We start from the raw sequence: 72,089 nt of genomic DNA on the forward strand, positions 1-72,089 counted from the left end.
TACCTTAGAAGAAAAAGAATTAAATACTTAAACGATAGATCTTTGTGTGTCTGTGACTCATCATCTGCACTAATTTTCTATCAATGTTCTCTTTCAGAGGGTAAAAATCTTTGTGCATGGCATATGCTATGTAGAAATCTACATAATTTATATTAAAGTAGTAAATTGGTTAACATTATGGTTACATTTACAGTTATGGCTATGGTTACAGTTAAAGTAATTGTAGACTAACAGACACTCAAAGTCAAGGGCCTAGTTGACTGTGAAGCATACAGAAGGTACCCAATACATTCTCACTTAATTTTCCTTAACAATCATTCAATAATAAAGCTATCGGAACTGAATTTTCCATTAAGACATGTATATAAAGGAATGTCAAACAACAGATTTAAAACACTTTTTTTGTCTTTATTTTTCCTGGATAGAGCTGCAACAGAAATAAAAGACAAACTCTTTGCCATGATGTTTGGATGGGGCACTATGCCCTTCTATTGAAAAAGATTTAATGAGCTAATGAGCTTTACCTAAGTCATTCAACCATAATCCGGAAATAAGCAATCAGATCATATTTATTCTGAGGGGGTCCAATCAAAATAATCAAAATGAGACAGGTCAGAATTCAACAGGATGGTTCCTAATAGGAGCAACCTTTCATATAATAGTTAAAAGTCATATATACTGGAAATTGGAATTGCCTGTAAATTTCTTTAATGCTTATAAGGACCACATTTCTGATAACCAAAGATCACATTATCAGCACCAATAACATTCAAAGCACAATTTCTATTTGGAGCTGTGCTATTAGGGATTAAAGATCATTTGCATTTTTACTGCCACTTAGGGAAAGAACAAAAGCAGAAAAGAATTAACTTTTATAGAGCACCCAATATGTGCTAGGCCTTATGCTAAAGGCATTACATATATAATCATATTTATTCCTTATGAGAGTAATGACATAAATCAACCGCATTTGACAATGAGGAACAGGGTAAATGTGGTAAAAATTATACTTTACAGCTACAGAACTGGCATGTAGTAAATAGTAAAATTGGAAATAGTAAAGCTGAAATGTAAATGCAGGCCATTTTGGCATTCAAGCAGGTATATTACATAACAGACATACATTAATTAATATCCACTAGTTTTAACTAGAGTTGAAAGCACATTCGTCGGAATCAGTGGGTGATTGAAATTTCCTAAACATTAAAAATTAGCTTGGATGAAATCTGTCAACAACTGCAATAGCTCGTATAGCCCTAAAATTGCACAAGTCTCCTTCTAAGCTTCATTCTGGGCTTGCCCTCCATTAGTGTGCAGAGCTGGCAATCCAGATTATGTTCTGTTGGATGGAACATCCACCACAGCACTTTTACTGACGTGCTACGTACATTTGCTTAAAGATCCCATTCTGATCTCTCACATTCTGTATTTTTCTCAAAGCAAAATGGAGCAAGTTGGATCACTGAATCAACCACTCTCATAAAGAAAATACATACTCCTATAAACATTTTTTTCTGGATCCTAAGAGGAATACACCCATACAAATGTATAATATGCATACATACATATATATATATATATATATATATATGCAGGTATGTATGTGTGTATGTAGGTACATATATGTGTACCTATAAGATTATCTTTTACTTTGTATTGTGTAGGCCTTTTTGTTAACTGATATTAGAGAAGACTTCTTACATGAATTTAAAAGACATCTAGAGAAACATGAAAGTCCACCTCACCTTACGATTTATCCTCAAATGATTTTTCTTTTGTCTTTATCACATATTCTTAAAAAGAGAAAGTTGGAAAAGAGGAAGCTATCTTAACTTCTCACTGACCTACCTCTTAGCTGAAGGGCTAATGAACAAATAAATAAAAGACTGCAAAACACACTATTTAAGTAATATACCTCCAAATTGCAGCTCTTTTATTCTTCAAGTGGTAAAATCATTTCTAGAGACCTAGACATATTGTGAGCACTGTTTCTCAGGATCTGTATTAGGGATTTGATTTCAATTCAACAAGCATTCCTGAATCCTTGTTTTTTTTGTTTTTTTTGTTTTTAAACTAGGAACACACTGCACAATACCAGAAAATAACATTTGAATGTGAATTCTAACTAGATTAAAATGATTACAAAGATTTGGATAAAGGAAAGATAAGGCTGTGCAACCCTGATTCATTGTACGTAAAGAAAGAGAATATATTAAGGACAGAGCTAGATCCATGGGCCACTGATTTCAGCACCAGTAGCTCACTCTTTTTAGTCAATAATCACCAGAGAATTATTGCTGATTCAGAAGAAGTGGATTGCCATGAGAGATGTGATGTGTGTAGAGGGAGGAGATGCTGGGCACCTATCACCACATCTGCCTTCACCATACATCTGCCTTTCATAATCCTATTATTTCTCTTTTTCAGCAAGAGCAAATGAACACATAAGTAAAAATGACTGAATATATAGCAAAGCCCAAGTAATTAAAATGGTGCATTTATATCCATATACATAAAATGTATCTGCTATTTTTTTAACTTTTATAAAAATTGCAGGAATTAATTACTTTCATAGTGATTAAAGATTATATTTTGGTAGATTTAAAAATTGATCAACCATGTCTTCAAGAAAAAGAGATTTTCCTTCAAATATCTCTTGGGCATATCATAAACCAACAAATTAAGTAATCAAATCTTTCAATTTGGAACTCAATTTCATGACACGTCACAGGAATAACACATATCTTAATTTTGACAGATAAACCATTTTTTCTATAGCTTCTGTTTCCTCATTAAAATTGTTGGAAAATATATTGGTCATTGTCTTAATTTCCTCAATAAATTAAGTCTATTACACAAATCTTCCTCAAGTTATGATGGTGTTACAGCCTGATAAACCCATCATAAATTGAAAATATCATAAGAGAAAATGAATTTAATACCACTAAACTAGGGAACACCATAGCTTAGCCTACTCTATCTTAAATGTGCTAAAAACACAATAGCCTACAGTTGGACAAATCATCTAAGACAAAGCCTATTTAATAATAAAGTGTTAAATACCTCACGTAATTTACTGACTACTGCACAAAAGTGAAAAACTGAACGGCTGTGTAGGTACAGAATGATTGTAAGCGTATCAGTTGTTTATTCTCATGATTAGGTGCAGGTGGTTGAATGGAAACTGCAGCTCACTGCCACTGCGCCACATCACAAAGAGAATATAGTATCATATATCACTAGCCCGGGGAAAAATCAAAATTCAAAGTCGAAGTATAGTTTCTAGTGAATGCATATGACTTTCGCATCGTTGTAGAATCAAAAAATCACTAAGTCGACCCATCATGAATCTGGGATCAACTGTATTGTACTCCATCCCACTCTCGCATCTCCCTGGAGGGAGTCCTTTGTGTGTGTCCTAGTCACTCCTCTGATCTCCTGATCTCATTCTTTCCCCTTTTAGCCTTTAATCTCAATAATAACCCCTCAGATTCTTAGATTTAGTTGTCTATTAGTCTTTTATGTAGTAATTATGAGATTTTCTTCTCAACGTTGAATGTTACAATGGCCTTATCAATGCTTTTTAAAAAAATAAATTTATGTATTTATTTTTGGTTGCATTGGGTTTTCCTTGCTGCGAGTGGGGGCTACTCTTCGTTGCGGTGCACAGGCTGCTCATCACCGTGGCTTCTCTTGTTGCGGAGCACGGGCTCTAGGTGCGTGGGGTACAGTAGTTGTGCCTCGCGGGCTCTAGAGCACAGGCTCGGTACTTGTGGTGCACAGGCTTAGTTGCTCCGCGGCATATGAGATATTCCCGAACCAGGGCTTGAACCCATGTCCCCTGCATTGACAGGCAGATTCTTTTTTTTTTTTAACATCTTCATTAGGGTATAATTGCTTTACAATGTTGTGTCAGTTTCTGCTGTATAACAAAGTGAATCAGATATACGTATACATATATGCCCGTATCCCCTCCCTCTTGCATCTCCCTCCTACCCTCCCTATCGCACCCCTACAGGTGGTCACAAAGCACCTAGCTGATCTCCCTGTGTTATGGGGCTGCTTCCCACTAGCTATTTTACATTTGGTAGTGTATATATGTCCATGCCACTCTCTCACTTCGTCCCAGCTTACCCTTCCCCCTCCCCATATCCTCAAGTCCATCCTTGATGTTTGTCCTGCCCCTAAGTTCATCAGAAACTTTTTTTTTTTTTTTTTAACATTCCATATATATGTGTTAGCACACGGTATTTGTTTTTCTCCTTCGGACTTACTTCACTCTGTATGACAGACTCCAGGCCCATCCACCTCACTATAAATAACTCAAGTTCGTTTCTTTTTATGGCTGAGTATTATTCCATTGCATATACGTGCAACATCTTCTTTATCCATTCATCTGTCGATGAAAACTTAGGCTGCTTCCATGTCCTGGCTATTGTAAATAGTGCTGCAATGAACACTGAGGTACATGTCTCTTTTGGAATTATGGTTTTCTCAGGGTATATGCCAAGTAGTGGGATTGCTGGGTCATATGGTAGTTCTATTTTTAGTTTTTTAAGGAACCTCCATACTGTTCTCCATAGTGGCTGTATCAATTTACATTCCCACCAACAGTGCAAGAGGGTTCCCTTTTCTCGACACCCTCTCAAGCATTTACTGTTTGTAGGTATTTTGATGATGGCCATTCTAACTGGTGTGAGGTGATACCTTATTGTAGCTTTGATTTGCATTCCTCTAATGATTAGTGATGTTGAGCATCCTTTCATGTGTTTGTTGGCAATCTGTATATCTCCTTTGGAGAAACGTCTATTTAGGTCTTCTGCCCATTTTGGATTGGGTTGTTTGTTTTTTTGATATTGAGCTGCATGAGCTGCTTGTATATTTTGGAGATTAACCTTTTGTCAGTTGCTTCGTTTGCAAAAATATTTTTTTAACATCTTTATTGGAGTATAATTGCTTTACAATGGTGTGTTAGTTTCTGCTTTATAACAAAGCGAATCAGCTATACATATACATATATCCCCATATCTCCTCCCTATCCCACCCCTCTAGGTGATCACAAAGCACCAAGCTGATCTCCCTGTGCTGTGTGGCTGCTTCCCACTAGTTATCTATTTTACATTTGGTAGTATATATAAGTCCATGCCACAATCTCACTTCGTCCCAGCTTACCCTACCCCTCCCTTTGTCCTCAAGTCCATTCTCTACATTTGCATCTTTATTCCTGTCCTGTCCCTAGGTTCTTCATAACCTTTTTTTTTTTTTTTAGATTCCATATATATGTGTTAGCATACGGTATTTGTTTTTCTCTTTCTGACTTACTTCACTGTGTATGACAGACTCTAAGTCCATCCACCTCACTACAAGTAACTCAATATTGTTTCTGTTTATGGCTATGGTTTGTTTTTTTGATATTGGGCTGCATGAGCTGCTTGTATATTTTGGAGATTAATCCTTTCTCAGTTGCTTCATTTGCAAATATTGTCTCCCATTATGATGGTTGTCTTTTGTCTTGTTTATGCTTTCCTTTGCTGTGAAAAAGCTTTTAAGTTTCATTAGGTCCCATTTGTTTATATTTGTTTTTATTTCCATTTCTCTAGGAGGTGGGTCAAAAAGGATCTTGCTGTGACTTCTGTCATAGAGTGTTCTATGTTTTCCTCTAAGAGTTTTATAGTGTCTGGCCTTACATTTAGGTCTTTAATCCATTTTGAGTTTATTTTTGTGTATGGTGTTAGGGAGTGTTCTAATTTCTTTCTTTTACATGTAGCTGTCCAGTTTCCCCAGCACCATTTATTGAAGAGGCTGTCTTTTCCCCATGGTACACTCTTGCCTCCTTTATCAAAGATAAGGTGACCACATATGCATGGGTTTATCTCTGCGCTTTCTATCCTGTTTCATTGATCTATATTTCTGGTTTTGTGCCAGTACCATCCTGTCTTGATTACTGTAGCTTTGTAGTATAGTCTGAAGTCAGGAAGCCTGAATCCTACACCTCTGTTATTCTTTCTCATGGTTGCTTTGACTATTCAGGGTCTTTTGTGTTTCCATACAAATTGTGCAATTTTTTGTTCTAGTTCTGTGAAAAATGCTATTGGTAGTTTGATAGGGATTGCATTGACTCTGTAGATTGCTTTGGGTAGTAGAGTCACTTTCACAATGTTGATTCTTCCAATCCAAGAACATGGCATATCTCTCCATCTGTTTGTATCACCTTTAATTTCTTTCATCAGTGTCTTATAATTTTCAGCAACAGGTCTTTTGTCTCCTTACGTAGGTTTATTCCTAGGTATTTTATTGTTTTTGTTGCAGTGGTAAATGGGAGTGTTTCCTTAATTTCTTTTTCAGATTTTGCATCCTTAGTGTATAGGAATGCAAGAGATGTCTATGAAATAATTTTGTATCCTGTTACTTTACCAGATTCGTTGATTAGCTCTGGCAGTTTTCTGGTAGCATCTTTAGGATTCTCTAGGTGTAATATCATGTCATTTGCAAACAGTGACAGCTTTACTTCTTCTTTTCTGATTTGGATTCTGTTTATTTCTTTTTCTTCTCTGATTGCTGTGGCAAAAACTTCCAAAACTATGTTGAATAACAGTGGTGACAGTGAACAACCTTGTGTTGTTCCTGATCTTAGAGGAAATGATTTCAGTTTTTCACCATTGACAACGATGTTGGCTGTGGATTTCTCATATATGGCCTTTATTATGTTCAGGTAAGTTCCCTCTATGCCTGCTTTCTGAAGGGTTTTGATCATAAACGGATGTTGAATTTTGTTGAAAGTTTTTTCTCCATATATTGAGATGATCATATGTTTTTTCTCCTTCAATTTGTTAATATGGTTTATCACATTGATTGATATGTGTATGTTGAAGAATCCTTGCATTCCTGGGATAAACCCCACTTGATCATGGTGTAAGATCCTTTTAATGTGCTGTTGGATTCTGTTTCCTAGTATTTTGTTGAGGATTTTGCATCATGTTCATCAGTGATACTGGCCTGCAGTTTTCTGTTTTTGTGACATCTTTGTCTGGTTTTGGTATCAGGGTGATGGTAGCCTCGTAGAATGAGTTTAGGAGTGTTCCTCTGCTATATTTTTGAAGATTTTGAGAAGGATAAGTGTTAGCTCTGCTCTAAATGTTTGATAGAATTCGCCTGTGAAGCCAACTAGTCCTGGGCTTTTGTTCATTGGAAGATTTTTAATTTCAGTTTCAACTTCAGTGTTTGTGATTGGTCTGTTTATATTTTCTATTTCTTCCTGGTTCAGTCTCGGAAGGTTGTGCTTTTCTAAGAATTTGTCCATTTCTTCCAGGTTGTCCATTTTATTGGCATATGATTGCTTGTAGTCATCTCTCATGATCCTTTGTATTTCTGCAGGGTCAGTTTTTACTTCTCTTTTCTCATTTCTAATTCTGTTGATTTGTCTTCTCCCTTTTTTTCTTGATGAGTCTGGCTAATTATTTATCAATTTTGTTTATCTTCTCAAAGAACCAGCTTTTAGTTTTATTGACCTTTGCTACTGTTTCCTTCATTTCTTTTTCATTTATTTCTGATCTGATCTTTATGATTTCTTTTGTTCTGCTAACTTTCAGATTCTTTTGTTCTTCTTTCTTTAGGTGTAAGGTTAGGTTGCTTTAGGTGTAAGCTTAGGTTGTTTGAGTTTTTTCTTGATTCTTGAGGTTGGATTGTATTCCTATAAACTTCCCTCTTAGAACTGCTTCTGCTGCATCGCATAGGTTTTGGGTCGTCGGGTTTTCACCGTCATTTGTTTCTAGGTAGTTTTTGATTTCCTCTTTGATTCTTCAGTGATTTCTTGGTTATTTAGTAGCATATTGTTTAGCCTCCATGTGTTTGTATTTTCTACAGTTATTTTCCTGTAATTGATATCTAGTCTCATAGCGTTGCGGTTCAGAAAAGACACCTGATGCAATTTCAATTTTGTTAAATTCACCAAGGCTTGATTTGTATCCCAAGATATAATCTATCCTTGAGAATCTTCCATGAACACCTGAAAAGAAAGTGTATCCTGTTGTTTTTGGATGGAATGTCCTATGCATATCAATTAAGTCCATCTTGTTTTACTTGTCATTTAAAGCTTGTGTTTCCTTATTTTCCTTTTGGGTGATCTGTCCATTGGTGAAAGTGGGGTGCTAAAGTCCCCTATTATGATTGTGTTACTGTCGATTTCCTCTTTTATGGCTGTTAGCATTTGCCTCATGTGTTGAGGTGCTCCTATGTTGGGTATGTAAATATTTACAATTGTTATATCTTCTTCTTGGATTGATCCCTTGATCATTATGTAGTGTCCTTCTTTGTCTCTTGTAATAGTCTTCATTTTAAAGTCTATTTTGTCTGATATGAGAATTGCTACTCCAGCTTTCTTTTGATTTCCATTTGCATTGAATAACTTTTTCCGTTCCCTCACTTACAGTCTGTGTGTGTCCCTAGGTCTGAAGTGGGTGTCTTGTAGACAGCATATATACAGGTCTTGTTTTTGTATCCGTTCAGCCAGTCTATGTCTTTTGGTTGGAGCATTTAATCCATTTACATTTAAGGTAGTTATCGATATGTATGTTCCTATTACCATTTTCTTAATTGTTTTGGGTTTGTTATTGTAGGTCTCTTCCTTCTCTTGTGTTTCCTGCGTAGAGAAATTCCTTTAGCGTTTGTTGTAAAGCTGGTTTAGTGGTGTTGAATTCTCTTAGCCTTTGCGTCTCTGTAAAGGTTTTAATTTCTCCATCAAATCTGAATGAGATCCTTGCTGGGTAGAGTAGTCTTGGTTGTAGGTTCTTCCCTTTCATCACTTTAAATATGGCCTGCCACTCCTTTGTGGCTTGCCGAGTTTCTGCTGAAAGATCAGCTGTTAACCTTATGGGGATTCCCTTCTATGTTATTTGTTGATTTTCCCTTGCTGCTTTTAATATTTTTCTTTGTACTTAATTTTTGATAGTTTGATTAATATGTGTCTTGGCAGGTTTCTCCTTGGATTTATCCTGTGTGGGACTCTCTGCGCTTTCTGGACATGATTATTTCCTTTCCCATTCTAAGGAAATTTTCAACTATAATCTCTTCAAATATTTTCTCAGACCCTCTGTTTTTCTCTTCTTCTTCTTGAAGGGACCCCTATAATTCGAATGTTGGTACATTTAATGTTGTCCCAGATGTCTCTGAGACTGTCCGCAATTCTTTTCATTCTTTTTTCTTTATTCTGCTCTGTGGTAGTTATTTCCACTATTTTATCTTCCAGGTCACTTATCTGTTCTTCTGCCCCAGTTATTCTGATATTGATTCGTTCTAGAGAATTTTTAATTTCATTTATTGTGTTGTTTATCATTCTTTGTTTACTCTTTAGTTCTTCTAGGTCCTTGTTAAACGTTTCTTGTATTTTCTTCATTCTATTTCCAAGACTGGATCATTTTTACTATCATTACTCTGAATTCTTTTTCAGGTACGCTGCCTATTTCCTCTTCATGTGTTTGGTCTGGTGGTTTTTTTTACCTTGCTCCTTCATCTGCTGCATATTTGTCTTCTCATTTTGTTTAACTTACTGTGTTTGGGGTCTCCTTTCCACAGGCTACAGGTTCATAGTTCCCTTTGTTTTTGGTGTCTGCCCCCAGCAGGTAAGGTTGGTTCAGTGGGTTGTGTAGGCTTTCTGGTAGAGGGCACTGGTGCCTGTGTTCTGGTGGGTGGGGCTGGATCTTGCCTCTCTGGTAGGCAGGGCCACATCCAGTGGTGTGTTTGGGGTATCTGTGAACTTAGTATGATTTTTGGTAGCCTCTCTGCTAATGGGCTGGATTGCATTCCTCTCTTGCTAGTTGTTTGGCATGGGGTGTCCAGCACTGGAGGTTGCTGGCTGTTGAGTGGAGCTGGGTCTTAGCATTGAGTCGGAGATCTATGGGAGAGCTCTTGCCGAATGATATTACATGGGGCCGGGAGGTCTCTGGTGGTCCAATGTCCTGAACTCAGCTCTCCCACCTCAGAGGCTCCGGCATGACACCAGGCTGGAGCATCATGACCCTGTCAGACACACGGCCAGATACATGGGTAGTTTCTTGCCTTTTGGGAAGTCGGAGGTGTTCTGCCAGTGTTCAGTAGGTGTTCTGTAGGAGCTGTTCCACTTGTAGATGTATATTTGATGTATTTGTGGGGAGGAAGGTGATCTCCACGTCTTACTCATCCTCCATCTTGAAGCACCCTTCAGCAGGCAGATTCTTAACCACTGCCTCACCAGGAAAGTCCTTCAATGATACTTTTCTACTTCCCCCACCCCAAAAGACCCATTATTCCTCCTCTTCTTGACTCCAATTGTTAGTCACCTTCCCCACCATAGCACAAACACATATGTGCACCCACACACTCACAATTATTTTCATCTTCATTAATCTAACACTCCAGATTTCAAATTTGGTCCTTATTTTTGTATGTTCTGTAGATTCTTTCTCTGAAGAATTTAGTCTATTCTTAAGGCTTCCACATGTATCCTAATACCTAACAACTTCATTCACAAATATCTGTCTAAGTCTACATGTCTTATATTTACTAAAACTGGACCCCTTCTCTGTACCCCTCCCAAACAAATTCTGTCAGGAGCATTCCTTATCTCAGTTAATGTTGACATCATCTACTAGTCTCGTAAGGTGGGCAGGAGCAACTGCCCCAGAGACACTGTGAAATAAAAAGTTTCCCTGAGGCTATTTCTCTTTTGGAATGTAGGTATGTGGAGTGCAGAAGTGAATCATTGATAATGTAGGGACAGAGAAATTCAGAAACTTTTCCTACTTGGTAACTTTACCCTTGCTTTGACTTTGTATTTAAAGGTAATAATAAACAACTATTAGCCTCTATTACATGTCAGGCATCCTACTGACTGTGTTACATTGATATATTTCTATTTAATCTTGATGGTGAATTTGCAAGTTGGATACTCTCATTTCCTGGGTAAGGAAACTGAACCAAGTAAAGCTAAGTATCTTGTCTGGATGTCATACAGGCACTTTCCAAGTGCAAGTCCATTTGTCTCTAAAGACTGCTTTTTTATCTCTATAATCTGTCACCTGTAGCCTCCAAGAGCAATTATTTGGGGACCCAAAGACTTCAAATGCTTGAAACTGGCACCTTGGTCTTATTTAGTTTAAGGAAATTGAGCTGTAGGAGGCACCAGTTAAAAGTAGTCTTTTTCTTACCTTGATACCAAGATTTAGCTGCTGAATCATGAACACTATTCTACAGAAAATCATATCATAATGAGATTCCATTTATAAACCTTTATGCTTAAAGCATCATTTTAATGGCTGTTATTCATAAAGAAAAAGTGTACCTGCATTGTTGGAATCTGAAATCCAACCACTGGTCCTTGAAAAGGTACTGTAATAGGTAGGAATTGCTTCCAAGTAGATTTGGGTTATTGTTTTATACAGGTGAAGCTTTGGTCTGTTCAGTGGGTAAGAGCATTTTTTAAGAAGTCTACAGCTTTGGTCACCAAGAAAAGCAGCTTTGCACAAATAAATTCTTGTCTTATAAATACATGTGTGTGTTTTTCTATGCCAAAATAATTTCTTAATACTTTGCACCAGTCCTTGTACACTGAGCAGTGCAAAATATTTGTGAGACTGCTACGTCATAAACAACTAAAATATTAAATATGGAAATATGTTCTTTCTCTCTTTGGAGCCTCAACACAATGCAAGGTTATTCTTCCCATTTTAGAGATAAGAAAAGTCAAGTTCAGGTAGTTAAAATAATATTCTCAAGGTAAAAAATAGAAGCTCTTAAATAGAAAAGTCAGGATGTGAATATGACCAAAAATACACATTGTAATATTGGTGACTCAGTAATGTCAGCTTTTATGCAAAGGACAGTATGATATCACTGTCACTCTATAGTGTCATATCACGGGTTACAGCAATAAAATTACTTTATAGCAGTATTTTATTATTGCTCATATATCAGAATTTAGGGCTTAAACTATATGGAAACACCAGAGGACGTTAACGGATAAAAAGCTTCTGAATATAATGCAAGATATCTCTAGGTACGCAGCAATTAAAATTGGTCTTTGACTTGTTCCTGCTCAGTGACCACTCAAAATGAAGAACTCATAATAATATTCCAGATAGTTGTTCACATCAGAAAAAAAAGTTCAAACCCACTAAACTTTAGCCCTATTAATATTCTAAAAATAACACAAATAGAATCTTTTAGTCAAGAAGCCATTGCAAACTAAATTTAAAGTTAATACAGTTCTTACTCAATAGAGTTGAATTAAATATTATAGTCCCTTTCCCTTCATGTTTAATCATTTATGTTTTTAGTTAAAAATACATAGAAGATTATGTTATTTGACGTATGTGGGCATTTTTTAATTTTGAGAATTTAGGGAGAGAGACTAAATACCTTTGCATACTGAGATGTATTTATATTTTTCTGCCCTTCAAACATGTTTTCAATTTTAATACTTAAATGTGACCAGCAGTTAGTCCACAATTTAATCACGGATGATCAAGAGAATCAAGTTTAAAAATCAGATACTGTGTATGTGGTAGCTTCTTCTACCTTCAGTTTGCGATGCTTCTACAATAAACACACAATAGTTTGACGTGATTGTTGCAGGCCTCCAACTAAGAGTCGCTAACTTAACCAGAAGCTAGCAAATTCTTTAAAAAAGAAGGATTGTGTTTGGATATACCATGCTGTGTTAAATAATTTAACTGCAGTAATTAGCAGTAGGTTTTTCAATCTTCCCATGAGAGGTAGAAGAAAGGAGCCTCTAGGGAAGAGAATAGAAAGAAAGCAAAAACTAGAGGGGAGCTGTAACAATTGAGCAGATGACATGCTGCATGATCAATGGACACAACTGTCATAAATATGTTTCATAGGAAGATATCAGAACTTTATACAGTGCGACACTTGAAATTAAATCCATAAGGTATTCATGAATTAGAAATTAATGTCTCAGCTGTGGGAGTTTTAACTTTAAAAAAAGATAAGTACAGTAGGCACACATTGATTTAATGCTAAACATTAGAATATACTTGTTTATTAGATGATTTCAATATAGTCACTGACTCTTTTCCAAATCATGGGTTTCAGCTATTGGAAATTTAAAATATAACATCCAGAGCATTTTCTTTTTTAAAGATATACATCACAAATCTGTACTTTAAGACACTAAAAAGAATTTAAACAGCAATTTTAAGAAACAATTTTTATATTAAATTGTACATATTTTGGTCTTACATGTAAATGATTGTAAATGAGTAAAAGGGTAATAAAGTTAAATTATTAAATATGTTTTTTGAAATATACCTAAAGTAGATTCGTTTTTTAAAGATAAATATGTATTTTTTAACACCTTTATTGGAGTATAATTGCTTTAAAATGGTGCATTAGTTTCTGCTGTATAATAAAGTGAATCAGCTATATGTATGCATACATCCCCATATCCCTTCCCTCTTGCGTCTCCCTCCCACCCTCCCTATCCCACCCTTCTAGGTGGTCACAAAACACCGAGCTGATCTCCCTGTGCTACGTGGCTGCTTCCCACTAGCTATGTATTTCACATTTGGTAGCGTATATATGTCCATGACACTCTCTCACTTCGTTCCAGATTACCATTCCGCCTCCCCGTGTCCTCAAGTCGATACGCTACATCTGCGTCTTTATTCCTGTCCTGCCCCTAGGTTCTTCAAAACCATTTTTTTTTTTTTTTTGAGATTCCATATATATGTGTTAGCATACAGTATTTGTTTTTCTCTTTCTGACATACTTCACTCTGTATGACAGACTCTAGGTCCATCCACCTCACTACAAATAACTCAGTTTTGTTTCTTTTTATGGCTGAGTAATATTCCATTGCACATATGAGCCACATCTTCTTTATCCATTCATCTGCCGATGGACACCTAGGTTGCTTCCATGTCCTAGCTCTTGTAAATAGAGCTGCAATGAACATTGTGGTACATGACTCTTTTTGAATTATCATTTTCTCAGGGTATACACCAGGTAGTGGGACTGCTGGTTGTATGGTAGTTCTATTTTTAGTTTCCTAATGAACCTCCATACTGTTCTCCACAGTGGCTGTATCAATTTATATTCCCACCAACAGTGCAAGAGTGTTCCCTTTTCTCAACACCCTCTACAGTATTTATTGCTTGTAGATATTTTGATGATGGCCATTCTGACTGGTGTGATGTGATACCTCATTGTAGTTTTGATTTGCATTTCTCTAATGATTAGTGATGTTGAGCATCCTTTCATGTGTTTGTTGGCAATCTGTATATCTTCTTTGGTGAAATGTCTATTTAGGTCTTCTGCCCATTTTTGGATTGGGGTGTTTGTTTTTTTGAAATTGAGCTGCTTGTAAATTTGGGGGATTAATCCTTTGTCAGTTGTTTCATTTGCAAATATTTTCTCCCATTCTGAGGGTTGTCTTTTCGTCTTGTTTATGGTTTCCTTTGCTGTGCAAAAGCTTTTAAGTTTCATTAGGTCCCATTTGTTTATTTGTGTTTTTATTTCCATTTCTCTAGGAGGTGGGTCAAAAAGGATCTTGCTGTGATTTATGTCATAGAGGGTTCTGCCTATGTTTTCCTCTAAGAGTTTTATAGTGTCTGGCCTTACATTTAGGTCTTTAATTCATTTTGAGTTTTTGTGTATGGTGTTAGGGCGTGTTCTAATTTCATTCTTTTACATGTAGCTGTCCAGTTTTCCCAGCACCACTTATTGAAGAGGCTGTCTTTCTTCCATTTTATATTCTTGCCTCCTTTATCAAAAATAAGGTGACCATATGTGCATGGGTTTATCACTGGGCTTTCTATCCTGTTTCATTGATCTATATTTCTGTTTTTGTGCCAGTACCATACTGTCTTGATTACTGTAGCTCTGTAGTATCGTCAGAAGTCTGGGAGCCCTACCTTCTTCTTGGATTGATCCCTTGATCATTATGTAGTGTCCTTGTCTCTTGTAGCAGTCTTTATTTTAAAGTCTATTTTGTCTGATATGAGAATTGCTACTCCAGCTTTCTTTTGATTTCCATTTGCATTGAATAACTTTTTCCATTCCCTCACTTACAGTCTGTGTGTGTCCCTAGGTCTGAAGTGGGTGTCTTGTAGACAGCATATATACAGGTCTTGTTTTTGTATCCATTCAGCCAGTCTATGTCTTTTGGTTGGAGCATTTAATCCATTTACATTTAAGGTAGTTATTGATATGTATGTTCCTATTACCGTTTCCTTAATTCTTTTGGGTTTGTTGTTGTAGGTCTTTTCCTTCTCTTGTGTTTCCCGCCTAGAGAAATTCCTTTAGCATTTGCTGTAAAGCTGGTTTAGTGGTGCTGAATTCTCTTAGCCTTTGCTTGTCTGTAAAAGGTTTTAATTTCTCCATCAAATCTGAATAAGATCCTCGCTGGGTAATCTTGGTTGTAGGTTTTTCCCTTTCATCACTTTAAATATGGCCTGCCACTCCTTTGTGGCTTGCCGAGTTTCTGCTGAAAGATCTGCTGTTAACCATATGGGGATTCCCTTCTATGTTATTTGTTGTTTTTCCCTTGCTGCTTTTAATATTTTTTCTTTGTATTTAAATTTTGATAGTTTGATTAATATGTGTCTTGGCAGGTTTCTCCTTGGATTTATCCTGTATGGGACTCTCTGTGCTTCCTGGAGTGATTGACTCTCTCCTTTCCCATATTAGGGACGTTTTCAACTATAATCTATTTAAATATTTTCTCAGCCCCTTTCTTTTTCTCTTCTTCTTCTGGGACCCCTATAATTCGAATTTTGGTGCATTTAATGTTGTCCCAGAGTTCTCTAAGACTGTCCTCAATTATTTTCATTCTTTTTTCTTTATTCTGCTCTGTGGTAGTTATTTGCACTATTTTATCTTCCAGGTCACTTATCTGTTCTTCTGCCTCATTTATTCTGCTACTGATTCCTTCTGGAGAATTTTAAATTTCATTTGCTGTGTTGTTCATCATTGTTTTTTTGCTCTTTAGTTCTTCTAGGTCTTTGTTAAATATTTCTTGTATTTTCTCCATTCTATTTCCAAGATTTTGGATCATCTTTACTATCATTACTCTGAATTCTTTTTCAGGTAGACTGCCTATTTCCTCTTCACTTGTTTGGTCTGGTGGGTTTTTGCCTTGCTCCTAATCTGTTGTGTGTTTCTGTGTCTCTCATTTTGCTTAACTTACTGTGTTTGGGGTCTCCTTTTCGCAGGCTGCACGTTCGTAGTTCCTATTGTTTTTGGTGTCTGCCCTCAGTGGCTAAGGTTGGTTCAGTGGGTGTGTAGGCTTCCTGGTGGAAGGGACTGGTGCCTGTGTTTTGGTGGATGAGGCTGGATCTTGTCTTTCTGGTGGGCAGGACCGCCTCCAGTCGTGTGTTTTGGGGTGTCTGTGACCTTATTATGATTTTAGGCAGCCTCTCTGCTAATGGGTGGGGTTGTGTTCCTGTCTTCCTAGTTGTTTGTCATAGGGCGTCCAGCACTGTAGCTTGCTGGTTGTTGAGTGGAGCTGGGTCTTCGCATTGAGAAGGTGATCTATGAGAGAGCTTTCGCCATTTCATATTATGTGGAGCCAGGAGGTCTCTTGTGGACCAATGTCCTGAATTTGGCCCTCCCACCTCAGAGACACAGGCCTGACACCCAGCCAGAGCACCAAGACCCTGTCAGCCACACAGCTCAGAAGAAAAGGGAGAAAGAAAAGAAAAGAAAAGAAAAAGAAAAGGAAAGGAAAGGAAAGGAAAATGAAAAAAATAAAGATATTAAAATAAAAAATTTAAAAAAATACAAATTTTTAAAAAATTAAAAATTAAGAAAAAAAAAAGAGAGAAAGACGAGAGCAACCAAACCAAAAAAGAAATCCACCAATGATAAGTAGCGCTAGAAACTATACTAAAACAACAAAACAAACAACCAAAAAAAAAAAAAAAAACAAGAAGCAAAATGGACAGAGAGACCCCTAGGACAAATTGTAAAAGCAAAGCTATACAGACAAAATCACAGAAAGAAGCATAAACATACACACTCACAAAAAAAGGGAAAAAAATTATATCTATATGTTAAAAAAAAAAGGAAGAGAGCAACCAAATCAATAAACAAATCTACCAATAATAAACTCTAAATACTAAACTAAGAAAAACATAAAACCAGTAACAAATTAGATGCAGAAAGCAAACCCCAAATCTATAGTTACTCCCAAAGTCCACCACCTCAATTTTGGGTTGATTCGTTGTCTATTCAGGTATTCCAGAGATGCAGGGTACATTAGGTTGATTGTGGAGATTTAATCCGCTGCCCTGAGGCTGCTGGGAGAAATTTCCCTTTCTGTTCTTTGTTTCCACAGCTCCTGGGGTTCAGCTTTGGATTGGCCCAGCCTCTGCGTGTAGATCTCCTGAGGGCACCTGTCCTTCACTCAGACAGGACGGGGTTAAAGGAGCGGCTGATTAGGGGGCTCTGGCTCACTCAGGCCAGAAAGAGGGGTATGGAATGCAGGGCAAGCCCGTGGCGGCAGAGGCTGGCGTGGCGTTGCAACAGCCTGAAGTACACAGTGTGTTCTCCCGGGGAAGTTGTCCCTGGATCACGGGACCCTGGCAGCGGCAGGCTGCCCAGGCTCCTGGGAGGGGAGGTGTGGATACAGGCTTCTTGTACACAGGCTTCTTGGTGGCTTCAGCAGCAGCCTTAGCATTTCATGCCCATCTCTGGTGTCCGCGCTGATAACCACAGTTCACGCCCATCTCTGAAGCTTGTTTAGGCAGTGCTCTGAATCCCCTCTCCTTGCACACCCGAAAACAATGGTCTCTCGCCTCTTCGGCAGTTCCAGACTTTTGCCTGGACTCCCTCCCAGCTAGCTGTGGCGCACTAGCCCCATTCAGACTGTGTTCACGCAGCCAACCCCAGTCCTCTCCCTGGGATCTGACCTTCTAAGCCGGAGCCTCAGCTCCCAGCCCTCACCCACCCCGGCGGGTGAGCACGCGAGCCTCTCAGGCTGGTAAGTGCTGGTCGGCACCAATCCTCCGTGCGGGAATCTCTCCACTTTGCCCTCTGCACCCCTGTTGCTGCGCTCTCCTCCGTGGCTCCGAAGCTTCCTCCACGCCCACCTCCAGTCTCCGCCAGTGAAGGGGTTTCCTAGTGTGTGGAAACTTTCCCTCCTTCACAGCTCCCTCCCAGAGGGGCAGGTCCCATCCCTATTCTTTTGTCTCTGTTTTTTCTTTTTTCTTTTGCCCTACCCAGGTACGTGGGGAGTTTCTTGCCTTTTGGGACGTCTGAGGTCTTTTGCCAGCGTTCAGTAGGTGTTCTGTAGGAACTGTTCCACATGTAGATGTATTTGTGATGTATTTGTGGGGAGGAAGGTGATCTCCACGTCTTACTCCTCCGCCATCTTGAAGGTCTCCCCACCTTAAGTACATTCTTAAAATGAATGAGATATTTAAGAAATTCCTCCAAATTGTTAAGACTCTGTACCTGGTTTTTTGCAAGACTAACTGTTAACCTAAATAATCTTTAGTCTGACAGGTAACTGAAATCAGAAAATAAAAGATTATCTATAGTCTATCATTTATCTAGCCATTCATCCACTTCTGTCTATAAAATCTATTTAAAAAGAGAGTTTAATCTTTGAATTATTATCAGTATAATTACTAGTCCTCAGATTGTTATACCTGGAGCAAACGTATGTGATAAAAGATAATGAAATTTGTTTTAATTTAAAGAACTTATCCATATATACAAGTAGGTTGAGCTTCATCTCTCAGCAGCACCTATTTCTAGAACATGAGTGAAGTAATAGCCATCACCCATTTAATCCCAAATGGTGAGTTTGTTTCTCAACAAAAGGGAAGGTTTTTATAATTTTTTTTTAAGAAGCGAAGTAACTTCTGGAAACCTTCTTGTCAGCACTAGAACTGTTAATGCATAAATCCTTCTCAATTTTTGAGCAGGATATTTCATTCTTCTCTAATTCTGCTTAGGATCCACTTTGGTAATACTTTCTGCCTTAGATTAATTACCCTGATCTAATTCATTTTGTGGAGGACAGCTGTGGTATGTGGGTTGCCCACTGATGTACTGTGTTAAATGACGCCCATCTGTCATTGCCGCATATCAGCATGGATTCAGTGTCATCCACTTCATTGGTTCTGCTGAGATATGAAGTACAGCTACAATGATTACTACTGTTGTTAATTTAATATCTACACCTTTAATAACCTGACTGCTGTCACTCGCTGAACAATGATACACGATGGCCAGCAAAGAACCAGATAGAAAGCATTAACTAGACAGCACAACAGATCCTCTGGCACAGTTAATTAGAACACTACTGGGCAAAGTTGTTATTGGGGGCCCTGTACAACATTCCTTTGGGAAAGCTTTATTGAGAAATAAAGTTAAAAGAATCCGTGATAATAGCAATTTTGACAAATCTAATCAATACGTTTTCTTAAAAAACAATTATTGTTTAATTATCATTTTATCTTTCAAAGAGTTAATCATGGACCCCTTTATTTCTTCACATTGTTTTGTTCTTATTTTACCTCCACTCCCCAAGCTTTCAATAAATATGTTTCCTTGGGTTTGACTGATGTAAATGTAATACATCAAATCTAATGGGTTGGGGTTGAGGTTTTCCTTCTTGGCCAAACTAACCTGAATCCAAAATTTGGGGGAAAGATCCAAGGATTCCAGAGTGTATATATATATATAATGTATAATATTTTATTCTGTTTTCAAAAAAAGTAATTAAATATTAATATATGTACATGATTGCTTATATAACACGGTAAAATGAAAACTAAAAATATGCAATATGCATGTTTAAGTCCTAAATATACTAAAAGATGACCCTATAAAATATTTTAAATTATAAAAATTGATAGAATGAAAGAATAAACATATCAAATTTTTATTTTAATACTTCTAAAATACTTAAAAAATAAAATATTAGCCAAAGAACATGTAATTTGACTTTTCTATTTCCTTTTAGCTCTAGTTTTTCATATTTTTCTAAGTTAATCTGACTTACTGATTTACATTAATATTCATACTTGAACCATTCAAAAAATCTCTATCTCGTCTCCAAATTTTTTCTCTACTTTTTTTTTTTTTAAGTTAAAGTGCTCAGCACCACTAGTCACCAGGGAAATGCAAACAAAAACACGAGATACCATCTCACACCTGTTAGGATGTTTAAGTGGTGACCTAAATAGGAAGGAAATCCAAAAAAGAGGGGATATATGTATTTGTGTAGCTGATTCATTTTGTTGTACAGTAGAAACTAAAAGAACATTGTAAAGCAACTATACTCAATAAAAATTAATTAAAAATAAAAAGAAAAGAGATAACAAATGCTGGTGAGGATGTGGACAAATAGAAACTTTGCATACCATTGGCTGGAATGTAAATTCGTGAGGCTATTACAGAAAACGTAGGAGGTTCCTCAAAAAATTAAAAATACAACTACCATATAATCCCACATACTCACTTCTGAGTATAGATCCAAAGGAAATGAAATCAGTATCTCAAGGAGATATCTGCATTCCTACGTTCATTGCAGCATTATTCACAATAGCCAAGATATAAAAAGAACCCTCAAGGTCCTTCAGTAGATGAATGGATTAAAAAATGTGAGAGATATATACATATATAATGGAATTTTATTCAGCCTTAAAAAAGAAGGAAATCCTGCTATTTGTGACACCATGTATGAATCTGGAGGACATTGTTACACTAAGTGAAATAAGACAGACAAAGAAAGAAAAATCTTGCGTGATCTCACTTATTTGTGGAATCTAAAAAAAGTTAAACTCATAGAAACATTGTAGAATGGTGGTTACCAGGGACTAGAGGGTGGAGGAAACAGGGAGATATTGGTCAAAGTGTAAATTTTCAGAGAGAAGATGAATAAATTCTGGAGATCTAAAGTACAGGATGATAACTCTAGTTAATAATGTTTTGTATACTTGGAATTAGCTAAGGAGAGTAGATCTAAGTGTTCTTAAAACGCTAACACACACAAAAAAGAGTAACTGTGTAGTGATGAATATGTTAATTAGTTGAATTGTGGTAATCATTTTACAATGTGTACGTACATCATCACCACCTTTGACACCTTAAATATATACAATATTTATCTGTCAATCATACCTCAAGAAAGTTGGGAAATTAAATTAAGTTAAATCAAATTTAATGTAATTTGATAAGAACTTTAAAAAAAACCCAAAACTAAATACAGATGACCCTTGAACAATGCGAGAATTAGGGGCTCCAACCCACCACGCAGTTGAAAACTCACATGTAACTCACAGTCTGCCCTTTACACCTGTAGTTCTTCTGTGTACCCAGCTCCACATGCACAGACTGAACTAACCACTTATCAGGTAGTACTATAGTATTTACTATTGAAAAAAATCAAGATATACGTGGACTCATGCAGTTCAAACCCATGTTGTCCAAGGGTCAACTGTAAATAAATAAATAGGGTTTGTAAATTTCTGACTTCTTCAAGAAGTATAGAAGATTTTGGTCATTACTATATATACACATAATAGTCAGCCCTTCAAAACATGCTGAAAATAAAAAACATTAAAATTTTAAAACTTTTTATATTATATGGTCGAAGCATTATTTAGATAATTGAGTCTTTAGAGTTCTTTATGAATAAAATAATGTTGTATTGCAAAATAATTTTAATTTTGAGAAATTCTAATTTATCAACTTTTTATTCTATGAATGGTACTTTTGGTGTCATATCTAAAAATCTTTAACTCAGTGTCACAAGTATTTTTTTCCTATGTTATGTTACAGAAATTTTGTAGTTACAGATTTTAAATTTGTGCCTGAATGATTTTGAGTTAATTTTTGTATATAATTTGAGGAAGTGATCAATATTTACTTTTTTTGCATCAGATACACAAATGTTCCAGCACAATGTGTTGACAGGACTACCTTTTTCCTTTGAATTACTTTTCCACACCCAAGTCTTTCTGTCATCCAGGTCATGCTGGTTTTTCCTCTTTTTAAACCATACCTGCCCATAATCCATCAAGGATTTTCAGGACCCAGTTCAGACAAGGTCTGCTTCTATCAAATAGGCGATTACATATTATAAATATCAACACTTGTATCTCATTAAGTGTCCTTAGATAGTTTCAGCTTTTGAGTTTGCTTACCATTTGGGTTTAGATTATTTTTTCTGCAAGGGAGAGAGTGTGCTACTGGGCATACATTTTACATTCTTTTAGGTTAAGCTAAGTATTTATAAGAATGGCGATTGGTTTATCTGTCATCTTGTATTTTATAGTGAAGAATTTTTCAAACTATCTAGTTGACCACCTTGGTAGAAATAGAAGATTCTCCCTGCTCTTTCAATTGACTCAAATCTTACTCTTATCTTCACTGAAGTTGACCTAGGGAATTAATAATGTTATATATCATTCTTTCTATGGAAAGTTGTCAATTCCTTATATCTGACTTACAAACACAGTTTGGAATTCAGCTCACATATCAATTTGGCCCAGCCATAGCTTCAATAGATCCCTTGAAAAACTATTTTCACAGATACAGTTAAAAAGTATGTTAACATGGATGATATCTTCTTGGGCTCCATAGCAAACCTTAATCACCATTTGTGGAAAACGCTTTAGACAAACTCTCAGAAATATTTAAGCATTGCTAAAAAAGAAAATTACACCACCTCAGATAAGTTCATGCCAGTTATAGAAAGAGTTAGTTGTTTCAAATTGAGTTTTTTTTTTCCTGTTGATGAATGAAATGTCTTATTTGCAACAATTCTAGAATAGTGGTAATATATTCACAGAAGGATAAATTCTAAAGAAAAATGAAGTAATCTGTAGTCTGAATTAATAATAGTGATGCTTCAATCTCCAATTTTCTCTGACCTATAAAAACAAACATAAGCTTGTTCTAAATACTTACAGAAGAGCCACTTGATTAAGAGACTTCTAGGGAGAAGAAAAGCTCAGTTATAAGTATATAGAAGTTAATGAGCAATAAATTATTTTAACTATAAACTGCTGATAATTTTTTCCTGAGTTTAAAAACATTACATTTGTTTGTACTCTGTACTTCTTGGTGTCTCATGACCCAAACGAAAGCAAGTAAAAAGAGAGACTTTTTGTCCTTCGCATTTCTGTATCTGATAGAATGCCTTCCTTCAAACATCAAGGAACTCTACTGATGTGTTGCTGTGCACTAGAGACAAATGAATGGATTTGCTTCACTGACCTCTAGGCCTTTAACACTTCATTTTGAACCAAAAAAGTAAGAAATGATAATAAAGCAAAATGAAGTATGTCAGAGGAGCCTATGGGAAACCGGCTTCTAAATGGCTTTAGGAGTTAAAAACCTGTGCATACCCAAGTGGAGCATCTGCTATTTGAACATGAGGAATATTATTTACTGAATTTTCTCAGGAGAATTCAATTGAAGTTATGCTTTAGAAATCATACAAGTTGACTGTAATCCAAAATACACTGTCCCACTTAAAACATGCACACACACGTGTGTGTGTGTGTGTGTGTGTAATGTTTATAAACAGTTTGATCCCAGAGACATTAGGACTGGGATTTTATTCAAGCTCTGAAACTGACTAAGATGTTGCATGTTTTACTTAGCTGTTTGGTATAGGAGATATGCACCCACGCCAATATGTTCCATCTTAGCACTCATCTCTTATGTATTTATAAAATACCTAGATAATACTGTTCTTTCTTTCAAAACATTCAAGCCGTGTACTTATCAATTTAATAAGACATAAGAAGATACAGAAGAGGTGATAAAGGGTAAATTTCATGGTATCAATTATGCCAAATATTTGGTTTACAGTCTCTACTCAGGATCCTCCCACAGGAAAGAAAGCAAAGTCTGCGTATAGGGAGCTGGGAGCACTCTTTATTGGTAGGGGTTGTCAGTGTCATATTCATATGCAGGGCTGAACATTGAAACCTGCAAGCCCTGGGCAGCATTTAGTAAAAGAAATGTAAACAGCCATGGCACTACATTAACTATTCAAGCACCTGAGACATGCAGTTAGGATGTACCTGACTTTTTTCTTTCCTCCCTACCTCAGGACTCTTTAAAGCAGCAGTGACAATAGCACAAGCACCCTAAACTGTTTCTAATATTCCGAATCAAATTTTCCTCACTTAATAGTAATAACAGCAACAGCTAACATTTATCAAGTGCTTACTATATGCCAAAAACTGTGTAAGGATTTTTATAAACATCTTTTAAAAAAAATTTCTCAGAACAGCTTATAGATTAGGTGCTATTGACAACATCTGAAGACTGAAACATGGAGAGGTTGAATGACTTTTCTAATGTTACAGGCTGAGAAGCAGCAGTCATACTCCAAAGCCTGAGAGCTTAACTACTATCTTATACTGCCACTGTAATGCTTCACTTTTAAAATAAATGATGTTTCTACTACCAACTACCACCAACACAATTAAGTTACCAGCAATTAAACTGAGAAAGGAATGACTAAAAGAGAAAAAAAGGAAGTGGGAAAGGAAAAGAAAATAGAAAGAGGCTCACCCGATCTATTATTTGTAATAGGTGTCATCAACAACTGCCTTAGAAAGTATTTAATACTACTCATACCACAGGCTGGCCACCACAGGAATTAGATTGGAGATTAGATGAATGAGGCATGGAAATACACTTCTAATTATTTGTGGAAAATCTGCCTTCGCCCTTCAGGTTTATAAATTCTTAAGACGAGGTGAAAAGGTTAGGAGTTTTCATTACAAAATACATTGGTTTTTATTTTTGTTTCAGTACAGTAGGAATGAAGGTTACATACACTTCCTCTTCAGTCTATAGTTAGAAATGTATGTTTTCAACCTCATTCCTACAATAAATGTGCTGAACTATATTTAATACTTTGTGTTAAACACACAATACCAAAAATTAAAAATTAAAAATCTGCCTCTCGGGGGAATATCTTTGTCTAGTAGGCTCCATCCAAATGGAGTAATAGAACAGTTTTAAAACCATCTGGCTGGGAGGGAGATGCAAGAGGGAGGAGATATGGGGATGTATGTATATGTATAGCTGCTTCACTTTGTTATAAAGCAGAAACGAACACACCCTTGTAAAGCAATTATATTCCAATAAAGATGTTAAAAAGTAAATAAAAAAATTTCATATTACATTAGTCATTAAATTTTTACTTAATATTTATTTAGTAACCAAATTAAATAAATATAGCATCTCAACTTAAAAAAAAATCTGGCTAAAAGTACAATGTTAAATAATCTAACCAAAGAAGGTTTTTTTTACACATATTATTTCTTTTTATTATCATTTAGTCAAATCCACTCTCAAGGGTTTTACTGCAACAACCTCAGTGGCCTGAGTTTCCTCCTAGGTCCAACCTGAGAGGCTAAGTGTTTGTGGGAGCACGTTAATGACTCACAGTAAGTCAAGTCTGTTGTTTGAGTGACCATCAGAAGAGTTTAGATGTGGGTTTAGCTGTGTTTACCTGTATAGACTGCTCAAACCTCTTTAACATGTCTAAAAACAACTGTGATAGCTATTTGCTTTGTTAACTGTGCATCTCTTATGGATATTGCCTCTTGAGGACCTATTCTATCCTTGAAATATGTATACACATACCCAACACAAATCCTAAGAATTTACCAAGATAACGGAAACTTATATCTACAAAAAGACCTGTAGAGTAATATTCATAGCAGCTTTAATCTTAGTAAGCAACAATTGGGGTAAAAAAACAGAGCAGGGTTTTGTAATACAAGAATGGATAATAATAATTTGATATACATTTTTACAATGGAATTCTACTCAGCACTAAAAAGGAACAAACAAACTAGTACATGCAACAACATGGATGAAGACCACAGGCATTTGGATGAATGAAGCTAGACACATAAGAGTGCGAACTATTATTCTATCTATATAAAGTTCAAAATAGGAAAAACTGATCTGTGTTATAAAAAATCAGAACAGTGATTATTTCTGAAGAGTGTGAGGTGAGGACTGATTGACTATGACTTTCTAGGGTGATGGAATGTTATAATATTGATAGAGATGTGGGTTACACAGACAGATGCATTCAAAACTCATCAACCTGTTTACTTAAGATCTATACGTTACACTGTATGTAAATTATATCGCAACAAAATAATAAAAACAGTATAATGATACCAAGCTTTAGTGAGGATGTGGAACTTCTGGAAATCTCACACACTGTTGGAGAGAGTGTAAATTGGTACACCATATTATAACATGTTTTTCAGTTAGAGCCAAAAATTCCATTCCTAGATATACATATCCTAAAAATATATATGCACATATGCATCAGAAAGTGTACATATGAATGTTTACAGCAACATGGTTAATATTAGCTAAAAAGTGCTGTAGAACTAAATGTCTATTAACTGCTGTATAAATTATGATATTTTTATACAATAGGAATATTTACAGCAGTACACAAAATATAACAAAAACATAGTGAATCTTATAATGTTCAGTAGACAAGCATAGTACAAAATTATACATTTGCTATTGTTCCAGTTACATAAAAAGCAGGCAAAATAATATAAATATTAATATATGTAATATGTCTGCTTAAGAAGTAAATATACAATAAATTCAAGGAAATCATTATAATAATTCAAGGTAATGGTTAATTCTATGGAGAAGAGTGGTGTGTGATCAGGAAGAGATAACAGGAAGCTTCAAGTTGTTAAAAGAGTTTCTTGATGGATGGATTTAAAAAAATGTGCTGTATATAATACATATCGTTGAATATTATTGGCAATAAAAAGGGTTAAAGTACTGATACATGCTACAACATGAATGAACCTATAAAACATTATACCAGTCACAAAAGAATGCATATCGTATGACTCCTCTAGCATGAAATGTCCAGAATAGCAAAATCTGTAGACAGAAAGTAGATTAGTAGCTACTTATGGCTGGGATAAAGAGAAGAATAGAGAGTAACTGCAGATGAGTGCACGTTTTCCTTTTGGGATTATGAAAGTGTTCTAAAAGTACATTATGGTGATGTACACAGTTTTCTAAATGTCAAAAAGAAAATCATTGAATTACATACTTGAAAAAGGTGAAAATTATGTTATCTAAATTATATCTCACTAAAGCTATTATAATGCAATAGTTTTCAACACTTGAATTCCTCATCTGTTTCATACCATACTATGGAAGCCCCACTAGGCCTCGCAGAGTCTTACAGGTAACCACACATAAAATTTGTTTACTATTTCATTATACAAATCATGGGATCCCAGAGCCTCTTGGTTGAATTATGGCCAGATATCCAATTCCAGATTTTCCTGATTACCCTGAGTTTGTAAATCACTTCTGCTACATATTTGTCAGGGTCCTCAGTTTCTAATAACAGGAACAAAATATTGCTAATTTTCAAAGGCAAAGAAACGTTAAACATTTATTTGATATTCATAGAATCTCCAGAAATATTGTCAAACAGGGTTTAGAGCTATGCAGATAGAAAATAATAATGCCCCAAATTCTGCTTCAGCATAAGTCTGCGTAGGTGTCACTTACACCGTTGCAGAGCATCAGGTTCCACCTGATGATGCACCGGTGGTGCACTGCGGCACTGACAGAACCACACCTCAGTTGCCCAAGGAACTCAGTCCACCTACCACCCCCACTTGCACCAGGGAATTCCTCGTAACCTCTGAGACCCACTGTCAGGTACATCTGAGAAGAAGAGCACTTACCTCAGCCTAGCTGCAAGAGACCCTGACAAACTCAATATCTGGCATTTTTCAAAACCCAAGAGTTGGGGGATTCCCCCACAAAGAGGGTTCAGACGCTGGGCAAGCCAAAAAACGTGTCAAATATTCATGACAGTCAAGGCAGTAATTTATGATGGTCTTAAGACAGAAGCAAAGAGGAGGTGATTGTCAGGGACTATGAGAAGATGAAGTGGAAGTTACTACTCAACAGATATAAATACATTTTAGAGATCTGCTGTACAGCATCATGCCTATCATTAATGATACTGTACATTTAAAAATGTGTTAAGAGAGCAGCTCTCATGTTAAATGTTCTTACCACAATTATATATATATATATGTATATGCACAGTGTGCATATTTATATACACACACAAAGGTACGTACATATATAAATTATTTAATATGAAAATTAGCCTTTATGTTCCCAGACTATAACAAAATATTTCTTCTTTATGATAAAAGATTATTTCATTAATTATAATGTAATTAAGTATTGAGCCTTAAGCTCATGGTTAGTAAACACTGATATACTTCTATATGTGAGGAAATTCAGCGTTTTGATTAATCACTTAAAGAGTTAGTTGATTAACATCAAATGTTATACAGTCAATATCCCTTGGGAAGATACATATACATATCTATATATAGATATGTATATATATATACATATAGAGAGATATATATCTAGCTTGGTAAGATATATATACATATCTATATATAGATATGTGTATATATATACATATAGAGATATATATATATATCTAGCTTACATGTATTAGTGTAACTTCCCTTGAAAATAAACTAAGAAAAGATTGGTTTGCTGTCTCTGTGTTTCAATGTAAGGGAAATATTTCTCACCCTTTTAAATACCACAATTGGCTGTAAAAAAATAATTTTAACAGCTCATATGGGTGCCAGTTATTGCCAATTAAATTCTGATTTTCCTGCCTTGGCGCTACCCTACCTCTAAAAGTCCACATTGTCTCTGAAAGTGAAGAATTTACTACTCATAATCCCACCTATTACAGTGTTTCTGATTTCATGAGCCCTTTATTGATAAATCATTCAGATACATAGCTTAAGGAGGCAATGCCAAATCCAATCCTAGAGTGTTTTCCTGCAAACATTATAGGCATCAGAATTTATATTATTGATGAGCATAAACATTATTTACTTTAGGAAACCTGTTTGTTCACACTTGAATCACTTCTCTATTATAAATAACATGCAAAATGGAAGAAACAAGAGGTCCCTAAACCACCTTCTCAACTATTTGGAAAATCCACTCTTCAACATTCATAACTTTTAATTTTACCATCTGACTCCCAACATTTCTTCTCTCAAATCTGCAGCCAAAAATTTCAGGTCATTTCATAGAACATTTCTAGCTTCTTAAGACACACATTTTAGGTAAACAATTTAAAACAAGGACCCTTTGGGTTATACCTTCTCCAGGGTATGATGATTCCACATAGTTAAAAATATCCACACACACATATGCTAAGGCAGTGAGAAAAGTGTTTACATGAATTAGAGGATACAAAAGACCACAGAGGGCTTCCCTGGTGGTGCAGTGGTTGAGAATCTGCCTGCCAATGCAGGGGACACGGGTTCGAGCCCTGGTCTGGGAAGATCCCACATGCCACAGAGCAACTGGGCCCGTGAGCCACAACTACTGAGCCTGCGCGTCTGGAGCCTGTGCTCCGCAACAAGAGAGGCCGCGATAGCGAGAGGCCCGTGCACCGCGATGAAGAGCGGCCCCCGCTCGCCGCAACTAGAGAAAGCCCTCGCACAGAAACGAAAACCCAACACAGCCAAAAATAAATAAATTAAAAAAAAAAAAAAAAAAAAACCACAGAAATGTTGTATCCTCATTTTCACACTTGAGCTTTTCTAAAGGCACTGGTCACACTTAAAATCATCCCTACTTGGATTATTCACTTGTTGATTCTATCATATTCATTCCTCAACTGTATACTTTTTAGAGAGAGTCAAATCAAATTCCTGCTTGGTTAACTCTCCAGAGACCCCAACATATTGTCATACAGCCAGTGAGCATACACTCAGCTCTCAGCTGATAATGAACACTGAGCAAAAGAGAAGGCACTTTTTAAGCAAATCATAAAGGAGCTCAGATAATCTAGAAAGTTGCTGTCAAAATCATATGATTCATTATCCATTTCTTCCACTATTACTGAAGTGACTATAAGCATACTAGCTTTTTTATATACTCCTTTACAAATTTTACAAAAATATTTATACAAAAGTAGACTAGTTCAATAAGTCCTCATATATCCACACCTTAGGCTTCTTTATCTTTTTTGCTGCATTATTTTAAAGCATATACCAGAGATCTGTAAACTCCATGGAAAGTTCTTACATAACCATAATAACATTGGCCTATTTTGCAATATTTATAACAATACCTTGGAATTATCTAATGCTAAATCTATATTAAAATTTTGCTTGTTTTTTTAATGGTTTATTATTTCAAATAAGAAACAAATAGGTATATAAGTTCCATTTGGTTAATCTATTTCTTAAATATATCTGAATCTAAAGAAACCTCCTTCAGCTTTTCTGTTTTTCCCCAGCTTTACTGAGGTATAATGGACAAATAAGAAGTGCGTATATGTAGTGTACAACTTGATGTTTTGATATACATATACACTGTGAAACACTCACTATAATCATGCTAATAAACATACCCATCACCTCACATAGCTATTCTTTTCTTTATTTTTTTGTGGTGAGAACACTTAAGCCAAACTCTCTTAGCAAATTTCAAATATACACTACAATACTGATAACTACAGTCTACTTTTCCTTTTTTTTGTGTGTGAAGAACTTTACATTTTATTGAAATTGTTATTTTCTTGACTTGTCTGCCCATTCATTTTTCTTACCCTTTATCTTTGCAGATATAAAATCTATAGTAGATGCTCAATAAATTTTTGATGAATATATTAACAGCTGGGAGAACAAATGTTTATTACTAAGGCCAAGTTTAATGTTGAGTCCTAATTTTATTTTAGATTATAATCAATCTCTGAATCACAATGTTCTTGTTCTCTTGAAAGATAAAATTCAGACCTGGCACACACATATACCAAAAAACCAGTGCTCTGTTTTATCATGCCTTTCACTCCTGGAAGATGTTATCAGTTCAGTTGTTGCTCATATTCATGCTTTATACTTCCTATTGCATCACATTAGAAGGAACAAGACACTTGGGTCCCCTTCTTTTGAGATGCTAAGGTTAATCAGTTGAAATAGTTCATGATAGCCTGATCTCTCTATTGGATTCACCATCAATTTTTTATCTTGTATTTTTGTGTTAAACTTATCATTATTGCCAGAATATATCACTTTATCTAATTCTGTCATTCTTTCCACATTTATTAGCAGAAATTCTTCCATTTTATTTTAATCTTTTTTTAAAGCAACTAGCACAGCCAGTTTTATGGGCATGCAACCTATGCAGTCACACAGGATCCCATGTTCTAAAGGACCCCATGCTTGGCTTAATTCTCTGAGGTTGTCATCTTGAAATGTTAATTTTTGAACAGTGGATCCCGCATTTTCATTTTGCACTGTATTCCTCAAATTACAGCTGTTTCTGCCCACTGGTGCTATTTAGCCGCTACGCTAAAATGGGCTTCATAGAGAAATAGAAAGATACATGATTAAATTTTCCGTTTAATTGCTGATTTTCAGAGAAAGGACTTGGAGACCTCGTTAATTTCAATGGTAACCAAACAAATGTTTTTTTCTGTCTTTCCGCTGCTTAAGAATTATAATTATACTCATCAGTTTTATATATGAACGGTTTGAAAATCAGTTACATTCATTATTCTTTATGATGATGAAATTGTCCTATCATTGGTCCATGAGAGCCCCTTCATGTTGGCTTTTATGTACTTTTGGCACATTGGCTATTAGTCTTAGGCAGTTTTCTTACTCTTGTGGAGACTAAATGTCCCAGCCTCATCTTGCACAGTTTTCACTTCAGAATTTATTTTATCTATTATTTTATTGCAAAATACTACTTTTTTACAAGGAATCCTGAAACATTTTAATGGAGAATTATATTTAGAATTTATAACTCAGGCACGCAATATGATTATTACTTTGTGATTGTCAATGTTTTGATGTTTTTGATGGAAGGATTAGGAAATATGTATATTTATATGTGTATATACATGTTTTTATATGTATATTTAAACCTATCTTACTTTGAATATTTAAAATATTACACACTTTGGAGTGTATCCAAAACACAAGTGAATATCAATTGTACAGGTCTTTCTTAGAAATTCAGAACTGAATGATCTCATTAAGTGTTTTGTAAGTAGCAGAAATCAGCTGTTTATCCCTTCCTTCATGCAATTTGGTCTGATATTGTAATCTGCAACTTAATCTGTAAGTAGCAAATTCATATGATTATATTCTCGTCTTCTCTACTTATTTAAAGAATACAACAACATCTGAATAGATGCTTGTGGCCTGCTTATAAACCACAATTTATGGAGATGAATTTGTTCTTTTAAGCTGCTTTGGTTTTGAATGTATTCTAAGGGAAGAAAAGTTAAGAGTTTCTGCTGTAAATAAAGCAGGCTATCAATAAACTGGAACAGCTTACTCTGTTCTATAGCTATGTTTTGTTTCCTCTTGAGATTATCACTGAGCCCATTTCACTTCAAAACATAAATAATTCCTACAAGTTATCAAAAATATTTTGGAGCTTAGTTTAATACCAACATCACCTCTCCAAAAATTAAAATAAAACAAATCCAGAATGAAGCAAAAGATAAGTTTCCACAACTTGTAAGCAAAAATTTAAATAAATTTTAATATAATTAAAATTGTTTTTTAATGGTAAATATACAACTTACTGAAGTCTTTTTTCTCCTCTGACATTTTGATTAAGAAAATGGAAGTTGGTAGAAGCCATTATCCCCAGGGAGCCAGCATTATACATTATGGTAAAAAGAAAAATGAAGGTATCTAGCTGGTTACTTTTTAAAATAAGTTTTATGTCTGTCTCCCCAAAGAGGACGTTTCCCACAACACGTTTTTTTCAATAATTATCATGGTATTTGATATTGTTTTATACAAATAAACTTTTCTCCCCTGTTGCTCAATCATTTTATTCACTTTTCCCTCACTTTGCTCAAACGATTTAATTAATCACAGTGTTCTTTGAATTCTGAAATTTACATTTCCTTGAGCAAAAAGAAAAAAAGAAAAAAGAAAAAACTGAAGAAGCAAAGACTTAGACGAACCAGTTCACCACATCTACTAATATGGGGTTATTCTTTTAAATTCAATTACACCTTCCTAGCTTCTACCACTATGCTCTATACTCACAACCTATGTATATATTCTCACGGTATCAGAGTAAACTATACGTGAACCCATTCTTTGGATAGTATAAAATATTGAACTACCTTGATCACTGTAAAAGAGATACTTATAATAATGCAGGAATAATTTGACTTGGAAATTAGAACTTATGAATCCCATTCCCAGTTGTATTCCTAGTTTTCTCTGTCATTTATGGATGGGTTACAAATAAATATGGATGCGTTACAAAACTCTGGGCCACAGTGTCCTCAAAAGTAAAATGAAGGAACTAATGTTTAAAACAGTGTGAATTACATAATAATTAAATTCCATATACCACAAACTTTCATAGAAAATACATGACCTAGAGACAGTGTCATTAGAAGTATAAAGTATTTTTTAAGCAAGATCACTAGTTAGTACACTTTAGTGCATAACAGAATCAAAGTTTGTAAGACTAAAGCAATCCTATAATTATTTCTACCTAATATTTCATGTTTTTATAGTATAAAAAGTTTGTTCTTGGGAGAAATTACTGTGTTATCCTTGGACACTCTGTATATAATATGGCAAGAATTTTTTGTAAATAATATTGTTTTGCTAATTTTGGTATTTTGGGGGACGGTGTTTTTCCCAATTTTGCCTAATATTACTTAAGACCTGAATTCTCTTGATACTGGTTTTGAACTTTGTCTTATTTCCGATTCCTTAGAAGCTAACCATGATCCAAGCACCAGTGAGGTAGTGGAGAAGGTAAAACAGAAAAGAGGCCAAGAAAATGTGCAATAGGAGGACTGAGCAACTGGGCTCAATTTTGTGAGGGAAACTCTGAGCAACCGTAGAACATGCTCCAGTATTTTTCCACTCAGAATGGGGAAGCAGTGGTATTTATTCACCCAGCCCTTTCCTCTTTGTTGAGGGAACTTGTAGCCAGGGAAATAAAAGAAAGAGAGAAGATAAATATTATCAGTGTCAGACATGAGAGGGAAGACATCATTTTATAATCCCATATATATTAAAAGGATAAGAAGATATTACACACAACTTTCTGCCAATAAATTTGAGACAACTTCCTTGAAAGACACAAATTACCAAAACTCACTTAAGAAGAAACAGAGGTTAAAAAAAAAAAAAACCAAAACTGCAGTGTTGAGCAGTTGGAGTAGAGGTACGTAGAGGAGAAAGAAGAATATTCAGTAAGAGAAAACGAGAAAAATATGCCGTAGAAATAGAAAAGATATTTGAGGATACAATGTCAGAAAAGCCAACAGAGAAGAAACTTTTACACTATGATGAAATATTTCAAGGTGTCTAATAATGACAGTGTTTGGCAAGTTATGGCTGACCTTTCAAGAAAGGCTTCAGGAGAATAGTAAAAAGGTAGCTGCCAAATTACAACAACTCAAAGGATGTATGAATAGTGGGGCAGTTGAAGTAAGCATATATAAAGTATAATTTCAAGAAGTGTATATATTAATCGAAGTTTTGAAAAAGGGTAATTTAAGGGAAATCAGGTTCCAGAAATTGCTTCAATAGTCTATTTTCCATTCATTCAGTACCACTTGGAAATGTTTCTGTTGTGTACACTGTGTGCATGGCAATTATATTTATCCAACAAAAATGAGATATATTTTCTGAAAAGTAGTATTATGAGTAAATACATATATCAGAGTCAGTTTGGGAGATGTATTACAGGATGAGCAAAGGTTTGAATTTCTGCAATAGTGTGAAGATTTATGGGAATAATGAGGTCATTTTAGGAATATAAATTAGCCTTTAAAACCAAAATGCATAATTGCTATGACTGTATACATGCCATTTTTCTAGGTGATGTTTAGTCAGCAAAGAATTAAACATTGTCTTTGCCTTTAGGATCTCACAGAAGCAGAAACCTAGACAAATATATACAATGTAATGTCTTAAGTCCTCGAACAGTTTTCAGAAGCCTACCTCTGTAGTTCATCAGAAAGAAAAACTAATTTTTCAGGAATGAGTATGCGTGGGCACGTGTGCATGGATGCATGAGTTTACTGAGACTGGGAAGTTTCGGAAGTCGGGAGGGATTCCAGGAGAATAAGGTAGGAAAAGTCTACCTGGGAAAGTCTGAAAGCTAAGTGTGAGGATTCACTCCTCCAAATAACCAAGTTACATTTGTGTTAAAGTAGAAAATATAACAACATCTCAGACAACCATGGAGATACTTGGAAAGGTGTTTCAGTGAAGAACAAAAGACAAACTTGCTGAGGTTTCCAGGTACTGCATCTACTTTTGTAATCAATAATAGATTTTTCTCTTACCTGCAAGCATCTGATTAGATTTTACTCTTGGAGCCAAGAAAATTAACACCCAGCTTTTTCTCAGGCTTGAAGCAATTATGACTTACCCTTCCCCCATCCCCCCAAAATACCTTGGACTCCCTGATTCATCCATGCTAGATTTGTTTTCATTTTCTTGATACAGTCATGACAATTTACTCCAAACATTCTCAAATGCACTATAATAATTTTTTTTTAGTTTCAAACACTTCACAATTGCTACCTTCTCTTAGTGTAATATTTTTTTCACCGACTCATTCTCCCTTTACCTAGTACATTAGATGGGATATAGACTTTCCCACAAGGACAGATCAAAAGAGAGATCAAGTTAAACAAGACTGAAAGCGACCTTACCAGTTCAGTGATGGTACGTAAACTCTTGTCCATGAAATCATCTGTAGATGTAGACACCTAAGTTGTAGACCTCTCAACGCTAGAGTGCTGCCACAGAGTGAGAGAAGGAACGGAGTTACTTTGCTTCACTACCATAAGCACATTTCCCCTCACATTTCTTTCACAAGAACTTAGGCTGTTAATGACACCTAGCTGCAAAGGACACTGGAATAGAAGCCTTTATTCTTGACAACCATGTGTTCAGCTAAAAATCAAGGGTGTTCTTCCTATGAAAGAGAATAGGAGAAAATATTGGGATGTGACTGTCTGTCTCTGCCATACTGTATCCTTGGAATATCTAAGTATTCAAGTGTGTGCCTTTATGCAAAGAGAGAACACTCACCCCCACCCCTACCCGCCCCTTACTGAGGAAACTACCACCCAAGCGACTTGAGGGACTGCATTTACATCAAAGTCCAGGGTGATGTACAGTTCTCTTTATCAGGTGTGAATGTTGTTCTCATGACCTAGAAAATTATGAAATAAGAGCATTTTGTCTGTCCCTATCATTCCTAGATACAACCATGGAGCAGAAATAAGGTAAACACAATAAAAATTCATATTCAGAAAAAGGAAAAATGGCAAACACAGGAAGGACTGATAAACAATAATAATGAAATTCTTTGGATGGTGATTGAGACAATTTCCTGTTCTGGGAACAGAATGAGTTCCTTGGTGAGCTGATCACGCAGTCCCTGGTTCAGCTCTTTTGAAGGAATTTCCTTATTCATTTTCATCTGTAACCCTTGGCTTTATTTCTGGGAGGTTTTCTCGTATCACTTATCCTCCGTGGACAGCAGGGGTTGCCTCGTGAGAGTGTATCCTTTGTGGACCTGCACATTTCTCTTAGACTGAGTCATACCAGAACTCACTTTAGGTCAAGGAGGAGCTTTATGTGTAGAATTGACTATTATAGGCCAACCTTGTAATTTTCTTCAAAAACTCTTTGGAAGTAAGTTTTTTTCCCCCTCAGATCCATGTGCAAATACCAACAGTCAAATATTCTCATTCAGAAATATTTTTAAGCCTAAATAATATATTCCTTTACTTTTTGGCCTCTGTGCTCTGCTCATTTCCCTCTCAAGTTAATGATGGCACCAGGAGGCCACTTGAAACAATAGCCTTGATTGGGAAAGCAACACCTTAATTTGATTTTTGTCAGTGGTCTGGTTCTCATGTACTAGCAGATAATCTTAGTAGGAAATGGTTGAAAAGCTTTGGGAAACAGGCTTATCTTCTCTTATGTTGCCGTTTTGGTAACAACCACATTGGTTTCAGGACTGCAAGCAGTTGGTTTTGTCCATGTGGTATTATCAAATTACCAGGTTCTAAGTTAATTTAGACATATCAAGTTCAAGACAGTGCTTGAATTTATATTAATTGATTACCACCTACTTCAGCTAAATATTTTCCAACAGTACTAGCCAGACAGAGATAAACTAAGGACTTTGGATAAGTGTATTTATATTCTAAGTTGGCTATTTTTCTACTAAAACAGAAATTTGAGAGTATGAAGTGTCACTATCAAATATGTAGTTTGACTCATGCATTTTACATACGCACAAACTGACTAGGCTGAGTCTAGTTCCAAACTAAAATCTTCTCATTCTGTATCTAGTGCAAATTCTACCATAATGCATCATTGCACAACTGTTTGTGTAAATATCATTGTCTTGAATTTAATATGCTTTAAAAATTTAACTGTATAACGTATGGTTTAAAAACTAGTAGGCAGTAAATTTCTGTATTCTGGTCTGTTTCTCTGGTATGTAGTATGTTTGATTTCTTAGGATTAAATATATTGGAATAAGAAAAATTATTAAGAACACTATTGTGTAGTTTCACCTGTTCCTGAGTGTCATTAAATGGAACCATACAAGTTGTAAAAGAAAAAAAAAAAGGTTAAGAACTGTGTTTTTCATTATAAATTTTCATTGCACTGTAATGAAAAATGAAAAAGCAGATTAAAAACTGATTTAAAAATTAATCCTTAAATCTCTTCTTTAAGTGATTTTGCTTTTCAATTAATAAGAAAAAATTTTGAGATTTCATATTATGTTCAATGAGATTTGTGTTATTGTCATTCGTTGTTGCAAATAAAACGGGTTTAGTTTACTTTAAAAATGAAAATAATCCTCGAATCCCACTGTAGTAAGAGATGTGATCAGTAAGAAAGAAGTCATTAATCTGCATATTACATGTAGTCACACTGTCTTGCCCTTGGAAACACTAGTATATGTATATGTCTAAGCTAGAGAAAAACTGAATAGTCAAAAATAAAAGAATATTTGCAAAGTTAGGAATGAAGTTCTAGGGAACATTGATATTTTGGCAAAATATTACCCTGTATACAGTTCACAACCTCACTTAATTACCTCCAAAATAACCTTCTACTAGATGCCAAATTTAACCTTTTTTAAAACCATTTGAAGGCATTATTGAGTTTCAAGTTTATAATATGTAGCAAATAAAAAAGTCTGCACAGCCTGTCTTTTAGAAGATATGCATAAGGGTTTTATTCTTTTCAGGGAGTAAAAAATATCATTAACCTACAGAATAAATAATAGTCATAAATAAATATTTTGCAACTTTATTTGTCAGGGATTTATTGATTTTCTGTTACAGGATTAGCACTGTACAGGCAAGAAAGTACATAATCAGAGAAGAGTGTAAAGTAATTCTACCTTCAGTGAGTTTATGCTTATGCAGACATGATCCAGGCCTTAGGAGATCTACTAGTTACCAATAATTTTCAAAATAAATAGAAAGGCAAAAGGAAAGATCAAAAGTTTGGTGCTAGGTAGATCTGGGTCTTAATATTGAGTCTTTTGTTTATTAGTTGTGTAATTTTCTACAGCTAACTTAACCACTGAGTCTTAATTTTCTTATCTATAAATTGAGGATAATGATACTTACCGTTCAGTATTATTGTAAAGTAAACATGATACGTTTAGTAGGCAGCAGTGAATATTCAATTAACAAAAGAGTATAGAGACAGTATTGTCACATAAATAATATGTGCAAGTGATAAATTGAGAAAATAGGGAAAACTCATCTTGTGCAATAATGCTGGTATATCCACACAAGAAATCCAGGGGCAGAGTTTTGGGTGCTTATGACAAACACCTAAGAAGAATTAGGTACTATTACTATCCCAATTTTGCAAATGAGAGAAGTAAGTCACGGAGCTCAATGATCTACCTTAAGCTGAGTAGCTACAAAGTGAGTAGATAGGATTTGAACCCAGAAACAAAGATAAAGAGTTTGAAACCTTAATCAGTGTGTCAAACCGCTTCTAATTCACATTTAATAAGTTGAGAAATGGAAATGTAAGCATTTTATTTAGAATTGCATACAGTACAATTAGTAAAATCATATAGAAAAATGAAACAGAAAACAGCAAGGCAATTTAAAAAGAGAAAACTTAAAACAAGAGGACTATATTAGTGAAAAATACATTACATGTATTTAAATAAATGCAAATAGGATGAGTTTACCTATGAAAAGGAAACAAGAAACATTTTAAGACTGATTAAAAGATGAAATGCAGCCATATGTTCTCTTCAACTTGTACACTTTGCTGTGAAATGACTCAGACAGTTTAAAAGTAAAAGAAAGATGAACAATTTTATGAGTTAAATGCAAACAAAAGGATAGGCTAATGAGATAATACCAGACCACTATTCTGTGTCCTGAGATCTGAAACTAGAAACCCTGATGATTACCACTGACTTTGAAGTTTGTTTACTTTGATTAATCTAGTTTGCATCTCCAGTAGCAGAGCCAGACTACTTTTCTCTTTAGTTTTCCTCATGTCATTTCATTGCTGCCAACCAGCCAGTTTCCTCAGACAGAATTCTGAGGGCAAACTTCTCCTTGACTTCAACTTCTCCTTCACCACCAGTTTCAAGTCAGTCATTAGGTCTTGTAGTCAGATATTTCCTAAATTCACTGTCTTTTCTACATGTTCACTCCATTATCATTCCATTTCCTTTCCTGCTTCCCAGCCACAAACATCCCCCAGCCTATACTTTTACTTCTTTATTCAACAGCAACAATGAATAAATCTAAATTAAATGCAGACTGTGTGTCAAGAATTTTGCTAGGTATTAGGTCTATAGGGGAGCAAAATTTGCTATCCCAGTCTCTTTGGCATGAGGATTAATTTAGGCTGATGATTTTCAAGGCCCAAAAAGCTCAGGAAGAACCTTTAACCTTCCCCCTAACTGCCTAAGGAATGTAGATAGAGGACCTGTTCCAGGAAGGAGCTCTCACCATACATGACTATACTATGAACTAGGTGTGTAAACAAGGAGGTACACAGAGAAAGAAAGAGAAAATGAGGTGCCTATGCCATCCCGAGTTAAGGAATGGGATAAAGGTCTAGGGCTTCCAAGGACAAGGGGGCCATTCACAGAATGATAAGAAGATTACGTGTTCTGGCAATTTGATGTTTCCCCTGCTGTATTGATGCGATCACTTAGATAAAATTTATCTCTGGTAATAATTCTTTTCTGGGAAGAAAGCCCCAATTTAAATTCTTCTAGGTAGTTAAGGGAGGGGCAGTAGTGAACCCAAAAGGTCTCGACTGTCTTTAGCTCAAAGTAATTCTCATGCTAAAATGACACATTTTGGGGAGGCTCATCCTGAGCCCTAACAAGACCACCTAATGAGTGATGAGTAGGAGTTATTTATGTAAAGGTCTTGGGGGTGAGATGAGGTAAGAGTTTTATAAGAAGGGGAAACAATACGGAAACAAACCTTAAAGCAATAATGAGCTTGATGCAATTCAGGAGCTTAATAATGAACCATGTGAGCTGGAGATTAGGATAACAAAAAGGAAAGCTCCAAAAGATGAGGGTGCTGAGTTAGGCTAGGACTAGATTGAGCCAGCAGTACAGGTTAGAATGCAACTAGACTAATCTTGCTAAAGCAGCAGTCCCCAACCGTTTTGGCACCAGGGACCAGTTTTGTGGAAGACAATTTTTCTATGGACCAGTGGCGGAAGGGGTGGGGGGGATGCTTCAGGCAGTAATGCGAGTGATGGGGAGTGGCAGATGAATCTTCGCTCGCTTGCTGCTCACCTCCTGCTGTGCGGCCTGGTTCCAGGGGTTGGGAACCCCTGTGCTAAAGCATAAATCTGACGGTCTTTGCCCTGCTATAAATCATTCAACAGTTTCTCATTTTTGTCAGTAACCCATAACATGACATGCAAAAGCCTTCATATCCTTCTTCCTACTTACATGTCCAGGTTCTTCTTTTACCCTGTCCCTCCTGGATCCACAACTTCAATTATAATAAACTACTTGCAGTCCTCCTACTGTGCCAGGCTTTTTTCTAACTTAACCTCTTGACGTATTGCTCTTTCCTTAAGTTTACACTTGGCTAATGTCTATCATTATTTTTGAACAAGTGCCAGATATTCCTATAAGATTTCTGAGCTCCACTGCACTTAGGTTAAATGGACCTCCCCTGTGCTTCTCAGCACTTATGTGATATCTCTACGATGTTACTCATCACACCATTTTATATTTGAGGTTTGCCTCTCTCTGCAAACTACCAGCTTCTCCCACACCATACTATGAACTCTTGATACGGGGAAGAAATATGCATTAATTGTCTTTGTTTCCCAATACTTCTCACCATACCTGATACATATTAGACACTCTAAATAATTAATTGATTAATTTGTTATTGGACTAATGAATATGTAAGAAAAGGAGTGACTTCACAAAGGGGCAGGGGAAAAAATGTTGCCACCACTTTCACATTTGTTCTGTTCTACAAGCAAAATCATTTGCCTGATATTTATATCCTGAAAGAAACCTATGTTTCTAGCTTCTCTGCTGCCCTATGAGCAAAGTTCAGAGTTGAAATTATCATTTCATATCCAAGGTAGCATGCACAAAATGCTAGTTGTCTAACTTAATAATTCTTGGGTAATAGGACTTGAATGGGTCATAGGTGGTGATAGATAAAAGGATAGGTCCAAGAAAGCAGAATCTAGAAATCTGTTTTTGATTCCTTCTGCTGGTGTAACAAATTACCACAAACTTAGTGGCTTAAACCAATACAAACGTACTATCCTACAAAGTCCAAAATGGATCTTTCTATTTCAAAATCATGGTATCTGCAGAACCACATTCTTTCTAGAAGCTCTAGAGGGAAATCTGTGCCTCGCTTTTTGCACCTTCAGGAGGCTGCCTGCATTCCTTCGCTTATGGTCACATGGCTCAAAGCTCTGTTCCCATCATCACATCTCCTTCTTTGACTCTCTTGCTTCCCCTTTTCCCCTGTAAAGAACCTTATGATTATATTAGCCCACTCAGATATCCAGGATAATCTTACCATCTCAAGATCTTTAAATTAATCACGTCTGTGAAATCTCTTTAACCATGTTCATTAGTTTCCTAGCTAGGGCTGCTATAATAAATCACCATAAACTGGGTGACTTAAAACAAAGCATTGATTTGTTTTAAAGTTCTGGAGGCTAGAAGTCTGAAATCAATGTTCTGGCAGAGTCAGTTCTTTTTCGAGGCTGTAAGAGAGTATCCATGCTATTATGCCTCTCTTGTAGGTCCTGGTGGTTACCAGAAATCCTTGGTGTTCTTTGTCTTTCTTCGTCTCAGTCCAATCTCTGCCTTCATTTCATATGGCATTTTCCCCCTTTAATATCTATATTCACATAGCCATCATCTGTCTGTGTGCAAATGTGTCTCTGTTTTCTCTTCTTTCAAGAACACCATTCATTGGATCAGTGCCCATGCTAACCTAGTACGATCTCATATTAATTAATTACATCTGCAAAGACCCAGTTTCCAAAGAAGTTTGCATTCTAAGATTCCAGGTGGGCATGAATTTGGGGGGACACTATTCAACCCAGTATACTATGTAAAGTAACATATTCACGGGTTCTAAGGCTTAGGATGTGGACAACTTGAGTGGGCCATTATTCTGCCTACCGCAAAAGCCAACATCAAACTGAAAACAAAAAGAACATGACAAGGGTGAGAAGAAGCAAGAAGCAGTGAACATACAGAAACCAGAAACATTCAGAGCCAGGTTATAGATGGCAGTCAAACAAGCCTGAAACAAGAACATCAAGACTTTTGTAGGGCCAGAAAACTTTCTGGCATCAGGACAGAAGCCATCACTGTTATTGTCAAGAATAGTCCACCGAGACAACTTTCTTGAGGCAGAAGGTTTTCAACAGGCATAGATACCTGGCCTAGAAAATGGTGCCCTAAAATCTATAGTTAAATCATGCTACAGATGGAAACTTCTTCCTTCAAAGACCTCTTTGCTTCTCCTTAGCTGGCCTGGGCCTATCCTAGCCTTCAAAGGACCTAAAGAATTTTCAGGAATCAAGGTGATCTGAGACATTAATAATTGGGTAGTCTGGGCATATGAAGGGGAACCTTCTGTTATCACCTTGCAAATCTTTTGTAAATCTAAAAATGTTTTTTAAATTTTAAAAATAATAACAGTAAACCTAAGGAGTTAGAATAGAGTACAGACTTGAGAGAATGTCCACATACTGATATTAGCCTCATGAATTTGGAGTGAAAATTGAAGGTTTAAACTATTAAGTGATTTAGAAGAAAAGAGGAAAGAAGAAGGAGGAGAATGACAGGAAGAAGGAATGGAAGAGGGAGGAGGAAGAGGAGGATCCTTGACAACAACATCATTATTAGGAAGACTACATGGGAAGACTAAGAACTGCATCTGTTCCAGCAAGACCACTCCATCATTTATCCTCAACATTCACAGCATCAGCACCACAATCAGCCTCAGTAATCATTGGGACTCATCCCATCATGGCTTACATCCCTGCCTCGGGCAACACAAGAAGCTGAAGTCTCCCCAATCATCCCTATTCTACCCAAATTTCATGGTCTAATCTTACCCAGTCTTACAGCGTTTGCACCGCCACACTTCTGGTGTGCATCTGTGAACTGATGATCTCTCCATAGCAAAATACTCTCACTCATTTTTTTGAATGTTCATTTCAACGACCCGTTCTAACTGAAACTTGGCAGTCCCCTGAGAGCTATGCCCCCCTGTGTGAAGTAGTGAACATTCTATCTCACACACCCCTAGGACGGAAGGAGGAGTAAAGGCCCACTTCTTGCTTGTCTTACCATTTCAATTTGAATCATTTGCTTCATGTTTGGACCATGGATTTTTTTGTGGGGGCAGATGGGGAGGGGAGTGGGGGAGAAGTGGTGGTGGCAATTACTAATGTCGTTTATTTTCTTGCTCGATATCTCTGCCATATCACATTCTGATTTCTTCCCTAAGTCATATGAAATATTATCTTGAATTGTTGTTTGGGGAAACTTCATATTACAATCATTTTTTCTCCTTCTCTATTTCAGTTGGTCACCAGTAAATGGTTCTGCTTAGCTGTTGTTCTAGGATTTCTTTTCAGTAATTTTCTGGATTGGAACCATTACATTCTTTATTTACTTTCATTTTGCTCAAGTATATTATATATTTTAGTATGTATTACACATAATGCTTATATGCTATACACCTTGGTGTGATACATATAAATACATATAATTATAATATCTATACTCCTGTGTATATCAATATTATAGGTTTGTGTTTGACTGACTTCTCCAGTCCATGTTGTCTGTAATATTTCTAACTCTACTTCAGCATATTTCCATTTTTAAGCTTTATTTTCTAATGTTTGTTTTTAAATACAATAATTATATTGAATATATTATTATTCAAGTAACACCGACATTTGAGAATCCTGTCCTCTCCCTGCCCCAAAGAGAGGTAAGCCCATAATGCCTGGATAAGAATTTGTAGTATAGAAGCTATAAATACACAGTACCTACTGTTCACTTAACCTAGCAAGGATGAGTAAGGATTCTTTTACCTAGAGTGGGAAATAATTAGAGTAAAAAAATAGAATATAATTATATTCTTATAGCAAGTATTGTTGAGCTAATCAAGTTACATAGGCATTGCTACTTCATTTGTTTGCCCTTAGGCTTTTCATATAGGTCAGGGGATAGTAAACTAGTTATTAATTTTATCAAAATATTCAAAGTGTATAACGTTTTATTTTTCCATCTGCTCTGTTTATTTTATCTGCAGATGATATATTACTTTGTTGTTCTAGAGATGTCAAAGACATATTTGAGAATTTTCAAAGAAGTTGTATTCTGAATGAAAAAATTACTTATGGATATTTGCACTAGAATCAGAAAGTTGTATTTTATTTTCTACATATTTAATTAGTAGCAACTCTTTAAAACAGTTTCTTGGGATTCAGGTTTTGGGGGAAATTATTTTTTTTTTCCTACAGAATAGTAGAATCAGCATTTATTAGACTAGTATTCTTGGGGCATTTTCACAATTACTATATTTGTGTTATATAAAGAATTTAAATAAGTTGAATGGAAGAAAAGCTAGTTCCTATATGACATCAGGGCATTGCACTGAGTATATAGCCAAAGGGAGGTATGCATGTCTGGCCCCTTCATCTCCCTACTACTACCTATTGCTACAATAGGGCAGTGTGACCTGTTGCTAAGAATGAAGGCAATTTTGAGGGCAAATATTATAGTTTTTCTATATTCACATTACTGCATTCTTATCTCAGCAAAGTATTAAAACACAATATAACTTAATAAGACTGAATATACATAGTAAACTCTGATTTTCAGCACATGATTATACTGGAGTAGGAATTTAGGTAATTAAAAATAAAGTTGGTTGTCTAGATCAATAAAAGAATAAGAAATGACTGTGACTGAAAAACTGGTTTTGTCAATTTCTGTGTTCTCTTAGAGAAAGGTTGTGCTGACTTAAAGAAAAATGCACGACGTAAGAGTTGTGAGTTTAAATTTTATTCAGGGTCTTACTGAGGACTATATCCCAGGCCATAGCCTCTCAGTAGCTCTGAGGGGACTGCTCCACGGAGGTAGGGGAGAAGCCAGAACATATATGGTTTGGCCAAGGGATACCTGCAGTCAAACATACATCTTGGTGAAAGATTACTGCTAGTCACAAGGAAGAGTTACTTCAGTTAATGATTTTGGTGCTTTTTCTATGTATGGAAAGATGCAAAAATCCGGGTTAATCAAAATTCTTCCTGAGCTATACATCTAACTACCTAAGGGCCTGTTTTTTCCAAAGTCCAGAGCACCCCATCGTGGATTCCTCTGAGGGTGTGCTGTCAGTCAGCAACTGCAGTGCCTAATGACTTAATCCTTGTAGAACTGGAAGGTGAGCAACATTCTTTGTTTTAGAGTTGCATGGGAGGATATTACTATTTGTTAATTTGACCAAAAAAGGGAAACACAGACAAATGTGAAAGAATCCTAATTTTGAGGGTGAGAACAAAAGCATGGATATGAATCCGACTGTGTGTGTGTACGTGGGAGTGTGTCAAAGATAGTCATGTGAGTATGTCACATGTATAATGTTTTACTGAGACTCAGAAATACAATGAATTAAAACTGCATTTCTCTAAGTTCCTGATTCCATTTAAACCATTCTCTTCCCAACAATTAGCAAATGTTGACTTGAAATACAGGACTAAAATTTTATTTAGTATATCTAGGAATTTTTTAATGTTATTTCCAAATCTTCTTAAAAAGGCAAAAACAAGAAAGGACACTTGTACTCACACTAATAATAAATACAGGAGAAGAATCCAAGAGTAAAGTAACTTCCCTCCCCTAACTATTGGGTTCTCCTCCCGGAAAAGACAAGTAGAGAGTAGAATGTAACTTCTAAACTGAATCCTTTACAAAGTCTCATTGTGTTGCTTAATGACACATAGTTCCTGATGAGCATTCCAAATTACAAGGTAGCTGTTCAAACACAATTTAAACCAAGGGCTTCATTGATATGCTTCCTAAAACAAGGGGCTCTTTTAATTAGAAAAGTCTATGCTGCTTTCTTTCCTGGCAGCATTTGTGGGAGCTCCCACCAGAGAGTTCTCACAGCAGCCAAACACTGGAAACACACAGAGATTCTGTGCTTTGCATAGTTCCCTTAGCCTCCACACTCTCCATAGCTATAAACCTTCCAGAGGACAGAAAGAAATGAATGTTTTCCCATCAGATTTTACATAGTCAAGGGAATGTCTCTCTGTTATTTAAAGTGCATAAAATACAATACACATGACCTTATTTCCCCTTTTTATGAGCCTATAGCCATATGATACTAGGATGGCTCACTCGGTCTTTGTTCACTGTACTCAAGGGAGAGAAAAGATAATTAGCAAGCATATTGCTTAGTATCAATTATACCTTCCACCCTTAATCAGATTTGATCATTTTTCTCTGCTTAACACAAAAATGCTGAGTTGCATGAATTTGTGTACACAGGTTGGAATCATCTACATAATCTGCTTCTGTCTAGCCAGAGATTCTCCCTCATTGAGCCTTTTTCAAGGTCTGTAGATTGATAGCTCAATCACTATCTGATTCATGCATTTATACATAACATTGGTGTTAGTGAGATACAAGTAATGTCTCTGAAATAGCCTGTTATTTCCATGACAATAATGCAGATTCCCACATACCCTTTACTCAGTTCCCCTCCATGGTGATATCTTATAAAATTATAATACAGTTCCCACTCATGACCAGGATACTGACATCGACGCAATTCACCTATCTTATTGAAAAATTTCCCATTTTACTTGTACTCGTGTGTGTGCACATGTATATTCAGTTCTATGCAATGTTATCACATGTGTAGACTTATGCACCTACCACCATAGTCAAGATGCGGAACAGTTCTTTCAAAACAAGGTTTCTTCGTTTTTGCCCTTTGAAAACTACACCCACCTCCCTTTCTAACGCCCACCTCCCCATCCATAAGACCTGGATATCATATTTATTTTCAAAATCGCATTTTATTTATAATCAGATCTACTGATTTTAATACTATTATTGATGCAGTTTCATTTTTTAAAAAATTTAATGTAAATTTTCATAAAATATGCACAAATTTTAAAAACAGAAAGGTATAATACAGGTGTTCCAGGAATATGGAAAATATGAAAAATCAAGTTTAGTAAATGTTGCAATTGGTGATAAGAAGATGATGCTGGATGAAGTAGGATGAGGAAATTACTTTAGTCAGAGCACATGATATACATTTAGGAACTAGAGCAGCAGTGGTTCTCAGACTTTAGTGTACTTAAACACATAGCAGAATCACGTAAAAGATGTGTTAAAATAATGCCATTTGCAGCAACATGGATGGACCTAGAGATCGTCATACTAAGTGAAGTAAGTCAGACACAGAAAGACAAATATCATATGATATTGCTTGTACACGGAATCTAAAAAAAAGCGTACAAATGAACTTATTTACGAAACAGAAGTAGAGTCACGGATGTAGAAAACAAACTTATGGTTACCAGTGGATGGGTGGGGGGAGGGATAAATCGGGAGATTGGGATTGACATATACACACTACTACATATAAAATAGATAACTCAAAAGAACCTGCTGTATAGCACAGGGAACACTACTCTATACTCTGTAATGGCCTGTATGGGAAAAGAATATTAAAAAAAAAAGAGGATATATGTATATGTATAACTCATTAACTTTGCTGTACACCTGAAACTAACACAACACTGTAAATCAACTATACTCCGATAAAAATTTTAAAAAAAGAAAGAAAGAAAAAGACGTGTTATACACTGATTGCTGGGCCCCACTGCCAGAGTGTCTGACTCAGTAGGTCTGGAATGGGGTCTCAGAATTTCCATTTCTAAAATGTTCCCAGGTGATGTTAAGCTGCTTAGTCCAGCTTTGAGGACAACTGGAATAGAGTGTAGGGCTTGTGTTAAAGATGGGGCCTGTGAGCTAGGGCTTCACATGAAGAAAGATGCCCAGCAGAGGAGCCTTTATTTTACTGGCAGAGTAGAGCCACTGTAGCTTTCAAAGCAGAAGACCACATGACTAAAGCAGACTTTAGAAAGAATTATCTAGTGATAATTGAGCTAAATAATTTAACACCAAAACATATAGAAACAATGTAGGATGAGTTAAGAAATTAAATAAGGTAGCAAAGTATTCAGGTGAGAAATAGATAGAATCCCAGAATCCTTATTAAAGAGCACATACTCCAATACCTAATTAGAAGGTAGTTGTGTGGAATGAGATTTATAACTGACCAACTCCTTTTTTCTCCTTTCTTAGCTTTTCTATGTCTTCCTTAGGTCTGTTTTCTGATTTCCAAAAAAAATTATCTTTTCAGAAGGAAATATATCTAAACACATATTAACCTTTTTAACTTAAAAATCTTAGCTTATTCCTTATAGTCTGTTGAGAATGACTACTGAAACTCCTAGAGAGGATGAAAACTATGGTTTGCAACTGTAGTTTGAATTACAAATATTATCTGGCTTAATTGGCCCTTGAGGGTCTTGAGCTAAGCCTACAAATTCTAAATTCTCCGTTAATCACTTTACTTTTCCTTGCTTCTTTCTCATTGTCATTCTTATCTCTGTTTTCTATTTTCTTTTTTTTCTACCAAGGTTGTCAAGTAGACAAGTACTTTTATCAAAAACAATTGTAATTTTAAGGGTAAACTAAACTACAGAGAAACAAAGTTTGAGATGACACTGCTTTAGATTATACTGTAGAAAGATTCTGAAGGAATTCTAAACCACTATGTATTAAAGAAGTGACAACCCATTTTGCTTTCCCTTATTAATTCAAAGTGCAACACAAGCATTTGATCATCTTCTGACCAAGCTCCTATACATTTCATCTTGACCAGGATATCTGAGAGCTCTGGAACCCTGATTGGAATCCTTGGTTGTGCATCTGAATCAGTTACTGAGTTTACATACTGACAGAGAAAAACCTTAATTTGCCCCTGTGATATTTTTCTGAGAAAAAGTGATCAAAGAAATTAAGATTTATAAAAGCTACTTATGTCATATAAATCAGACATCACTCAGCAATGGCTATACCACAAGTGAAGAAAACACAGGGTACCTCATTATAGAAATAATCTATACTGTCTGCCTAGTAATAGCTCTCTCTCTGCTTTCTATAAACGCCAAGCACAAATATCAGACTGGAATGTCTTTCCGGAAAGCAGTGTCTCATTTGGAATTTATTTATATAAATTTGAGAAATTTACATACCTCAGGGTAAGAACGACTCAACTTTTCATTGCTGTGTAGATAAACAGATGGCTATCTAAATGGCTAGGCGTATTGGGCATAGGAAAACTAATGGAAACTCAAGTGAAAGCATTGCATTTGGAAGTAGGCAAATCTCACAAGGTTGATGGTGACTGTGGATTGTCTTAATCTGATAATCTCAAATTTGATTTTAGGCTTGCAATAAAAGTGGGCTTTGAAATAATTTTAAGATTTTCTTTAGATGATTTTGAGTCATGGGTAAGAAAAGGTAATTTCAGAAGAGAGAATAAATAGCAGGACAATGGAAACTAAATACTACTGTTAACTGTGATTCTGTTCAAATTCTACTATGTTCAAATACAGAGATATCGATTCACAAATTATGGTCAAAAGCTGCTTTTCATGCTCTCTTCATGAACCAACTGTAAAGTTTTCAAAGAGGACAGAAACAAAAATATTTGTTTCAGTTTTCTCCTTTTGGTAAACTAAAATAATTTGATATAGTAGGCCAGTTTCTGGGGAGTTTTGTAAATTTTGAAAATAGAACATGAAATCTAGGGGTATAAAACAGGGTATAAAATAGGTGTAAAGACAGGAAGGGGCCTATTCCACATTCCCATAGTTTCTAATTCTTTTTTTTTTTTCCAAAATAAAAATAACAATTTATTTTTAAAAATATTAAGACAAAATTAATTATAAAAAAGTGTTTAAAAATACCAGAAAGTACTGATATATATAAAGGAGAAAGTAAAAATAACCTATAGTAACACCTCCCCAAGAGGTAACCACTATTATTATTAAATTTTTTGGGGGGCCATGCCACACAGTATGCGGGATCTTATTTCCCCGACCAGGGATCGAACCCATGCCCCCTGCATTGACTGCACAGAATCTTAACCACTGAACCACCAGGGAAGTCCCCTAGTTTCCAATTTTTTTACCAAAGAAATGCCTGTACACTTGTCGAAACTTATAATTAGTTTAGGTTACAGGTAAAAAGTGATGTTAATTTCTTCATTTCCGTCAAACTTATTTTGGCTGTCTTTAATCCTACCCTGTGAATAGCTGACTCCGCCATTTTATTGGTATTACTTTACCAATTCCGTGCCTTTAGGGTTTAACGTGTGTGGGTTTCTGACTTGAGGGTTTGCCACTATTATTTTTAAAGGAAGAAAAAAACCTCCTCTCTTCCTAATTGTGGTTCTCATTTTAATAATTATCATAAAACAGCAAAATACTGTTTATATTTTTCTAATTAAGCATTAAAATTTATAAAGAGTTGGAGTTCACCACATAGGCCTGATTTTTTTTTTTTTTAGGCAGGGTCCTACTACATTATATTTAAACTGATGTATAAAACCAGAATTTCAAAGTGTTAATCTCCAACGAGGAATTATAGTAGCTAGAAGTTCAGCTACTTAGAACCATTTGCTAAATTTGCTTGATAAATTTGGAATTCAAACAAGGGAGTTAGTTATTTAATATGAATTTTTAAATGAGCTGTCATCCACAAAACAAGTAGATGAGACTGGTTGACTCCAAGGCTGGGCATATATTTTGTCCTTATTTTGACTATACATGGATGGATCTTCCTTCTTAATAATTTGATGTGTCCACTTGGATCCATCTCAAGGACCACTACCTCAATTTAGTCTTTGTTTTTATCCGGTTGCTAGTCCGATTACCTATGCTGTATAGCAAGTGGTGGCTTGAAACAACAACATCATACACTTTGTTCACAAATCTGAGGTCACAGGGCTCAGCTAGGCAATTGTTTCTGGGGATTACATTGGGTTTTAAGTAAATGGTGGTTGGGGTAGGGTCTTCTTTGGAGGCTTCTTCACTAACACTTCTCATGACTGGTGGGAAGATGCAAACAGCTGTGGCTCTTCAGCCACTCTTTCTGCCTCTATGTGGTCCACCACAGCTCTCTTTACATGGTGGCTTCAGGCTAGTCAGACTTCTTCTATGTACAGTATTTTATAGAGAACAGCATACACAGGAGACAGCAGCTCTATTTTGGCCTCATCCAAAGGAGTAGCACAACTTTTTTCCAGAGAGCAGTGACTTTTTTCAACAACTGCATTTCCTGTCCCTGGAATGACCAGCCTGGAGGAAAGGCAAGCATGAGTGAGACTGAATATTTGCCATCATCTCAAGCATTCCCTTGTATGGCCCTAGGGGACAAAATTAAAGTTTCCCAGAGTACAAGGAAGCCAGGAGATCATGCATTTACACTGGTTTTATATTCAGCTTCTTTTTTTTTTTAAATTTATTTACTTTTTTGGCTGCATCGGGTCTTCGCTGCTGCGTGCGGGCCCTCTCTAGTTGCAGCGAGCAAGGCCTACTCTTCGTTGCAGTGCATGGGCTTCTCACTGCTGTGGCCTCTCTTGCTGCAGAGCAACAGGCTCTAGGCACGTGGGCTTCAGTAGTTGTGGCGTGTGGGCTCAGTAGGTGTGGCTCGTGGCTCCAGAGTGCAGGCTCAGTAGTTGTGGCGCACGGGCTTAGTTGCTCCGTGGCACGTGGGATCCTCCCGGACCAGGGCTCAAACCCACATCCCCTGCATTGGCAGGCGGATTCCCAACCACTGCGCCACCAGGGAAGCCCCTATATTCAGCTACTCAGGCAGTTTTACCCTGAGGTCTTTTTTCAATTCATATCTCAAATAGAATTGAAAGACTATGGGTACAAACAGACCAAGGAACACAGCCAGACCACCAGCATCAAAGTCAGACACAGTTGTGAACATGTTTCTTGGGCAGACATCCCAGTCTAGATTATAATGCTAATAAAAACAACAAAACAACAAACAAAATGAACAACCAAACCAAAAAACAAACAAACAACAAAACAGGCTAAGTGTACCCTACTGAAAGACTTGCACTATCAGAGAGACCATCTCTGTCCTAATCAGCAACTTACTGCATCAAAAGCTGCCAACTTTCTCTAGTGTCAGGCCACCTCAGACAAGATAGTTTTTAACTTACAAAGGATACAAGTAGAAGGCCAAGATATTTTCCCAAAGGATACGTGAGCTATGCTGAAAGATATAGGTTTTCCAGTGAAGACATGAGGAATAGATGGCACAAAAAGGCTAAGGTTTTCCTCTTTTGTAGCCAACTTTAACTTCTGCACCACCATTCCAAACAAGCAACAGTGTACAGATTTTTCACCCCTTGGTTAAATTTATTCCTATGTATTTTATTCTCTTTGATGCTACTGCAAATGGGATTATTTTCTTATTTTCTGGTAGTTCACTGTTAGTGTATAGAAATGAATTTTCATAAACCAGATCGATTTGTGAGATGGTTACTGGTATGTGCCAACTTGGCTAGGCTACAGTGCCCAGCTATTCAATCAAACACTATTACAGGTGTTGCTGTAAAGGTACTTTGTAGATGTAGTTAAGATCTACAATTAGTTGACCTAAAGTAAAGGAGGTTGTTCTTGATGATGCTGGTGGGCTTCATCCAAATGGTTGAAAGGCCTTAACAGCAAAACTGAGATTTCCCTGAAAAAGAATAAGTTCTTCCTTAACAGTGCAGCTTCAGATCCTGCCCCAGAGTTTCTGGACTGTTTGTCTATAGATTTCAAACTTGCCAGCCCCTTCCAATAGCTTAAAATCATTTCTTTGAAATAAATCTCTCTCTCTATCTCTATGTATCTATATAGCCTACTGGTTCTGTTTCTCTGGAGATTCTTGACTGACAGAATTGGTAATAGAGTGGTCATATAATTTATCATCCAAACTGGTTCAATTTTGAGTGTGAAAGGGACACTATTAATAATCATGCCAGGAAACTGGCATAAACCAGACCTTTGCCAGGCAAACCATGACAAAGGGTTCCCCTAGGTAAAATGAATCTTATTCACCCAGGGCTATCAAAATAATCCAACTGAGAAAAAGTTGTTTCTGGTTTTGTTTTATTTTAAGGGAATCTAGTTTGCTATCAAAAGTGTTCTGAACTAAGGTAAAGAAACAAATCACTACATAATTTGGAAAGAAACCACCTATTGTCATTGTAGAAAGTATTTTTCCCTCTTTTGACATTTGTAAAGGTCAAAAGTTTGGAATCCTACAATTACTTTGCATTTGAAAAGTGATGAATCAAAAGGTAAATCAGAATCCACCCAAATAATGGCAGGCATTTAAACCTGATGTATGGTCTTAATGCACTTGTCCAATTATCCAGGTTTAACCCTCCTCATTGTAGCCCTATTCAAATCTTTTATTTTTGACAAAGACAGGTTTTACATGACTACTAACTGGCTGAGAATCAAGAAAAAAATGATTTTTTGAAACTGAATGCTGTTAGATCTTCTATTTAATCTGTATTTGTGTCAGACTGTCAACTGTAAATAACTTTGGCAACTGGGGAATACAGTCTATCATTGCCAAAGTGTGTATCTACACCTTCTTTTTATTTTTTTTTTGAAAACTAGCGAATGCAACTCCAGAATCTTATTTTGGCTCTCAGATGAATTTGACAAAAAATGAGTCAGGTTCATGGCTGGGACCTTTCAATATCTAACTCTGCCATACTGATGAAAGCTGTGGCTTGGTATATTAGTATTGCTAAAACCTCTGATAGTAATACCGGAAATTACATGAATATTAGATAACTTTGTTATCTTCATGTTTTAACTTCACATGAAGATTAAAGGAAACCTATTCCAACATTCTGGAAAATATCAATTAATATAATTGACCATTTAATGAAGTAAAAAAAGTCATACTGTGGACCTTGTCTTCACACTTACTCCTCCTTTTATATATCCTCTTTTTCTCATGATAATTTTTGGAAGGAAGCATAAATACCAAAAATGTAGAGAGAGACAGAGACAGAAAGAATAGGGACAGACAGCCATACAGAAAGAGAGAGAAAAAGAGTTGTACAAGTTATCCAGGGAATCAGGGTTGCATTTTATAAGTAAATTTCAATTCAAAAGGCTTAATTAAATACTAAGTTATAGAAAATGTCAGCGAACACATTTTACAGTGACTCTTCTGGGTAAAGGAATAATGGCATATTTAACTAATAAATTAGTTAACATTAAAGACACACAAACACAGCTAGTGACATTTTAAAATTCCCTTATGTTTTTAGCATATATATGTATATATGTATATATTTTCTAACATACTCTTTCATCTGGTCACATTTGGAATTCTTATACTTAGAGAAACCAAGTCCATATGTATTACTTGAGTCTAAATAACACTGATAGAATCTTAAGACATGATATAGAGCTGTGGTATTTTCGTATTATTGATGAAATATCAAAAATTTAAGAGAGTGCTCTGGTTAATCAATAAAATTATCAACTGCATAAAAATTTGACCTCAAGGGACCAAACAGAAAACAAAAAGCAATGAAATTATAAGACAATAGCAGGAAAAAGAGAATCTGAGGATAATTTGGCTTAAATTAAATTTTATTAGAACTATAATGATCACATCACACAAACATAAAAAGGTTACTGCTTTACTTGAAATTTCATTTCTAATTTGTTGGTTAGCACTAATACAATGTCTCTAGGAACTTTGGGGAATCTCCTTCTTTTAAATGTTTTCAACTACTATATATACATTTATAATTATTTATTCACCCATGACTCTGCATGGCAAATTAAACAACTGAGAACTAGAGATAGTTTATTCTTGGCCTATGACCATCCTCCAGCTGTGTGATATTTGGTGAGTAATCAAAATCTCTGAGTCTCAGCATTCTCAACTCTAAAGCAAATATTTAACTATACATTTTCTATGTCCCCAATATTTAAAAACTAGGCCCAGAGAGCACCTAACTGGTTTGAACGGTGCCTATTCGTATGCATATATGAATGTACAAATGTTTTATATAACAAAGCACTTCTGAGCACTGAGCTTGGTGGAGTGATTTGGAGTGAGTGATGCGCCCTTAAGTAACTAATGGTAAATCACTGTGGTATTTGATTGATGGAAGGAAAGAGCATGATATAACGAGAATTTTAAAATTACAAGTACAAACAAGGAAAGTATTAAGTGATGCTATATGAAATATTTGCAAGGAATATGAATGTGAAAAGTGAGAATTGCTGACCTTTTAAATTCTGTGGTTTTATTGTTTGGGGTCACACTCTATGATTTTGATTTTGTATTTGGCTTGGTTAAATTATTAAAAACACATTGTCTGAATTTACCTACATGAAAATTAATATATTTGTATATGCATGTTCACATATGTACACACAAAAACATTAAAAAAATTTTAAATCACATTTGAGTGGTAACAAAAAACATTAAACTTAGACCACAGAGAAAGAAAGAGAGAGAGAGAGAGAGAGAAACCAACCAATCAAGAAACACTACAAAAACCTAGTGAAGAGTTTATAACTATATATTTGGGGACAATGTCTATTAACTTGCAATAAAATAAAAATACTGTAAAGATAAAGGTTTTATAAGTTAACTTTTAATATTACCTACAGCATATTTGTTTTTATTTTTATATCTTAAAATGAAAACTTCAATGACATAGATTTTTTTTAAAAATCAATTAGTATATGGGGAAAATGCAGTTAAAAAAAGGTAACTCAAAGACTTAGTTCTCTGAAAAGACTGATAAAATGGGAAAATTGCTGGCAAAGAAAATTAGAAAAAAAAAGAAAAAGGAAGAGTATTTAACATTAAAAATGCAAAGGAACGTGACTTTGTATTTGGAATAAAGACATTATAAGAAAATACACATAAATCAGTATTTTGAAAGTAAGAAATGAATAATTTAATGATACAGTTAATTAAAAATGATTAGTGAAAAGGCAGACTTTGAATATCATGAGAGTCAAAATTTGAAAAATAATTATAGAACAATAGTTACAGTACAAAGGTAAATCCAGTTGGATTACTGGAGAATTCTTTCAAACTTTCAAAAAAAAGTCTTACGTTCTTTAAACTGTTACAGCAAACAGAAATATTTGGAATGCATATCAGTTCATTTTGTAAAGCTAGCATGATTTCAAAATTTCAAAATTTAATGATAACCGGCACTCATTCCGTCACCCTGTCTCTTTCTGCCAGCTCACACACAAAGCTACAGACTGATACTACATAGAAAACACCACAACAGAACATAGGGTAATAGCTATACAATTTTGGAGGAGAAGAGGGGTTTGTAAAGATGTCAATGAAGACAGAAACTATAAAAATATTTAGAAAAGAAAAGCATGTGAACAATACAATTAATTAAAACACAAATGAAAATATCGGTTTCAATATTTGTTAAAGAGTGCATAAGTTTACTAAGTGGGCAAACTTCGTCCACTGCCATTTTACATCCAGCCCAGTCACTTCTTAACATGAAGTCACCTTTTCTGGCAGTTTCCTCCTACATGAAAGCTATCAGACTACTCAGCAGGAGTTCCAGTTAACACATGCTCATTAAAATCACCTGGGGAGCTTTTGGAAAATAGCTGCTTGGGCCACACACAGACCATTACATCGGAATCTCTGAAGACCTAGGTATGTTTTCTACTTGTTTAAAATAAAAGTATTTTTCATAAGTATTGGCTGGGTTTTTCTTTTAACATTTTTAGAGAAGTAAAAGGGCCATTACTTGATTACTAAATAATCACAAAAGCTGCAGACTCCTGTTTAATATCGTATAAGTAAAATGCTTTTCCATTTTTTGGGCATCCAAATAACCCTAATATATTGTTCTACCTTGTAATTGATTGTGTTTCTTTTCATCTTAAATGTATTAAAAGTAACTTGAGTATGTATTTGTTTATTGATAGGAAGCAGTGCTGTGGTAAGGGTAGAAGAGAGAAGGAGCGGGGTCAATGTACAGCATGAATTCTAAATATACCCTAAAACTTCTCTTCATTTGCCTGTCTCCTGGAAGTCTGTACAGCAGCTGACTTCAAGTACCTCTTTTCTCTGTTCATTATATTCTTGTTTACTAAATTCTCAGAGTCTGACCAACCCAGGTTTTTGCCCTGCCCTCTTCCTACTGGTTCAGTTCTTTGTTATATGGACCACTGTCAGAGGTTCTTTGAGATTCCCCAATTACCTCTTAAGAACCAGAGGAGAAAAGAAAATCTCAAAACCTCCTTAGGTTCTAGGAGTAGGAGGAGTGAAAAGACCTACAATTATTTTATTTCTGTCACAATTATAAAAGTCATGCAGGGTAAAATCAATCATACTTTCCAAAAAAGGATAAAAAATTTACTGTAATGCAACACATTTTTTTAAGATGATTAATAATAATGGAGTTGATGTGGCAAAAACATTACATTATCTTAAAGAATGTTGAATTTTAGTGTTGTATTTTTAAAGAAATCAGGAACAACTTGTTGGAAAGTAGGATAATTGTGGAAGATAAGTTTATAGTAGAGTTTTAAATACAGATGTTATGTATTTCTACTTAGATGACAAAATATATATTTACTTCATTCCTCATAATCACGTTAAAGAGCTTTCAACAGTCAGGTTGTGTTGGGCAGAGAAAGACTAATGTCTTCTTTAAGGCAGAAACTATATTTTTTCTTCTTCTGTACTTATATTTACTCCCCATAACACCTAATGCAGTGTGGACTACAGGTAAGCACTCAATAAATGTTTGAGCAAATGAACAGTACTAATATAGCATGTACTGAGAAAAGAGATAAAAGAGTATCAAACAGTGACAGAAAGGACTGTCAGGAGGAAGATAGCAATTGATCAGTAGTTTCAAGAAAGCATTCAATATTGTTCCCACAACAACAAAAGAGGACAAACACAGACAAAGATCAATTTTCCTTTTTATCATGTATTTCTAAAGCAAACTCCCCATCACTTTTCACCTCTAACATGGTAAATGCAGAAGGGCACTTTTGCTCTGTTCCTGCACGCAGCAAATTAGCATCATTACCTATTCAGGTCCCCTCTATGCCTCCACTACCTACTAGTGGCATTATCATACACAAAAGGAATATGTGGAAAGACACATCAAGGGATGCAATCAATTTCAATCTACGTTTACCATTTGGGCCACATATAGCTAGCAATATATTGAACTTCCTCTTTCAAAATTCTCTTATTTACAAAGTAAATATCTCTACCACTATATTTTAAAAAAAAGAGACTCTACATATTCAAGAAGCCCAGTTACCTTGCTGATTTTATAAAATGTCATCTGACAGGAGAAATAGCATTTGAACAATGCATGAGCAGGGATAAGATTTGTCAGAGAGGAAGAAATTTTCCTCTGCCCTTCTAGGTTCTTCTGGCTGGTCTTAATTAAATTGACATGAAACAGATTAACAGGAGAAAATCAAACACAATTTTAATAACACGTATACATGGGAGGGACCCGGGAAAACTGACTAACTCACCAAATGGCTGAAATCTTCACCTTAAACACCATTTTCAGCTAAAGACCAAAGAGTATGTTGGGGGTAGTGGTTTGGGACTTCAAAGAGGAGGAAGGCAATTCACACAGAGAAAGAAAAACAAATGTTTGGTAAATAGATGTTTGCTGGGCTAGGCAGAGACAATGGGACACAGAGTGCACTCTGATCTCCAGGCCCTGCCAAGTTTTCCCCACCACACCTAGCCCATATTCATTACAGATATCTCTGGTAATAGCTCTATTCCAGGAACAGGACTGCCAACTAAAAATTGTCACTTGCCATCTGCCTCTACAAGGATTACGTCACTAGCCACTGCCTTTGCTGACCTTCAGCACACCCTGAAAGAAGTTCAGGGTGGAGATCAGGAATGAGGTACTCTGTCCTCTGGGAAAAACTGGCAAAACAGACCTTCAGATAGTTAGATATTTTCAGAAAAAGATTTTATGAGCCCAATTTCTTGCATCTTCTCATATCTAGAAAAGCACTAAAATCATTAATGGAGACATTTGCTCCTCATGACTAGCAGCACCTTTCTTACAAAATGTGTGCCTGATTGCACAAATACCCCCTTCACCAAAATCATACATGTACTGACCTTCCCCACTACCTCTCTGGAGCAGTTCCTCAGAGCTATCTGAGAGGCTGTCCCCTGGGCTATGGTTGTAATTTTGCCCCAGATAAAACTTAACTCATAATTCTCACCTTGTGCTTTTTTTTTTTTTTTTCAGTCGACAGACCCTTTATTTCAATTCTTTAGGCAGCTAAGGGAGAGGTAAAAATAAAGACTTCCTAGCCTTTGTTTCTTAAAAATAATCAGCGTAAATTAACCCTCATACCAAAGAAACACATTTTGGGGTGGCAAATTTTACTCACCTACACATTGAAGAAGAATAGAATAGGAAAGAGAAAAAAATAACTGGGGAGCAGGTCTACATTGACTATATATATATATATATATATATATATAAACATATATATGTATTATATATAGTAGGGGAGGAAAACATTTTCCTTCTTCCCTTCTAGGTTGTTTGGCTGGTCTAATAATTAAATTGACATAAGACAAATTAACAGAAGAAAAACAAATTTAATTCTGTACACACAGGATACCCAAAGATATGAGGCTCAAGGAAGTGAGCAAAGCAGGCAGCTTTTATATCTTTTAGACAAAAAATAAATTTGTGAAGAATTGACAAAATAAAAGGGTTTGGGTCTTAGGTAGCTAATTAGTGAAGAAGTAACAGGTTTATACAGGCTTCTCAGCCTTGAATTCCCTGTCTCTCATGATAAGACTGTCTCTTTACCTCCTGGTACAGAGAGGATACTTTTCACATATGAGATTTATTTTTTGCTTTTAGGAGGACAAAGAAGAATCAGAGTGTCCTTCTTGTACTTGTTGTTTCTTAAGTAACTTTAATTCAAAATAATCAATATGCCGAAGTGGCATATTTTGTGGTAGGATACTTTGCTCTCCTTCAGTATATAAGAGAAAACAAAACAAAAACATAAAAGCAGTGGATAACACTACTCTTCCAAAAAATTAGCTTTCATTAGTCTTTGAGAGAAAAGTAGAATCTAGCACTGTGGAATCAGACATGGCTTCATAATTTTTCTCCAGTTAGACTACAAAGAATTACCTCAAATAGTGACAACTTAAAGCAGGTATTTTCCCACCCACTATTAAATGAAACAGAGTTGAAAATTACATGATTTATACTCTGCTTAACAGTGAGCAATAGAACATTCATTCACCCATTCAACAAACATTTTAACTCTTATGTGAAAACCCATCCATAGCAAAAAGTAAAACAAATGCTATGTGAAATGTGAAAGCAAAGGCCTCTTGATAGTAAAAGGGGAGAGTGAGTAAAACCACATAGATCAGTGAAGGCTAAGAGAAAGAGAGTGAAGAGGAGCAGAAAATGCCACCCCAAAATATGCCCCTTTAGCATAAAGATTATTTTGACCTGGTTGTTAAAAACAAAACAAAAAACAAACAGCAAACAAGGGAGAAGCTCTGAAAAACAAATAGTAGTTATCTTTTTGTGAGAGACATTAACATTTATAGGAAAAATATCCATTTGTACAGGTGTTTCTCTTTCTGTATTAGGAAGAGGAGAATGTCTAAATCTCTAGAAACTCTTGTCAATGGAGAAAACAAGGACTTAAATCTGCCTTAGGACCTTATCCTTATTTACTGTGCTTTAGTTAATAACCTCCCATGACTAACCTTTTCCCCTATTCAACATCTTTTGTCTTTAGCTGGAGATGGTATTTAAGGTGGTGACTTGGGCCATTTCAGGGAGTTACTTAGTTTTTCTGGGTATCTCCCATGTATACAGGAGGTATTCATGTTATTAAACTTCTGTTTGTTTTTCTCCTGTTAATCTTTCTTTTTATTATAGGAAGTTCTCAGCCAATACCTAAAAGGGAAGAGGGAAAATTACTTTTCCTCTCCTACAACAGCATGTCTACACTGACTTTCCAGGAGGAAGAGGGGTTTGACAGGTGGTAAGAGAAAGCAAAGAGGGGAAGAATGACAGAAGTGATCAGAAATTCCCAGACTAAGAGAACAGCAGAGAAAGTAGTCAATTGCAGCTGGAGTGCAGAGTAGACTGAGTCATTCAGCACTTACTGCTGGAGATAAGCTGATTAAAGTATGGAGATCAGAGAGGCTGATATACTGGAGAAAGAGAGTGTGGTTAGACAATTTTTTCAATAGCCATTAGATAATTTTGTCTGAGCAGGGTAAATCTGACCTGCAGTTGCTCAATTAAAGAGGTGTAACTTAAGATATATTACGTAAACTATTTAGACCATAGCATACAACTATATGGGGTGGATTTTATTAATTCATCCAAAACATATTTATTAGATGATTGTCATGTACCAGGGATTGTGCTCATTAAATTAATGGATACATAAGTGCAAAAGGTCACCCAGTCAAGCAGTGAAAACAAGATGAAGCATCAGAGTGTATACAGGGAAGTGTGAGAAAAAGCATCTCATGGTTCTTAGAAATGGGTCAATTTCCCATACAAATGCAGCCTAACAGCATATGTCCCACGAGCCTAATGACTAAGATAATATCTTTTTGGGTTGAGGAGAAGGCAGGGAAGAAATGGAGGAGAGAGTAGACAACATGTAATTTCTTCTTGTTATTTTCCAGCCTAATGACAAATAGAGAAACTTTAAAACAGAGGCTCTGGAGGATCTTCACTGATTTAATTAAAGTGTATATCCTCATATTTCTGACATTACATGCCTTTTTTTTTTTCCTGATTTTCCTTCATAGATACAAATTAGCACTTGTCATTACAGGCTTGTCAGCAGTACACAGGCAACTCAAGAACTCTGCCGTTCTTAGCTCTGGAACCCAACCTAACACGTGGGAAGTAACACAAAGCTCCCAAGAAGAAAGAGACATTTTAAAGAGAAGAGCAAAGTCCTTAGTCCAAACTCTTTGTGTTAAAATTTAACAGTAGGCTTGAGACAGGGGATAGCTGAAGAGAAATATTTAAGAATTTTAATATTGCAAGTAAAGGGCAATAGTGATAGAGAGATCAGGAAGGTGCAAGATGATAGGAGCTGCTGTCATTACTCTGTCCTCTCCCATCCCTTCCCTTTTCCTACTGTTACCCATCCTTTCCCCTTCTAACATTTAGTTTTACACCATTTTGCCTCTTCTAATTCTCATTTGCAATTGGACATAACCCTAGCCAAATAATATTTGGTAATTATGAATGTGTGTGTATATATGTAATATCTAGTAGTAATGTATGTACTTGCATGTGCACGTGCATGCACCCATACACACACACTCACAGACATGTGTATCCAAACTAGTGGGATTTTACGATTGTTTTTTCCATCCAGTTCTACCAAGACCCGTATTTATGCCAGGAATTCTTTGTTTTCTCACTGCGTTACTTTTTGATCTGCCTGTTTATACTGAGACCACAGACTCACCACCAATTCTATTCTTCACGATTAAGTCATGTTCCTATCAAGATGAATTCACAAATAAACGACCTTCCCTATTCACCTGTGCCACCTACTAGGTGGGGAGTAGCTAAAGCTCTAAGCCTCAATTTTCATACCTAAAAACTAGGGAAACTGTACCTACTTCTTAGATTTGTTACTAAAAATTAATTGGGAAAATATATAAAATGTAGTGATTAGTACATAGCTAGTTCCCATTAAATGTCAGTTACTTTTATCATCATTATCACCATCTTTATCATTGAAAAATTGAGAAAATCAAAACTTAACAAGCAATCCTGGCTCTCATCAAGTTCTTTTTGCCTTTTATCACTGTGTTTTGGGATTTTTAAAATTGATTTGGCCATTCTCATAAAGTTTGTTCTATAAGTCTCTGGTTTCCAAATTGTGTGCCAAGGTGCCCCAGGGAGCTACAAAGAGCACTCTGAGATATTTTGAGTTTTCAAGAGAAACAGAAACTACCAGCTCATCATCACACTACATTTCTTTCAATGGCATCATCTCTCTTCAGAGCTCAGATATTACTAATTTCTTCAAAGGCAAGTACAGTGAGAAAATCAATGTGGAACAGGAAAAAAGGATGGAAATCTCAAACCTGAAACCAAGTTCCGAGGAGCTGTGCATTGCCCACAAGGTGCACACATCCCATCAGTAAATAATTTTGGTTATTTAAGAAAGTAATAGAAATATTATTTTATTCTTTCAACTTCTTTTCAACAATTAATTTTTCAACGTACTGTTAAGTTGTTAAGATGTAAATATGTATTAAGATGCTTAGAACTAATACTCAAACAGAACTCTTAGGTGTTTTGTTTTGTTTACTGACACAGGGATTCCAGGAAAAAATTGTGTCATGAGCAAAGAAAATTTGGGATTCCTGCTGGAAGTGGTTCTCAACCCTGGCTGCTTATTAGCATCACGTGGAATAATTACATACAAATTTAACCTCACCAGGGGATTCTGCTGTACCTGACGATTGAGAATTACCACCATGAATCATATGTTTACTAGATGACAAAACTGGAGAAAAGAAAACCTTCTATAACTAAGTCCTTATTCAACAAAGTCAAGCCCATCAAGATTACATTTTCATGAACTCCCAAAACTAACTTTTCACCACTGCTTACTCTCCCATTACCCACTTCTATTTTGATTGCATTTTTGTCTACCTTATGTTAAAATAAACTTTTATCTTTAAGGAAAAGGCAGGTCTTTAGAAAAGAAATTCTCAAAGTTTAACAATCCTTCTCTGAAGGAATTTGTTAAAATGCTGATTCTAAGTCCCCTTTCTCAGAGATTCTGATGTAGGTGGTATTAGGAAAACACAATAGAAAGTCTGGAGTAGAGAATACATGGAATCAATTACCAAGAGCTCCCCAAGAACTTGAAAATAAGAAGTACTTCTGAAAATTAAACTGCAAAATGAGGATACGATAGCTCAGAAAAAAAAAGTCATTTTAAGGTACGAAAGATTAAGATATGATTATAATCGGATATATTTAATATATTTTTAAAAATACCCCTTAGTAGAATAATAATTTTTCAGTAGTGTAGGCTTACAAAGTGGTACCTGAAAGGTAGACATCGCACTGGTTTGACAGAGCCAGCTGGGGCTGGCTTGTGAGAGCTGGGCTGTGTACATCTGTTCCCAGCTGTACATTCAGTGATATTAGTAACTTGAACTTAGCCATGGTGATAATATATATACCACAGAAATTGGAACACACTACAAATTAGGATTTTTTTCCTCAAGAGCCAGTTTGTTAAATATTTATCAGCAGGCCACTGGATATTGAGAAAATCTACCAAAACATGATTGAGGAAAGAAATTTCCCCCATGGGTAAGAGGGAAAAGTATACCTACCTAGCACATCTATCCTTCTTATGGAGACAGATGTTAATTCTATGCATAAAGTCTGAAGATCTTTAATATTCATATCCTATAAATAATTTCTCTTGCATTGTTTTAAAATTTTGATAATTCAGCTTCACATGAAAATTTCTCTTTAAAACAGAATAACACTGGACCACCTGATGTCTGTTCTACCTGATGGCAATGTTCCTCAGTGTAAATGAGTAAGCTGCTATTTAATTTATATTACAGTGAGAATTTTGTAATCATGATTATCAATCTACGTCCAAGAAATCCTGGGTACTGATAATATTGTTTCTACAGAGTGGCTATATGGTCAAGGATGTCATACAATGGTACTTCATAACCATCCAGTTGGCCATCTCTGAAGACACACCAGCATCAACAAAACTTCCTTCAGAAGCAATCTATCTAAGATGATTACAGAGTTCCTCAGACTAGACTCACTGTACTAGGCCAACTTCACAAAAAGTTGTCAGAAATTAACAATGCCACAAATTGTCATTTTATCATGAAATAGTCACATCAGTTAAATTCATATTTAAAAATCGTCTCTTTCTCCTTATGGCCATTCTTGAGGTCTTCACAGATGGAAAGACAGATATACACCTTCGACCACCCTATACCCAGGCAGTGAAAACACAGTCAGCAGAAATAAAAATCCATATACGCTCAAAATCTTCAAAGTGCCAGGACCTTACTGATTACTTGTTAATTTGGATACTTGAATTTAGATCAGCACTAGAAATAGCTCGGGTACAAAATATCTACCCTAAAGGAGCAGAACAACATCATTTGTCTACTTATTATTTTATCCTAGGGTTCTACTGATTTGGTAAAGAAATTTGAAGCTAAAACTCCCTTGATGATGATCAGATTTATCATGTTCATTAGGAGACATTACTACTAAAGATTTTTTTAGAAGAAAACCCATTATAAATTGGGGCTTCATAATAATGTATGATTATGTTTCCAAAGATGACTTCTGGCATGTATCTATAGATCCATACGGATGGTTTCTCAGGCCGAATGATTTACTGTCATTGAGACAAATGAAAAAATAACCCTGTAAAATTATAATTACTTACTACATCTTAATCTAGATAGGTTTTTAATGATAATGCTTTATGAAACTATATTCTTCTGATTCTAATGCACTATTGCAAAACAACCTACATCAATAGCAAATGAACAAAAATGATTAGTGAGAATAGGAAAGATACACAGAGCATCTAAATAAATGGAGCATTTTCATGAAAACTATTAAATTGATGAACTAGATTAAAATGTCACTACCATTAAACTCTGTTTAATAAATGTCAAATAAATACTTAAGCAGTGCTGTACAGCCTTCATGACTGTTACAGTAACTGTCAGGGAAGGCATTACCAATTGTTTTTGCCTTTTACATGTTCTACCTAAAAAAAAGATTTAGTTTCCATGCATGATTGTAATTTTCACCCCTGCTGATGAAACCAAATTCTGAACACCATTGGGCTTGAGCAGGAAAACTTTGAGATCAGGTTAAAGATTTCTCCTAATTTCCTACCACAGACTTTATATTACTGTCCTTCTATAGATCCTTTTAAGATACAATCACATATTAGGGTATTACTGGGGCTCAGAGCAGGTTGCCCCAAAATATGCCACAACGGTATATTGATTACTTTGAATTAAAGTTACTTGAGAGGGACTTCCCTGGTGGCGCAGTGGTTAAGAACCTGCCTGCCAATGCAGGGGATACGAGTTCGATCCCTGGTCTGGGAAGATCCTACATGCCGCGGAGCAACTAAGCCCGTGCACCACAACTACCGAGCCCATGCACCACAACTACTGAGCCCATGCGCCGCAACTACTGAAGCCTGCATGCTCTAGGGCCTGTGTGCCACAACTACTGAGCCCGCGTGCTGCAACTACTGAAGCCCACGTGCCTAGAGCTTGTGCTCCGCAACAAGAGAAGCCACCACAATGAGAAGCCCGTGCACAGCAAGGAAGAGTAGCCCACACTCACCATAACTAGAGAAAGCCTGGATGTAGCAACGAAGACCCAACACAGCCAAAAATTTTAAAAATAAATAAATAAATAAATAAATAAAATAAAAATTATGACCCAATATAAAAAAAATAAACAAATAAAGTTACTTGAGAAACTGCCAGTGCACAAAGGGCAGTCTGACCCTCCTCTGATCCCCTGAAAGCAGGAAACAAATTTCCCATGTGAAGGCACCCTCCCGATATAAGGAGGTAGAGAGGCTTCCTTGTTGCCAGAGATAGGGAATTCTTGGCTGAGAAACCTATATAAGCCTTTTTACTTCTTTACTAATTTACTACCCAAAACCCAAACTCTGTTTAGCTTCTTCACTAATTAAGCACCCAAAGCCTAAGTTTCTTTGTCCTGTCAATTTCTCACAAAGTTGTTTCTTTGTCTAAAAAGTATAAAAGCTGTCTATTTTGGTCACTTCTTAGGTTCTATTTCTATGAGACTTCAGTATCTACAAATTAGTTTTTTTGTTTTTCTGTTAATCTGTCGTGTGTCAATTTAATTATTATTCCCCCTCCCTGACAGTATTTTTTCAGTACTCTAGATAGAGGATATGTGTTCAATATCTCAACTCCCCAGGATAATCAATCTGTTTAGCAATGTTTGATTATCAGACCTACAAGCAAGTGGAGAGGATTGTTGACTTGGCCAGAACAAAAACCTCAGCTAGGCTTTTTAGGAACAAAATAGTAGATATAGCAAGAGGGCAATCTGCTTTAACAGCTAATGAAATGTCTAACTGTTTCAGCAGGAATAGCTGATGGGTTTGTTGTTTGAACTGCAGAATGTAAAAATGAAGGAGATCTGATAGAAAAAATAATAATGATGTTACAATATGACGGCTGCTCCATCAGTCTGAGTCCATGGGTGACTATAGTAAGTACTATAGGCATGTAGTGCACATGAGAAATAGACCACTTTCCTTTATGATTGTGAGGTTAAAATATTACAACATGAGATTAATTAAGAAAGTGTGGTATCTATTCAGGATTAGATTAACAGACTAATGGAAAACAGCAAAATTTTAGAATCACAAATAACCATCTGCGGGAAATTGAAATTCAAAACAAAGCAAAGTCATACAACAAATCACTGGGGCAAATGTTGACTACAATATTATGGTTTTCCATGTAGGAAAATCTATTAGATCACACACCATATAAGACATGACAAATGAAATAAAAACTTAAATATAGAAATTGGAACATTAAAATATTTAGAAGAAAATACAATGGAATTCAGTTGACTGTTCTCAGTTACTTAAACAAGACAGAAAAATCACATCTTATAAAGTAAGTTAAATTTGGCTTCAATAAAATTTAAAATTTCTGATTTAAAAACAGTACTACAAACCAAAGATATATGCACAGACTAGAAGACTATATTTATAATGTATATAACTAAAGAGTAATATCCATAATATATAAAAAATTCTTACTAATCAGTAAGAGAAAAATAATCAAATAGAACAATGGGCAAAGTTAAAAATAACAAATCACAGAACTTAAATAGAAAGTACACATTTAAAGTATGTTCAAGCAGTTGTTAATTAGGGAAGGGAGGGGATGTGAGACCAGGGAGAAACAGTCAAGATCAGCCTTGGGGCAAGGTTCTGTTTCCCCATCAACAATACACATAACAATATCTTTAAGCTATTTTGCAGATGTCGAAACCCCCTCCAGGTGGGAGAAGTTAACTTAAGGATGGTATGCTGCTCACAAACATGCAGACCCCAGACCAGTTGGACCTGAAGGTCGGTGATGCTGACTGCTGCTTACCTCACCACCAACCCATCAGAAGAATGAAAGCCTGTTACTGCCTTGATCCTCATCGCATACCCCTGACCAGGAGCCCTGACTATAAGACCTCTCCCTATTCCCCAGGGGTGGGCACAGTTCTTGAGGCACTAGCCTACTGTGTTCCCCCTTTGCCTGGCAAAGTAATAACACTATCCTTTTCTACTTCACCCGCCCCCCCCCAAAAAAAAATAAAGTATGTTCAAAATTCCCTAGTTATCAGGGAAATGTAAATTAAATAATCATGAGATATCATTTAATAACGATTACAGAGGCAACATTTTAAAGTCTGATAGTACCAAGTTTCTGCAAGGCTGTAGAGCAACAGTAAATCTCATACAACACTGAAGGAGGCATTGCTCTTTTGATGGAAGCACTTTGAAAAGCAATTTGGAAATAATTATTTAGAAAAATATACACATTCCTTACACCTCAGGAAACATACTCCTCACAAAATACCATGTATTCTTGGTCCTAAAGAAATCCTTGCCCATAATGCACAGTAAGTCACAACAGAAGCACATTCATTGTGACATTATAATCGAGAATTATAATAAACTTTAACATTTTAATAACCGAGAAAATGTGTAAATTACTTGTGGTATATTCATATGATGGTATAATATAAATATATGTAAATAAAGTAGAAGTTTTAGCATGAATAAATTCAATAAATATGATGTTGATTTAAAAAGAAACTTCAGTAGGATACAGTAGTATACCATTTATATAAAATTTAAATTCATGAAAACAATGCCATCTATTGTTTATAGACATTTTTATACTTTATGTATACATACATGGGAATGATAATCAACAAAACAAGGATAGTTGCTATACCTAGGAATGATAAAGTGGGAATAAGAGAAAGACATTATGTAATTTTTTTTCTTAATAAGTAATTAAAAAGAAGAAAAATATGTCAGGCTATAAAGATTTGAAAACTTGGGTTGTGGGTACACAGAAATTCATTATATAATTTGTGCATAATTTTTCTTTGTACTTAAATTTTTCACTAAAAATAAAATATGGCATTAAAAATAATCATTGGGAAGCTTAAAAAAAAACAAAAAAAAAAGCTGTATTTTGTTGGCCAAAAGTCAGGGGAGAAGAGCACTCAGGGAGGGGAAGGGAAGAGTTTGGGTCTTCTTTTTCCCTGAAGATATTTACTGATATGGATAGGCTGGCTGAGAGGTTGAATAACACTGTTTAAAAAAATAAATCTTAGAAAGTATATGTATATAATTTCAAACTTACATAAAAGTTTCAAGAATAAAGGTATTCAATGTACACCCTTTATATCAATTCAGTTATTGTTAATATTGTACAAAATATGCATACACATAACTAGTTTTTATTTTTCTGAAATATTTGCATGTAAGACAATATATCATGCACTTTACACCTAAATACTTCAGCATATCTTTCCTAAGAATATGAATATTGTTTAAGATAATGGCAGTATAGTTAACAATTTCAGTACATAAAACACTGATACAATACTTTGATCAATTTTATCAGCTGACCCAATGATGTCATTTATAACATTTCCCCCTCCAATATATTATCTTATCTAAGGTCAGCTATTTCAATTATTTGCCAGGTCTCCTTAGCCTCATTTAATATGGAACATTTTCACAGCCTTTCTTTATTATGATACTAACATTTCTGACTAATACAGTAATCCTCCTACCTTTTAAAAATAGAACTATCCTCAGTTTTTTCTATCTCCTCATTACATTCTCAGCCAAAATAAAACATGAACAACTTAGTGTTCTCCTCAGGGTATCACCTCTGGATGCATATGACATCCTCCTGTTCCTGTGCCCATCATCGGTAACATTAATTTTGCTCACTCTGTCAAAGTGTTGTCTAATTAATTTCTCACTGTACAACAATTTTATTTCCTTGTGGCTAGTAAGCAATCTGACATTTTTAAGAACATACAAACATCCAGTTTCTTATTAAGTTTTCCTCCTAACCTTAAAATCTATAGATGAACATCTATGGATGATTCTTGCCTGATCAGTCTTTACAGTGATACTTGCAAAATACTGATTTTCCAGCTCCAGCACTCTGTCCATATTTACCAAACAGCACTTGGCATTCTACTGTAAGCAATAGTCCAACTTTTTGCCTTATTAATTAATTACTTAACTAATAGATGGCTATATTTATTTACCATTAATATAGACTCATCAATTCCTATATTTGCAATGATCTATAATTCGTCTTCATATTTCATTATTTTGGTGCTCAATTTGTCTCATATTTTGTCAGTAGGAGCCTCATAAAGGTGGCTTCTTTATCTTTTTGACATGTCCCTATTATTTTTTGAGTAATTCCTTACTTTTCTGCATAGCAATATAGTCCAAGTTCATTCTGTGTCTTTCTTGTTCCAGTCTTGGAATCCGCCAGTTTCCTAAGAAGTAAGTATTGCTTTGAGCAACACTTTCAACTGTCTCATGGGACTAGAATAACAGGCTGGAATCCAGAGTTTAATAAGAGAAAGTGGTTCTGCTGAAATACTTCACTTTGGATCAGAGCCTTAAAAGACTGCACCTTAAAAATGAAAGTCAACTACAGCTCAATTTCAAATCATCTCATTCTCTCAAATTAGATTAAGGTGATACTAGAGTGCTAGTGCCTTAACTCCCTTCCAGAATCACATAAAAAACCTCTCTGGAGAAAAATGATATTAAGCTAATTAACAAATTCCCTCCCAAAACAATTTTGAAAATACATCTGGAACACAATTAAAAAATAAATAGGCACACAATGAGGAAGGACAACCTGAACAATATTCAACAGACACAACAGACAACAGAAAGAGATACACAGAGGCTCAAGGCATTGCCATTATCTGACTTTAAAATATCTATAAAGATGTTTGAAGAGGAAAAGAAAAGCAATACTGAGAATTTCAGCAGAGAAATGAAAACCATATGTAAGAAACAAAAATATAAAACAATATTATTGGGATTAACATACATACACTACTACATATAAAACAGATAACAAACAAGGACCTACTGTACGGCAGAGGGAAATAT

Source organism: Eschrichtius robustus, chromosome 8, assembly GCF_028021215.1.
Source record: "Eschrichtius robustus isolate mEscRob2 chromosome 8, mEscRob2.pri, whole genome shotgun sequence".
Taxonomy (NCBI): Eukaryota; Metazoa; Chordata; class Mammalia; order Artiodactyla; family Eschrichtiidae; genus Eschrichtius; species Eschrichtius robustus.